Source organism: Rutidosis leptorrhynchoides, chromosome 4, assembly GCF_046630445.1.
Source record: "Rutidosis leptorrhynchoides isolate AG116_Rl617_1_P2 chromosome 4, CSIRO_AGI_Rlap_v1, whole genome shotgun sequence".
NCBI classification, from domain to species: Eukaryota; Viridiplantae; Streptophyta; class Magnoliopsida; order Asterales; family Asteraceae; genus Rutidosis; species Rutidosis leptorrhynchoides.
Window position 1 is genome coordinate 22614735 of NC_092336.1, and position 72089 is coordinate 22686823.

Consider the following 72089-nt stretch of genomic DNA (forward strand, 5'->3'; position numbering starts at 1 on the left):
TGGGTAAGCCCAGTTCAATGCGTGCCTAAGAAGGGTGGCATGACTGTCATTACAAATGAGAAAAATGAGCTTATTCCTACTAGGACTGTAACAGGATGGCGTGTGTGTATTGATTATAGAAAATTAAATGACGCCACCAGAAAAGATCACTTTCCCTTACCTTTCATAGATCAAATGTTGGAAAGATTAGCCGGAAATAGTTACTATTGTTTTCTAGATGGATTTTCCGGATATTTTCAAATTTCAATAGCACCCGAGGACCAAGAGAAAACCACATTCACGTGCCCTTATGGTACTTTTGCTTACAAACGCATGCCATTTGGACTTTGCAACGCCCCTGCAACCTTTCAAAGGTGTATGATGGCGATTTTTCATGACATGATAGAAGAATGCATAGAAGTTTTCATGGATGACTTTTCAGTCTTCGGTGATACATTTGAATCATGTCTAGTTAATCTGGAACGAATGCTTATTAGATGCGAACAATCAAATCTAGTACTTAATTGGGAGAAATGCCATTTCATGGTTAAAGAAGGCATCGTTCTTGGACATAAAATTTCAAAAGAAGGAATTGAAGTGGATAGAGCTAAAGTAGATGTAATTGCTAAACTTCCACATCCCACCAATGTTAGAGGAGTTAGGAGTTTTCTAGGGCATGCCGGTTTTTACCGACGTTTCATAAAAGATTTTTCTAAAATTGCCACTCCTATGAATAAACTCCTAGAAAAAGATGCTCCATTCATCTTTTCAGATGAATGTATCAAATCTTTTAATATTCTTAAAGAGAAACTCACTAATGCGCCGATCATGATAACACCAAATTGGAATCTACCATTTGAACTAATGTGCGATGCAAGTGATTTTGCAATGGGAGCCGTTTTAGGACAAAGGATTGAAAAACGATTTCGACCTATATATTATGCTAGTAAGACGTTACAAGGAGCACAAACGAACTATACAACTACTGAAAAAGAACTCCTTGCTCTTGTCTTTGCTTTTGACAAATTTCGATCATATCTCGTTCTAGCAAAGACGGTGGTCTATACCGACCATTCTGCTCTTAGATACCTATTTTCAAAACAAGATGCTAAACCAAGATTAATCCGTTGGATCTTACTCTTACAAGAGTTTGATATCGAAATCCGAGATAAAAGAGGAGCAGAAAATCTCGCCACTGATCATCTTTCTCGTCTTGAAAATCCCGAATTAGAAGTTCTAAATGAATCGGCCATACAAGACAACTTTCCTGATGAATATCTATTGAAGATAGATTATAATGAAATCCCATGGTTTGCAGACTATGCAAACTACTTAGTATGTGGATTCCTTGAAAAAGGATTATCGTACCAAAGACGAAAGAAATTCTTCAGTGATATAAAACACTATTTTTGGGAAGATCCACATCTGTTTAAAAGTTATCCCGATGGAATAATACGCCGATGTGTATTTGTAGATGAAGCTAGTAAAATTTTAAACCATTGTCACACAGGACCAACAGGAGGGCATTATGGGCCTCAACTAACAGCAAGAAAAGTTTATGATGCTGGATTCTATTGGCCTACAATTTACAAAGACGCACACCTTCTTTGCAAATCCTGTGATGCTTGTCAAAGGGCCGGAAAAATAAGTCAACGTGATGAAATACCACAAAATGTCATCCAAGTATGTGAAGTATTTGACATTTGGGGTATTGACTTTATGGGTCCATTTCCAAAATCTCATAATAATTTATATATACTCGTAGCCATTGATTATGTATCTAAATGGGCAGAAGCACAAGCTCTCCCAACTAACGATGCACGAGTTGTAGTCAACTTTTTAAAACGTCTTTTTGCAAGGTTTGGACCACCGAAAGCTTTAATAAGTGATCGGGGTACTCATTTTTGTAATAATCAACTTGAGAAAGTTCTTAAAAGATATGGAGTAACTCATAAAATCTCCACCGCATATCATCCACAAACAAGTGGACAAGTTGAAAATACCAACCGAGCTTTAAAACGTATTCTAGAGAAAATCGTAGGATCAAATCCGAAGGAATGGTCCATTAAATTGGAGGATACACTCTGGGCTTTTAGAACAGCCTACAAAACTCCAATTGGAACCACACCTTTTAGATTTGTTTATGGAAAAGCATGTCATCTTCCAGTAGAAATTGAACATAAAGCATTTTGGGCTTTGAAGACATGTAATCTTGATTTACATGAAGCCGGACGTCTACGATTAAGTCAACTAAACGAATTAGAAGAATTAAGACATGAAGCATATGAAAATTCGTTAATCTATAAAGAAAGAACGAAGAAATGGCATGATAAAAGAATCAGAAGTTCAAAAGAATTTAAAGAAGGAGACAGAGTTCTTCTTTTCAATTCACGATTCAAGCTATTTCCTGGAAAATTGAAATCAAGATGGTCTGGACCATTCATAGTCAAAAGAGTTTTCCCATACGGAACGATAGAATTAATAAATTCAAATGGGATTGAATTTAAAGTTAATGGTCACAGAGTTAAACATTACATACATGGTCCGATGGAAGTTGACAATGAAGTTAATCATAATTTCACCACCCAAGAAAACCTTCAAAATGAAAACATAAATATGTTATCAACAACATATGAAAAATCAAAACTGGAATATAGGGAGGATTCAAATTTGAGTGATGAAGAAGAATTCCTATACAAACCTCCCATTCCAAGAAACGAAGAAAAATGTGAACAAGAAATTCAAATAGAAATGAAAGAACCAAGGAAAGAACACACGAAAAAGGTTTACAAACCAACTCGACTTACTAAAGCAGGAGACCCGGGTGAATTTATCATTTCTTGCTTACTTAATGATGGTGCTGTATATAATGGACTCGCAAATTTAGGAGCAAGTGCAAATATTATGCCTCTTTCCTTATACAAAAGATTAGGCATGGGTAAATTAAAACCAACCAAAATATGTGTTCAATCATTTGACCAAACCATTAAACACCCGGTTGGAATAGCAAATAATTTACTTGTTAACGTGGGAAGTTTGACCTTTGTTGCAAACTTCATAGTGATTAATATGGAGGAAAACCTTGATATTCCTCTAATTCTAGGTCGCCCATTTTTAGCAACCACCGAGGCATTCATTGATGTAAGAGAAGGTAGAATGACACCTAGGGATAGTGATACATCGATCACCTTTGTGAACCGAAAATATAGATCTCCACAAACCAAAACTGTTAGACCAATAAAAACGCATAAGTGTGGGGAAGATGAAGAAACACTTAATGATGATCCAATCACAAAGAATGCCGTTGATGATACGAAATTAGATGAACCCATTTTTAACAGTTCAACGAAGAAACTTTATAAACGGATTCATGATGCTAAGATTAAAGGAAACTTTAAGTTATATAACCGATTAATATCCAATTTATCGTCAAAAGAAAAGGCAATGTTAGTTGAATTTGTGAAAGTTACGGAGGAAATCAACAAATGGATTGAAGTAAAAGTCAAAGATATACAAGTTGTTAATGATTCAATTGAAAATAATGTTAATCACAATTTCAACTAAGTATAGGGGGTTTATGTATTTCTGTTAGAGTTAGATTGTCTGTTTTCGTGTAGTTCTCGAAAATGGAACCCGAATGGTCTTTCCCTAGCAGACCCTAAAGAACTAGTCTTCTCCCCCCATTCTGAATTTTTATTTTTTTAGGTTTTTACAAAATGAAGACTGCCTGTGAACTAAACCATGGTCTAATGCTACACGCTTTGATCACTAAACGTAATAATGACACACTTCCGAGTGAAATAGTATCAGTAATCAGAGAAAGAATGGACGGAGTTAGAAAAGAATCCAGATGCAAAGATAATAAGTTACAATTTGGTAAAGGAAAATCAAAATCCGCAGCAAAAAGGAGAGCACGACACCTAGAGCGATGTCACAAATGCGGAAAATGGTCACATGGAGGTAAATGTTCAAATAATCAAACCTATTCAAACACCGAATTTGTTACTTTATGCAGAGACGGACCGTTCATATGTTTAGAAGAAAAGACACTGAATGCTCGAGGTTACGCCTATGTAGCTATGGAAAACCAATTAAACCGACTATCTTATGAATGGGATAGATCGTATAACTAAGAAATCTATTTCACAGGTATGTCTGTACAGTCTTTATTTTTATTTTTATTTTTTTAACCTTTTGATAATAAACGCTAATTTGTTCGCTATAAAGTATTAAATTGGTATTGAATAAAATTAGGTTTGTCGACCGAAATTATTGATATCATTCAAAAAATTTATTACATCACTGCGAAATTTAACGTTTATTCTTAAGGTATAAATATCTTTAATCAATCAACCTAAAATATTTCAAAAATTCGTCATGAGTTAAATTAGGTCATGGAACCGAAATTACTTTACCAAAAAGAGGAGCGCATATTTTTGATAATATTTGATTGATTAAAGTGGGATAAAAAGCCAAAAAGATTTTTAATTTTATTTTTACCATGTTTTTAAAATTAATATATAAATCTTAAATTAATATCGTAAACTTTGTAAAAACAATATTTTTAAAATTGTAAATATTAGAAAAATTAATATAAGTTTGGTGTGAATTTATAATATGATTTTTTTTAAATTAAGTTTGGTGTGAATTTTTAATTTTTAAAATATGAATTTTTAATTTTATGCACTTTAAATTGTAAGTTTGGTGTGAATTTTTAATTATTAATTTTGAATTTTATATTTAAATTGTGTGAATTTAAAAACAAAAATTTACTTTATTTCATTAAGTTAAAAATATGATTTTTAAAATTCGTCGTAAGTTGAAGACTAGGTCTTTGAACCGAAATTGCTTTACCCAAGGGAGGGACGAGAACTTTTACTATCATTATTTTTAATCTTATTGAATTAAAGTATGCCAAAAACATTAAAAAACTCAAAAATCTTAGCTTTTAAAACAATCGCTACAAAAAGACAAATTTTAAAATTTTGTCGAAGGACGGACTAGGACATCAATCCGAAACGACCTCGTCCTAAATAACAAGGGAAACAAAATTTTAAAAATTAATTACTTAATTGTTTTATAAGTTAAAGATTATATATAAAAAAAATAAAAAAAATACCAAACTCCGTGACTCGCGGAGTTTGGAGGTTTAATCTCCGCGACTCGCGGGAAGATCGAATTACAGAAAAAAATATAAGAGCTGTAACAGCTCAGTTGCACACCTCAAACAAGAAAACTGCGAAAATAACCCTCGAAAATACCCGAAAAATACACCCCAAAATCATAATTTTTAACCGTTAATCATCAAATCTTTTACTAAAATCATGTTGAGAAGGATGCTATCGAGGAATTACTCAAGAAAAACGGTAAATTTCTACACCTAAACACCATTTAATCCGAAAATTAGTGTTCTTGAGCAATTTTTTCCCCAATTTGATTTTGATGCTTTTTAGTGTAATTATGCTTAAATTGTTTATGTATTATGCTTGTATAACCTAGATTGATGCTATTTAACATGATTAGAAGCCTTAAACTTCAAATTTTGAGTAATCTAGGGTTTGTGTTCTTGAGCAAATTTGGGGCTTTTTGATATAAACAGGATATGGCCGATTTTTGTCATGAATTGTTGCTAAATTAAGTAATGTAACATGTTTAGGTAGTTAAATGATCCAAACTTTGAGCCTAAACATGATTTTGAGAATTAAAGTGGACTTTTTCAAGTCTAAAATTCATGAACTTGATTTTTGAGAGATAATACCATTTGAAACTTGTTTAATTGCTAGTAATGATTATTTTGACATGTTATTTGAGTTGAATGCTTATGAACTTGGCGAACATTTTCGTATATGCTTATTTGAAAAAGTGTAGATTTGATAAAAATGTGAAAATGAGCTTAAGTTTAATATAAATTGATCATGTCATTGTAATTAATTTGATTGATGATTTTGCTAACACTAATGCATATTTGGATGCACAAAAATTGTGTTTGATGTGTTTTGCAGACTGAAAGGGGTGAATCTTCATCACAAGCTCGCAATGCTCCTGCTGAGAATGCAGAACAACAGGAGGTGGATAACTACTACAAACAAGATATACTTCATCCAGTCATGACCTTTTCTGATATGCACTTGGAAGAGTTGCACCCGAACCTGAGATTTGACAGACTTTGGATAGATTATCCAAAATACCAAAGGGGTTTGCATACTCTTCATTCTAAAGTTGTTGAGGTACCTAGGGTCATAGAATGGGGACCCTTAGAAGCTGTAGAATTGGCCGGGCCAATTAGGGAATTACTTGTACAGAGGTATGGTAATTCTACTTTTAATGACTGGGTACGTTTATTCACCATGCGTAGACCTGTATATAAAGTATGGTGTGAAGAATTGTTGTGTAGTATAGAATTAAATGATCGGGTAGTTAGTTTAACCGATCGATCTTTTATTAGATTTTTGTTAGGAGGTTCGATGCGCCACATGTCTTTGCTAGACATGGCTCAGGCTTTACGTATATATACGCCTGAGGAGTTAGCATCTGCCGATTGTAGAGGGTTGATACTAAATGGTAGAAAGATAGATGAATTAAGAGTAATTCATAGGTTTTTAGCTAATTCGATTACACAAAGAGGTAAGAACAAGGAAAAGGTAAATGAACAGGATTTGTTTTACCATATGTGTATTCGAGACCCACAAAGCGCTGTAAGTATACCTTATTGTGTGGGTTATTATTTATCAGCTATGGTTAGGGGGATGAGACCGCATAGCATAATAGGAGGTGGTATTTTTATTACTTTGATTGCTGAATATCTCGGTGTGGATATAAGTTGGGGGGATTATTAGTCGAAGAACCAGAACCCCGCGATACTATAGGTTTAAATGTATACCATGGTGCGAAAGTTTTGAAGAGGCGAAATAACGCCGCAGTACAATACCATGGTAGACATCCACAGGTTGAGAGAAACTAACAGCAAGGTAATGTAGGAGGGGGAAATGAAATACAAGAAATGCAAAGGTTTATAGCTTCACAGGAGTACGAAAATGCTAGACAGAGAGCATTTGAAGATTGGCAAGTTCATCAAAACCAAATCATAGCTCATTGCCAAAATATAGGTAGAAACTATATTCCTACACCAAAACCCATATTCCCTCCCTGGTCTATAGAGATGCAACCACCGTATCCTACGTATGACCCTGCCGAAGCATTTTATAGCACCTATGGTTATGCTTGGAACCCCTATTGGTACCAGTATCATCCCTAGTCTACTTAGTTTTATTTATTTTGTAATTTGTAATGTTGATACGTTTAATACTTATGTTAATATTGTAATAGTTTTTATAATTTTCTAACTTTTATTCTTAGATTTTAATAATTTTTGAATGTGGGGTAATATACCAAATTTCAAAAATATGTATATATGTTTGCAGTTTATCTTATGTACACAACAGGGTAAAACAACGCATTTTCAAAGACTGGCATTAAGTTCAGCAAAAGCAACTAATTTTGATGACAAGATGCAAAATATATGTCAAATAACAACAAGACGGAATGAACAAATGATGTGCACCATTTATCATTCAGCAAACAAACGCCAATATATTTGGAAACTTTGGTAAAAATTTAATCATTTTCATACAAATCACCCTCAATAATTTAAATTGTTACTGATTTCTTGCAAATGAGGGCATTGCAAGATCTTAAGTGTGGGAAGGGGTTAAATTCTTTCGGATTTTAAAATTTTTATCTTATACACTTGGTTACCATTAGAAATACTAGTAAAGCAGTAGTTGTATTAGAATCTAGTGCTCTCTGATAATAAAGAACAGCCCTAGTCTTATATACTGACTACCCAATTCTAGTAAAATTTTACAAAATTTCCAATTAAATGAACTCAAAATCATGTTTATACATATTTATGAACGATAAAACTAGGTTATAACACCGAAATTATTGTTACCTCGAAAAGGACATAAATTGAGAAACAAACCAAAATGTTAAAATTCATTTAAAATGGAATAGAGGACGATAAAAAAGGAAAATAAAAGCCAAGAGTGGGAAAAATTACCAAGTTATCTTAAACATATGCCACATATTTTTGTACAAATAACTGAAAATACTTTTGCTTTGGACTAAACTAAAAAGTTTTACCTGATTTACTGTAAGAAAGATGGATCTACACGATGAATCAATTCCATCATTAAAAGGAAGTAAAGTCTTCCGAAAAAGACACGCGCTTCTTGATTTAGGTCATGAAGTTGTCGTCCAGACCAGCTGTAGGTTGACGAAAAATCTAGAAAAGTCATCACTAAAATCAGCAGAAAATCCACGGACCTCAGCATTAAACAGGGTCGCCAAGTGGTCAGATTTATCCTAACCATGAGAAGGATTTATCTCGTAAAATGGGGGGGCACCATGCAAATTAGCTGGATAAGACTAATAAATCAGATCCCCAGAAAGGATAATCTCCTTAAAAGATCAAAAATCAGCTTTTAAGCCTGATATTACTCAATCCTAGAGATTGACCTTAAAGATTGAGAATTCAAACTCATGGAATTCAATGATATCTAAACTCGAGCTTGAACGAGAAAATATTTTGATCAAAATTACAAACCGATTTGTTTTCTAAAAACCCTATTTTCAATGCGTTCATTACCATTGAACGTAAAATCCTAGGAATTCACCTGGAATTCATTAGGTCACCTGAACTAAATCGGGTGTCAACCGTAAGAACGGTGGTTGCATAGCATGGTCAAAGACAGGACCTTGTGCCAGACCGAAAAATCATAAGGGTGAGCTTTACTATTGCTCCTACCAAGGATAGTAATTGCGTCCGACACGTTATAGACCATAATTAAAAGCATGTCAGGGGACATTGCCTTAACAATTGCTTGTTCAACGCTTTCCTTTACAACCGGACGGTAGTTTACCGAAAGGTAATATACGGGACAAGTAAACTGGACGTGTTGCTTTCCAAATACAAGGTTAGCAAGTGGGTGACACAAAACCGCAAGTTTTGAGCTAAAATTTTCAAATCTGAAACCCACCAAACCCACAAAAAAAAATATTTTGCAAACACCGGTGAAGGGTTATTCCGGAAAACTTATCTAGGGTAAAAACTAGATTTAATTTTCAAAAGATCAAATGTTTTCATAAAGATCCAATTTCCTTAATGAATCTAAATTTTTATAGTCATGTGGGACTGTAAACCATATCGTTACTACCATTGTTTATACCGCCATATAGAAATCACTGATGTACAAAGTGTGAAGAATAAAGAAGTGATTCTAGTATTTCAAGACGATATTGCTTGAGGACAAGCAACGCTCAAGTGTGGGAATATTTGATAATGCTAAAAACGAACATATATTTCATAGCATTATTCCTCAAGAAAGACAAGCTTTTAGTTGCAATTGTTCTATTTACAAGTGATATTCGTTTAAATAATAAAAGGTGAAGACAAAAGACAGATTCGACGAATTGAAGACGCAAACGACCAAAAAGCTCAAGAGTACAAAAGACAATCAAAGAGGTTCCAATTATTGATAAGAAACGTCTCGAAATTACAAGAGTACAAGATTCAAAATGCAAAGTACAAGATATTAAATTGTACGCAAGGACGTTCGAAAATCCGGAACCGGGACCAGAGTCAACTCTTAACGCTCGACGCAACGGACTAAAAATTACAAGTTAACTATGTATATAAATATAATATAATATATAATTAATTATATTAATTATATATATATTATATTTATAAATAAATCGTCGGCAAGAAAGACTCCAAAAGCTGGTGAGCTGTATTTACAAACTCCGCGACTCGCTGAGTTTGAAGGCCAAAAGGGCCGCGAGTCGCGGAGGCCCAAACTCTGAAAATCCCTATAAAAGCAAACGAATTCTGATCGCAAAAATCATCAATATATATCTCTCTCTCTCAATATATCGTATATATTTATATTTATATTTTAATTTTAATTTTAATTTTAATTTTAATCCTAATAATAAGGGTATGTTAGCGAATATTGTAAGGGTGTAAGTCGAAATTCTGTCCGTGTAACGCTACGCTATTTTTAATCATTGTAAGTTATGTTCAACCTTTTTACATTAATGTCTCATAGCTAAGTTATTATTATGCTTATTTAATCCGAAGTAATCATGATGTTGGGCTAATTACTAAAATTGGGTAATTGGGCTTTGTACCATAATTGGGGTTTGGATAAAAGAACGACACTTGTGGAAATTAGACTATGGGCTATTAATGAGTTTTATATTAACTAAACAATACCTTGTTAATTTAATATACAAACTTATAATTCGACGTATTTATATATAACCACATACGCTTGACTGGGTACGGTGGGCGGGATATCTATAAATACCAATAATTATTCATTTTACCGGACACAGAACTGGATTAATAGTTAATAGACTTGTTGAAACAGGGTGAATTACATTCAAGGGTAATTGGTGTAATTGCTAACAAAGTAGTAAAACCTTGGTTTACACGCAGTCGATAACCTGGTGTATTCATAAAACAAAGTATTAAAACCTTGTTACAATTCGAATCCCCAATTAGTTGGAATATTTGACTTCGGGAATAAAAATAATTTGACGAAGGCTTTCGCTCTTTATATTTATGACTGATGGACTATTATGGACAAATCTGTATGGACATATTAAATAATCCAGGACAAAGGACAATTAACCCATGGGCATAAAACTAAAATCAACACGTCAAACATCATGATTACGGAAGTTTAAATAAGCATAATTCTTTAATTTCATCTTTAATTTCCATTATTTTATATTTAATTGCACTTCTAATTATCGCAATTTTTATTGTTATTGTATTTAATTGCACTTTTAATTATTGTACTTTTTAATTATCGCAAGTTTATTTTATCGCACTTTTATTATTCGCAATTTCATTATCGTTATTTACTTTACGCTTTAAATTAAGTCTTGTATTTATTATTTTACATTTGGTTTTAACTGCGACTAAAGTTTTAAAATCGACAAACCGGTCATTAAACGGTAAAAACCCCCCTTTATAATAATAATATTACTTATATATATATATTTGTATTTTTATAAAAGTAAACTAATATAGCGTTAAGCTTTGTTTAAAAAGATTCCCTGTGGAACGAACCGGACTTACTAAAAACTACACTACTATACGATTAGGTACACTGCCTATAAGTGTTGTAGCAAGGTTTAAGTATATCCATTCTCTAAATAAATAAATATCTTGTGTAAAATTGTATCGTATTTAATAGTATTTCCTGTAAAAAAATATAAGCTATTTTATATACTACTCTGCTAAAACATCAAAATCCATGGTAATGTTATCCCATTTCCATTCCGGGATTTCAGGTTGTTGAAGTAGACCTGATGGTTTCTGATGCTCAGCTTTGACCTTAGAACACGTCAAACATTCTCCTACGTATTTAGCAACATCGGCTTTCATACCCGGCCACCAAAAATGTTTCTTGAGATCCTTGTACATCTTCCCCGTTCCAGGATGTATTGAGTATCTGGTTTTATGAGCTTCTCTAAGTACCATTTCTCTCATATCTCCAAATTTTGGTACCCAAATCCTTTCAGCCCTATACCGGGTTCCGTCTTTTTGAATATTAAGATGCTTCTCCGATCCTTTGGGTATTTCATCCTTTAAATTTCCCTCTTTTAAAACTCCTTGTTGCGCCTCCTTTATTTGTGTAGTAAGGTTATTATGAATCATTATATTCATAGATTTTACTCGAATGGGTTCTCTGTCCTTCCTGCTCAAGGCATCGGCTACCACATTTGCCTTCCCCGGGTGGTAACGAATCTCAAAGTCGTAATCATTCAATAATTCAATCCACCTACGCTGCCTCATATTCAGTTATTTCTGATTAAATATGTGTTGAAGACTTTTGTGGTCGGTATATATAATACTTTTGACCCCATATAAGTAGTGCCTCCAAGTCTTTAATGCAAAAACAACCGCGCCTAATTCCAAATCATGCGTCGTATAATTTTGTTCGTGAATCTTCAATTGTCTAGACGCATAAGCAATCACCTTCGTTCGTTGCATTAATACACAACCGAGACCTTGCTTTGATGCGTCACAATAAATCACAAAATCATCATTCCCTTCAGGCAATGACAATATAGGTGCCGTAGTTAGCTTTTTCTTCAATAACTGAAACACTTTCTCTTGTTCATCATTCCATTCAAATTTCTTCCCTTTATGCGTTAATGCAGTCAAGGGTTTTGCTATTCTGTCAAAGTCTTGGATGAACCTTCTGTAGTAACCAGCTAGTCCTAAAAACTGGCGTATGTGTTTCGGAGTTTTCGGGGTTTCCCACTTTTCAACAGTTTCTATCTTTGCCGGATCTACCTTAATACCTTCTTTGTTCACTATGTGACCGAGGAATTGAACTTCTTCCAACCAAAATGCACACTTTGAAAACTTAGCGTACAATTCTTCCTTCCTCAATACTTCTAACACCTTTCTCAAATGTTCACCGTGTTCTTGGTCATTCTTTGAGTAAATAAGTATGTCATCAATGAAAACAATGAAAAACTTGTCAAGGTATGGTCCACACACTCAGTTCATAAGGTCCGTGAACACAGCTGGTGCATTAGTTAAACCAAACGGCATGACCATAAACTCGTAATGACCGTAACGTGTTCTGAAAGCAGTCTTTGGAATATCACCTTCTTTCACCCGCATTTGATGATACCCGGAACGTAAGTCAATCTTTGAATAAACAGACGAGCCTTGTAGTTGATCAAATAAGTCGTCGATTCTCGGTAGTGGGTAGCGGTTCTTGATGGTAAGTTTGTTCAACTCTAGGTAGTCGATACACAACCTGAATGTACCATCTTTCTTCTTGACAAACAAAACAGGAGCTCCCCACGGTGATGTGCTTGGTCGAATGAAACCACGCTCTAAAAGTTCTTGTAATTGGCTTTGCAGTTCTTTCATCTCGCTGGGTGCGAGTCTGTAAGGAGCACGAGCTATTGGTGCAGCTCCTGGTACAAGATCTATTTGAAATTCAACAAATCGATGTGGGGGTAATCCCGGTAATTCTTTCGGAAATACATCGGGAAATTCTTTTGCAATGGGAACATCATTGATGCTCTTTTCTTCAGTTTGTACTTTCTCGACGTGTGCTAGAACAGCATAGCAACCTTTTCTTATTAGTTTTTGTGCCTTCAAATTACTAATAAGATGTAGCTTCGTGTTGCCCTTTTCTCTGTACACCATTAAGGGTTTTCCTTTTTCTCGTATAATGCGAATTGCATTTTTGTAACAAACGATCTCTGCTTTCACTTCTTTCAACCAGTCCATACCGATTATCACATCAAAACTCCCTAACTCTACTGGTATCAAATCAATCTTAAATGTTTCGCTAACCAGTTTAATTTCTCGATTCCGACATATATTATCTGCTGAAATTAATTTACCATTTGTTAATTCGAGTAAAAATTTACTATCCAAAGGCGTCAATGGACAACTTAATTTAGCACAAAAATCTCTACTCATATAGCTTCTATCCGCACCCGAATCAAATAAAACGTAAGCAGATTTATTGTCAATAAGAAACGTACCCGTAACAAGCTCCGGGTCTTCCTGTGCCTCTGCCGCATTAATATTGAAAACTCTTCCGCGGCCTTGTCCATTCGTGTTCTCCTGGTTCGGGCAATTTCTAATAATGTGGCCCGGTTTTCCACATTTATAACAAACTACATTGGCATAACTTGCTCCGACACTACTTGCTCCGCCATTACTTGTTCCGACACCATTTGTTCCTTTCGTTCTATTAACCCCTGGTCTGTAGACCTCACACTTCGCCGCGCTATGACCATTTCTTTTACACTTGTTGCAAAATTTGGTGCAGAACTCCGAGTGATACTTTTCACACCTTTGGCATAGCTGCTTCTGATTGTTGTTGTTGTTGCAGTTATTATTGTTATTGGGATGATTGTTGTAGTTGTTGTTGTTGTTGTTGTTGTTGTTGGGCCGTTTGTTGTAGTTGCGATTGATGTTGCGATTGTTGGGATAATTGTTGCGATTATTGTTGTAATTGCTGTTGTTGTTGTATTGGTGATTCTTATCACCGTTTTCCTCCCACTTTCTTTTGACTTGCTTCACATTGGCCTCTTCAGCAGTCTGTTCTTTAATTCTTTCTTCAATCTGGTTCACTAGTTTGTGAGCCATTCTACATGGCTGTTGTATGGAGGCGGGCTCGTGTGAACTTATATCTTCTTGGATTCTTTCCGGTAATCCTTTCACAAACGCGTCGATCTTCTCTTCCTCATCTTCGAATGCTCCCGGACACAATAGGCACAATTCTGTGAATCGTCTTTCATACGTGGTAATATCAAATCCTTGGGTTCGTAACCCTCTAAGTTCTGTCTTGAGCTTATTGACCTCGGTTCTGGGACGGTACTTCTCGTTTATCAAGTGCTTGAATGCTGACCACGGTAGTGCGTATGCATCGTCTTGTCCCACTTGCTCTAGATAGGTATTCCACCATGTTAACGCAGAACCTGTGAAGGTATGCGTAGCGTACTTCACTTTGTCCTCTTCAGTACACTTACTTATGGCAAACACCGATTCGACCTTCTCGGTCCACCGTTTCAATCCGATCGGTCCTTCGGTTCCATCAAATTCCAAAGGTTTGCATGCAGTGAATTCTTTGTAGGTGCATCCTACACGATTTCCTGTACTGCTAGATCCAAAGTTATTGTTGGTATGTAGCGCAGCCTGTACTGCGGCTATGTTTGAAGCTAGAAAAGTACGGAATTCCTCTTCATTCATATTCACGGTGTGTCGAGTAGTCGGTGCCATTTCCTTCAAAATAGTCAAATGGAACAAGTTAATCATACAGAATATTAAGAGTAGTTAATAGTATTTCGTAGCATAATATGAACTCATTTATAAAAGCTTTTTCTTCATATTAGCGTTTTATAAGTTTAAATTCGGGTAGTACCTACCCGTTAAGTTCATACTTAGTAGCTAATATACAATTCAACTACTACAATTCTATATGAAAAACTGATTATAATAATATTTCGCGTTCAAACTTTTACACAATATTTTACAAACTTACAATACCGCTTATTTTACATATAGCATGAAATATAGCACACAATAAATTTGATACAAGATGGTTGTGAAGATAATTCTAGCTAGTACACAAGTCGTTCAGCAAAGGCAATAAAGACACGTAATTCATACGTCCAGAAACAAGTCATGCATTCTGGTTTTACTAGGATTACTTCCCATCCTTGGTCTTGTGGAACATAACCGTTATGGCCGTTGATAAGACAGCGTGTTTTAACGTCGTCAAAGGGACGAGGGTTACGTAATGTCCAACAGTTCCGTAATAATCTAAAAACCTCATTTCTTACCCCAATTACTGACTCCGTCACTTGTGGGAACGTTTTGTTTAATAGTTGTAGCCCGATGTTCTTGTTCTCACTTTGGTGAGAAGCGAACATTACTAATCCGTAAGCATAACATGCTTCTTTATGTTGCATGTTAGCTACTTTTTCTAAATCACGAAGTCCAATATTCGGATATATTGAGTCAAAATAATTTCTTAACCCATTGCGTAAAATAACATTTGGGTTCCCCGCAATATATGCGTCAAAGTAAACACATCGTAACTTATGGATTTCCCAATGTGATATCCCCCATCTTTTGAACGAAAGCCTTTTATAAACCAAGGCATTCTTGGAATGTTCTTCGAATGTCTTACAAACTGATCTCGCCTTAAATAGTTGTGCCGAAGAATTCTGACCGACTCTAGACAAGATTTCATCAATCATGTCTCCGGGTAGGTCTCTTAAAATATTGGGTTGTCTATCCATTTTGTGTTTTTATACTGTAAAATAGACAAGAGTTAGATTCATAAAAAAAATATACTTATTAATACAAGCAATTTTTACATATATCATAAAGCATAAGCACACGATATTACATATATTACACCACACGAATACAACTATCTTATTCCGACTCGCTTGTTTCTTCTTCTTCGGTTTTGGTTCGTTTTGCCAAGTTTCTAGGGATATATGATGTTCCCCTAATACGAGCCGTCGTTTTCCACATTGGTTTAGAAAAACCTGGTGGTTTAGAGGTTCCCGGGTCATTGTTACAACTTAAGGACTTCGGGGGTTGACGATACATATAAAGTTCATCGGGGTTGGAATTAGATTTCTCTATTTTTATGCCCTTTCCCTTATTATTTTCTTTTGCCTTTTTAAATTCAGTTGGGGTAATTTCTATAACATCATCGGAATTCTCGTCGGAATCCGATTCATCGGAGAATTGGTAATCCTCCTAATATTTTGCTTCCTTGGCGGAAACACCATTGACCATAATTAACCTTGGTCGGTTGGTTGATGATTTTCTTTTACTTAACCGTTTTATTATTTCCCCCACCAGTTCTATTTCTTCATCCGGTTCCGATTCTTCTTCCGGTTCCGATTCTTCTTCCGGTTCCGACTCTTCTTCCGGTTCCTCTTCGGGAACTTGTGAATCAGTCCACGAATCATTTCAATTTACATTTAACTCTTCATTATTATTAGGTGAGTCAATGGGACTTATTCTAGAGGTAGACATCTATCACATAATATCAAACGCATTAAGAGATTAATATATCACATAATATTCACATGTTAAAAATATATAGTTTCCAACAAAATTTGTTAAGCAATCATTTTTCAAGTAAACACGGTCGAAGTCCAGACTCACTAATGCATCCTAACAAACTCGATAAGACACACTAATGCAAAATTCATGTTCTCTAAGACCAACGCTCGGATACCAACTGAAATGTCCCGTTCTTATTGATTAAAAACGTTCCATATTAATTGATTTCGTTGCGAGGTTTTGACCTCTATATGAGACGTTTTTCAAAGACTGCATTCATTTTAAAACAAACCATAACCTTTATTTCATCAATAAAGGTTTAAAAAGCTTTACGTAGATTATCAAATAATGATAATCTAAAATATCCTGTTTACACACGACCATTACATAATAGTTTACAATACAAATATGTTACAACAAAATAAGTTTCTTGAATGCAGTTTTTACACAATATCATACAAGCATGGACTCCAAATCTCGTCCTTATTTAAGTATGTGACAGCGGAAGCTCTTAATAATCACCTGAGAATAAGCATGCTTAAAACGTCAACAAAAATGTTGGTGAGTTATAGGTTTAACCTATATATATCAAATCATAATAATAGACCACAAGATTTCATATTTCAATACACATCCCATACATAGAGATAAAAATCATTCATATGGTGAACACCTGGTAACCGACATTAACAAGATGCATATATAAGAATATCCCCATCATTCCGGGACACCCTTCGGATATGATATAAATTTCGAAGTACTAAAGCATCCGGTACTTTGGATGGGGTTTGTTAGGCCCAATAGATCTATCTTTAGGATTCGCGTCAATTAGGGTGTCTGTTCCCTAATTCTTAGATTACCAGACTTAATAAAAAGGGGCATATTCGATTTCAATAATTCAACCATAGAATGTAGTTTCACGTACTTGTGTGTATTTTGTAAATCATTTATAAAACCTGCATGTATTCTCATCCCAAAAATATTAGATTTTAAAAGTGGGACTATAACTCGCTTTCACAGATTTTTACTTCGTCGGAAAGTAAGACTTGGCCACTGGTTGATTCACGAACCTATAACAATATATACATATATATCAAAGTATGTTCAAAATATATTTACAACACTTTTAATATATTTTGATGTTTTAAGTTTATTAAGTCAGCTGTCCTCGTTAGTAACCTACAACTAGTTGTCCACAGTTAGATGTACAGAAATAAATCGATAAATATTATCTTGAATCAATCCACGACCCAGTGTATACGTATCTCAGTATTGATCACAACTCAAACTATATATATTTTGGAATCAACCTCAACCCTGTATAGCTAACTCCAACATTCACATATAGAGTGTCTATGGTTGTTCCGAAATATATATAGATGTGTCGACTTGATAGGTCGAAACATTGTATACGTGTCTATGGTATCTCAAGATTACATAATATACAATACAAGTTGATTAAGTTATGGTTGGAATAGATTTGTTACCAATTTTCGCGTAGCTAAAATGAGAAAAATTATCCAATCTTGTTTTACCCATAACTTCTTCATTTTAAATCCGTTTTGAGTGAATCAAATTGCTATGGTTTCATATTGAACTCTAATTTATGAATCTAAACAGAAAAAGTATAGGTTTATAGTCAGAAAAATAAGTTACAAGTCGTTTTTGTAAAGGTAGTCATTTCAGTCGAAAGAACGACGTCTAGATTACCATTTTAGAAAACATACTTTCACTTTGAGTTTAACCATAATTTTTGGATATAGTTTCATGTTCATAATAAAAATCATTTTCTCAGAATAACAACTTTTAAATCAAAGTTTATCATAGTTTTTAATTAACTAACCCAAAACAGCCCGCGGTGTTACTACGACGGCGTAAATCCGGTTTTACGGTGTTTTTCGTGTTTCCAGGTTTTAAATCATTAAGTTAGCATATCATATAGATATAGAACATGTATTTAGTTGATTTTAAAAGTCAAGTTAGAAGGATTAACTTTTGTTTGCGAACAAGTTTAGAATTAACTAAACTATATTCTAGTGATTACAAGTTTAAACCTTCGAATAAGATAGCTTTATATGTATGAATCGAATGATGTTATGAACATCATTACTACCTTAAGTTCCTTGGATAAACCTACTGGAGAAGATAAAAATGGATCTAGCTTCAACGGATCCTTGGATGGGTCGAAGTTCTTGAAGCAGAATCATGACACGAAAACAAGTTCAAGTAAGATCATCACTTGAAATAAGATTGTTATAGTTATAGAAATTGAACCAAAGTTTGAATATGATTATTACCTTGTATTAGAATGATAACCTACTGTAAGAACCAAAGATTTCTTGAGGTTGGATGATCACCTTACAAGATTGGAAGTGAGCTAGCAAACTTGAAAGTATTCTTGATTTTATGTAACTAGAACTTGTAGAATTTATGAAGAACACTTAGAACTTGAAGATAGAACTTGAGAGAGATCAATTATATGAAGAAAATTGAAGAATTAAAGTGTTTGTAGGTATTTTTGGTCGTTGGTGTAGTGACCCGAACTTTTCCATGTTTATATATATTAATTGAGATTGATATTTACATGATTAAATGTTTCCAACATGTTAAGCAATCAAACTTGTTAAGACTTGATTAATTGAAATATGTTTCATATAGACAATTGACCACCCAAGTTGACCGGTGATTCACGAACGTTAAAACTTGTAAAAACTATATGATGACATATATATGGATATACATATAGTTAACATGATACTATGATAAGTAAACATATCATTAAGTATATTAACAATGAACTACATATGTAAAAACAAGACTACTAACTTAATGATTTTTAAACGAGACATATATGTAACGATTATCGTTGTAAAGACATTTAATGTATATATATATCATATTAAGAGATATTCATACATGATAATATCATGATAATATAATAATTTAAAATCTTATTTGATATTATAAACATTGGGTTAACAACATTTAACAAGATCGTTAACCTAAAGGTTTCAAAACAACACTTACATGTAACGACTAACGATGACTTAACGACTCAGTTAAAATGTATATACATTTAGTATTTTAATATGTATTTATACACTTTTGAAAGACTTCAATACACTTATCAAAATACTTCTACTTAACAAAAATGCTTACAATTACATCCTCGTTCAGTTTCATCAACAATTCTACTCGTATGCACCCGTATTCGTACTCGTACAATACACAGCTTTTAGATGTATGTACTATTGATATATACACTCCAATGATCAGCTCTTAGCAGCCCATGTGAGTCACCTAACACATGTGGGAACCATCATTTGGCAACTAGCATGAAATATCTCATAAAATTACAAAAATATGAGTAATCATTCATGACTTATTTACATGAAAACAAAATTACATATCCTTTATATCTAATCCATACACCAACGACCAAAAACACCTACAAACACTTTCATTCTTCAATTTTCTTCATCTAATTGATCTCTCTCAAGTTCTATCTTCAAGTTCTAAGTGTTCTTCATAAATTCCAAAAGTTCTAGTTTCATAAAATCAAGAATACTTTCAAGTTTGCTAGCTCACTTCCAATCTTGTAAGGTGATCATCCAACCTCAAGAAATCTTTGTTTCTTACAGTAGGTTATCATTCTAATACAAGGTAATAATCATATTCAAACTTTGGCTCAATTTCTATAACTATAACAATCTTATTTCAAGTGATGATCTTACTTGAACTTGTTTTCGTGTCATGATTCTGCTTCAAGAACTTCGAGCCATCCAAGGATCCATTGAAGCTAGATCCATTTTTCTCTTTTCCAGTAGGTTTATCCAAGGAACTTAAGGTAGTAATGATGTTCATAACATCATTCGATTCATACATATAAAGCTATCTTATTCGAAGGTTTAAACTTGTAATCACTAGAACATAGTTTAGTTAATTCTAAACTTGTTCGCAAACAAAAGTTAATCCTTCTAACTTGACTTTTAAAATCAACTAAACACATGTTCTATATCTATATGATATGCTAACTTAATGATTTAAAACCTGGAAACACGAAAAATACCGTAAAACCGGATTTACGCCGTCGTAGTAACACCGCGGGCTGTTTTGGGTTAGTTAATTAAAAACTATGATAAACTTTGATTTTAAAGTTGTTATTCTGAGAAAATGATTTTTATTATGAACATGAAACTATATCCAAAAATTATGATTAAACTCAAAGTGGAAGTATGTTTTCTAAAATGGTCATCTAGACGTCGTTCTTTCGACTGAAATGACTACCTTTACAAAAACGACTTGTAACTTATTTTTCCGACTATAAACCTATACTTTTCTGTTTAGATTCATAAAATAGAGTTCAATATGAAACCATAGCAATTTGATTCACTCAAAACGGATTTAAAATGAAGAAGTTATGGGTAAAACAAGATTGGATAATTTTTCTCATTTTAGCTACGTGAAAATTGGTAACAAATCTATTCCAACCATAACTTAATCAACTTGTATTGTATATTATGTAATCTTGAGATACCATAGACACGTATACAATGTTTCGACCTATCATGTCGACACATCTATATATATTTCGGAACAACCATAGACACTCTATATGTGAATGTTGGAGTTAGCTATACAGGGTTGAGGTTGATTCCAAAATATATATAGTTTGAGTTGTGATCAATATTGAGATACGTATACACTGGGTCGTGGATTGATTCAAGATAATATTTATCGATTTATTTCTGTACATCTAACTGTGGACAACTAGTTGTAGGTTACTAACGAGGACAGCTGACTTAATAAACTTAAAACATCAAAATATATTAAAAGTGTTGTAAATATATTTTGAACATACTTTGATATATATGTATATATTGTTATAGGTTCGTGAATCAACCAGTGGCCAAGTCTTACTTCCCGACGAAGTAAAAATCTGTGAAAGTGAGTTATAGTCCCACTTTTAAAATCTAATATTTTTGGGATGAGAATACATGCAGGTTTTATAAATGATTTACAAAATAGACACAAGTACGTGAAACTACATTCTATGGTTGAATTATCGAAATTGAATATGCCCCTTTTTATTAAGTCTGGTAATCTAAGAATTAGGGAACAGACACCCTAATTGACGCGAATCCTAAAGATAGATCTATTGGGCCTAACAAACCCCATCCAAAGTACCGGATGCTTTAGTACTTCGAAATTTATATCATATCCGAAGGGTGTCCCGGAATGATGGGGATATTCTTATATATGCATCTTGTTAATGTCGGTTACCAGGTGTTCACCATATGAATGATTTTTATCTCTATGTATGGGATGTGTATTGAAATATGAAATCTTGTGGTCTATTGTTACGATTTGATATATATAGGTTAAACCTATAACTCACCAACATTTTTGTTGACGTTTAAAGCATGTTTATTCTCAGGTGAATATTAAGAGCTTCCGCTGTTGCATACTAAAATAAGGACAAGATTTGGAGTCCATGTTTGTATGATATTGTGTAAAAACTGCATTCAAGAAACTGATTTCGATGTAACATATTTGTATTGTAAACCATTATGTAATGGTCGTGTGTAAACAGGATATTTTAGATTATCATTATTTGATAATCTACGTAAAGCTTTTTAAACCTTTATTTATGAAATAAAGGTTATGGTTTGTTTTAAAAATGAATGCAGTCTTTGAAAAACGTCTCATATAGAGGTCAAAACCTCGCAACGAAATCAATTAATATGGAACGTTTTTAATCAATAAGAACGGGACATTTCAGTTGGTATCAGAGCGTTGGTCTTAGAGAACCAGAATTTTTCATTAGTGTGTCTTATCGAGTTTGTTAGGATGCATTAGTGAGTCTGGACTTCGACCGTGTTTACTTGAAAAATGATTGCTTAACAAATTTTGTTGGAAACTATATATTTTTAACATGTGAATATTATGTGATATATTAATCTCTTAACGCGTTTGATATTATGTGATAGATGTCTACCTCTAGAACAAGTCCCATTGACTCACCTAATAATAATGAAGAGTCAAATGTAAATTGGAATGATTCGTGGACTGATTCACAAGTTCCCGAAGAGGAACCGGAAGAAGAGTCGGAACCGGAAGAAGAATCGGAACCGGAAGAAGAATCGGAACCGGATGAAGAAATAGAACCGGTGGGGGAAATAATAAAACGGTTAAGTAAAAGAAAATCCTCAACCAACCGACCAAGGTTAATTATGGTCAATGGTGTTTCCGCCAAGGAAGCAAAATATTGGGAGGATTACCAATTCTCCGATGAATCGGATTCCGACGAGAATTCCGATGATGTTATAGAAATTACCCCAACTGAATTTAAAAAGGCAAAAGAAAATAATAAGGGAAAGGGCATAAAAATAGAGAAATCTAATTCCAACCCCGATGAACTTTATATGTATCGTCAACGCCCGAAGTCCTTAAGTTGTAACAATGACCCGGGAACACCAGGTTTTTCTAAACCAATGTGGACAACGACGGCTCGTATTAGGGGAACATCATATATCCCTAGAAACTTGGCAAAACGAACCAAAACTGAAGAAGAAGAAACGAGCGAGTCGGAATAAGATAGTTGTATTCGTGTGGTGTAATATATGTAATATAGTGTTCTTATGCTTTATGATATATGTAAAAATTGCTTGTATTAATAAGTATTTTTTTATGAATCTAACTCTTGTCTATTTTACAGTTTAAAAACACAAAATGGATAGACAACCCAATATTTTAAGAGACCTACCTGGAGACATGATTGATGAAATCTTGTCTAGAGTCGGCCAGAATTCCTCGGCACAACTATTTAAGGCGAGATCAGTTTGTAAGACATTAGAAGAACGTTCCAAGAATGTCTTGGTTTATAAGAGACTTTCGTTTGAAAGATGGGGGATATCACATTGGGAAACCCATAAGTTACGTTGTGTTTACTTTGACGCATATATTGCGGGGAACCCAAATGCTATTTTACGCAACGGGTTAAGAAATTATTTTGACTCAATATATCCGAATATTGGACTTCGTGATTTAGAAAAAGCGGCTAACATGCAACATAAAGAAGCATGTTATGCTTACGGATTAGTAATGTTCGCTTCTCACCAAAGTGAGAACAAGAACATCGGGCTACAACTATTAAACAAAACGTTTCCACAAGTGACGGAGTCGGTAATTAGGGTAAGAAATGAGGTTTTTAGATTATTACGGGACTGTTGGACATTACGTAACCCTCGTCCCTTTGACGACGTTACAACACGCTGTCTTATCAACGGCCATAACGGTTATGTTGCACAAGACCAAGGATGGGAAGTAGTCCTAGTAAAACCAGAATGCATGACTTGTTTCTGGACGTATGAATTACGTGTCTTTATTGCCTTTGCTGAACGACTTGTGTACTAGCTAGAATTATCTTCACAACTATCTTGTATCAAAGTTATTGTGTGCTATATTTCATGCTTTATTTAAAATAAGCGGTATTGTAAGTTTGTAAAATATTGTATAAAAGTTTGAACGCGAAATATTATTATAATCAGTTTTTCATATAGAATTGTAGTAGTTGAATTGTATATTAGCTACTAAGTATGAACTTAACGGGTAGGTACTACCCGAATTTAAACTTATAAAACGCTAATATGAAGAAAAAGCTTTTATAAATGAGTTCGTATTATGCTACGAAATACTATTAACTACTCTTAATATTCTGTATGATTAACTTGTTCCATTTAACTATTTTGAAGGAAATGGCACCGACTACTCGACACACCGTGAATATGAATGAAGAGGAATTCCGTACTTTTCTAGCTTCAAATATAGCCGCAGTACAGGCTGCGCTACATACCAACAATAACCTTGGATCTAGCAGTACAGGAAATCGTGTAGGATGCACCTACAAAGAATTCACTGCCTGCAAACCTTTGGAATTTGATGGAACCGAAGGACCGATCGGATTGAAACGGTGGACCGAGAAGGTCGAATCGGTGTTTGCCATAAGTAAGTGTACTGAAGAGGACAAAGTAAAGTACGCTACGCATACCTTCACAGGTTCTGCGTTAACATGGTGGAATACCTATCTAGAGCAAGTGGGACAAGACGATGCGTACGCACTACCGTGGTCAGCATTCAAGCACTTGATGAACGAGAAGTACCGTCCCAGAACCGAGGTCAATAAGCTCAAGACAGAACTTAGAGGGTTACGGACCCAAGGATTTGATATTACCACGTACGAAAGACGATTCACAGAATTGTGCCTATTGTGTCCGGGAGCATTCGAAGATGAGGAAGAGAAGATCGACGCATTTGTGAAAGGATTACCGAAAAGAATCCAAGAAGATATAAGTTCACACGAGCCCGCCTCTATACAACAGGCATGTAGAATGGCTCACAAACTAGTGAACCAGATTGAAGAAAGAATTAAAGAACAGACTGCTGAAGAGGCCAATGTGAAGCAAGTCAAAAGAAAGTGGGAGGAAAACGGTGATAAGAATCACCAATACAACAACAACAGCAATTACAACAATAATCGCAACAATTATCCCAACAATCGCAACATCAATCGCAACTACAACAAACGGCCCAACAACAACAACAACAACAACAACAACAGCAACTACAACAATCATCCCAACAACAATAATAACCGGAACAACAACAATAATCAGAAGCAGCTATGCCAAAGGTGTGAAAAGTATCACTTGGGGTTCTGCACCAAATTTTGCAACAAGTGTAAAAGAAATGGTCATAGCGCGGCGAAGTGTGAGGTCTACGGACCAGGGGTTAATAGAACGAAAGGAACAAATGGTGTTTGAACGAGTAATGGCGGAGCAAGTAGTGTCGGAGCAAGTTATGCCAATGTAGTTTGTTATAAATGTGGAAAACCGGGCCACATTATTAGAAATTGCCCGAACCAGGAGAACACGAATGGACAAGGCCGCGGAAGAGTTTTCAATATTAATGCGGCAGAGGCACAGGAAGACCCGGAGCTTGTTACGGGTACGTTTCTTATTGACAATAAATCTGCTTACGTTTTATTTGATTCGGGTGCGGATAGAAGCTATATGAGTAGAGATTTTTGTGCTAAATTAAGTTGTCCATTGACTCCTTTGGATAGTAAATTTTTACTCGAATTAGCAAATGGTAAATTAATTTCAGCAGATAATATATGTCGGAATCGAGAAATTAAACTGGTTAGCGAAACATTTAAGATTGATTTGATACCAGTAGAGTTAGGGAGTTTTGATGTGATAATCGGTATGGACTGGTTGAAAGAAGTGAAAGCGGAGATCGTTTGTTACAAAAATGCAATTCGCATTATACGAGAAAAAGGAAAACCCTTAATGGTGTACGGAGAAAAGGGCAACACGAAGCTACATCTTATTAGTAATTTGAAGGCACAAAAACTAATAAGAAAAGGTTGCTATGCTGTTCTAGCACACGTCGAGAAAGTACAAACTGAAGAAAAGAGCATCAATGATGTTCCCGTCGCAAAAGAATTTCCTGATGTATTTCCGAAAGAATTACCGGGATTACCCCCACATCGATCCGTTGAATTTCAAATAGATCTTGTACCAGGAGCTGCACCAATAGCTCGTGCTCCTTACAGACTCGCACCCAGCGAGATGAAAGAACTACAAAGCCAATTACAAGAACTTTTAGAGCGTGGTTTCATTCGACCAAGCACATCACCGTGGGGAGCTCCTGTTTTGTTTGTCAAGAAGAAAGATGGTACATTCAGGTTGTGTATCAACTACCGAGAGTTGAACAAACTTACCATCAAGAACCGGTACCCACTACCGAGAATCGATGACTTATTTGATCAACTACAAGGCTCGTCTGTTTATTCAAAGATTGACTTACGTTCCGGGTATCATCAAATGCGGGTGAAAGAAGATGATATTCCAAAGACTGCTTTCAGAACACGTTACGGTCATTACGAGTTTATGGTCATGCCGTTTGGTTTAACTAATGCACCAGCTGTGTTCATGGACCTTATGAACCGAGTGTGTGGACCATACCTTGACAAGTTTGTCATTGTTTTCATTGATGACATACTTATTTACTCAAAGAATGACCAAGAACACGGTGAACATTTGAGAAAGGTGTTAGAAGTATTGAGGAAGGAAGAATTGTACGCTAAGTTTTCAAAGTGTGCATTTTGGTTGGAAGAAGTTCAATTCCTCGGTCACATAGTGAACAAAGAAGGTATTAAGGTGGATCCGGCAAAGATAGAAACTGTTGAAAAGTGGGAAACCCCGAAAACTCCGAAACACATACGCCAGTTTTTAGGACTAGCTGGTTACTACAGAAGGTTCATCCAAGACTTTTCCAGAATAGCAAAACCCTTGACTGCATTAACGCATAAAGGGAAGAAATTTGAATGGAATGATGAACAAGAGAAAGCGTTTCAGTTATTGAAGAAAAAGCTAACTACGGCACCTATATTGTCATTGCCTGAAGGGAATGATGATTTTGTGATTTATTGTGATGCATCAAAGCAAGGTCTCGGTTGTGTATTAATGCAACGAACGAAGGTGATTGCTTATGCGTCTAGACAATTGAAGATTCACGAACAAAATTATACGACGCATGATTTGGAATTAGGCGCGGTTGTTTTTGCATTAAAGACTTGGAGGCACTACTTATATGGGGTCAAAAGTATTATATATACCGACCACAAAAGTCTTCAACACATATTTAATCAGAAACAACTGAATATGAGGCAGCGTAGGTGGATTGAATTATTGAATGATTACGACTTTGAGATTCGTTACCACCCGGGGAAGGCAAATGTGGTAGTCGATGCCTTGAGCAGGAAGGACAGAGAACCCATTCGAGTAAAATCTATGAATATAATGATTCATAATAACCTTACTACTCAAATAAAGGAGGCGCAACAAGGAGTTTTAAAAGAGGGAAATTTAAAGGATGAAATACCCAAAGGATCGGAGAAGCATCTTAATATTCGGGAAGACGGAACCCGGTATAGGGCTGAAAGGATTTGGGTACCAAAATTTGGAGATATGAGAGAAATGGTACTTAGAGAAGCTCATAAAACCAGATACTCAATACATCCAGGAACGGGGAAGATGTACAAGGATCTCAAGAAACATTTTTGGTGGCCGGGTATGAAAGCCGATGTTGCTAAATACGTAGGAGAATGTTTGACGTGTTCTAAGGTCAAAGCTGAGCATCAGAAACCATCAGGTCTACTTCAACAACCCGAAATCCCGGAATGGAAATGGGAAAACATTACCATGGATTTCATCACTAAATTGCCAAGGACTGCAAGTGGTTTTGATACTATTTGGGTAATAGTTGACCGTCTCACCAAATCAGCACACTTCTTGCCAATAAGAGAAGATGACAAGATGGAGAAGTTAGCACGACTGTATTTGAAGGAAGTCATCTCCAGACATGGAATACCAATCTCTATTATCTCTGATAGGGATGGCAGATTTATTTCAAGATTCTGGCAGACATTACAGCAAGCATTAGGAACTCGTCTAGACATGAGTACTTCCTATCATCCACAAACTGATGGGCAGAGCGAAAGGACGATACAAACGCTTGAAGACATGCTACGAGCATGTGTTATTGATTTCGGAAACAGTTGGGATCGACATCTACCGTTAGCAGAATTTTCCTACAACAACAGCTACCATTCAAGCATTGAGATGGCGCCGTTTGAAGCACTTTATGGTAGAAAGTGCAGGTCTCCGATTTGTTGGAGTGAAGTGGGGGATAGACAGATTACGGGTCCGGAGATTATACAAGAAACTACCGAGAAGATCATCCAAATTCAACAACGGTTGAAAACCGCCCAAAGTCGACAAAAGAGCTACGCTGACATTAAAAGAAAAGATATAGAATTTGAAATTGGAGAGATGGTCATGCTTAAAGTTGCACCTTGTAAAGGCGTTGTTCGATTTGGTAAACGAGGGAAATTAAATCCAAGGTATATTGGACCATTCAAGATTATTAATCGTATCGGACCAGTAGCTTACCGACTAGAGTTACCTCAACAACTCGCAGCTGTACATAACACTTTCCACGTCTTGAATTTAAAGAAATGTTTTGCTAAAGAAGATCTCACTATTCCGTTAGATGAAATCCAAATTAATGAAAAACTTCAATTCATCGAAGAACCCGTCGAAATAATGGATCGTGAGGTTAAAAGACTTAAGCAAAACAAGATACCAATTGTTAAGGTTCTATGGAATGCTCGTAGAGGACCCGAGTTCACCTGGGAGCGTGAAGATCAGATGAAGAAGAAATACCCGCATCTATTTCCAGAAGATTCGTCAACACCTTCAACAGCTTAAAATTTCGGGACGAAATTTATTTAACGGGTAGGTACTGTAGTGACCCGAACTTTTCCATGTTTATATATATTAATTGAGATTGATATTTACATGATTAAATGTTTCCAACATGTTAAGCAATCAAACTTGTTAAGACTTGATTAATTGAAATATGTTTCATATAGACAATTGACCACCCAAGTTGACCGGTGATTCACGAACGTTAAAACTTGTAAAAACTATATGATGACATATATATGGATATATATATAGTTAACATGATACTATGATAAGTAAACATATCATTAAGTATATTAACAATGAACTACATATGTAAAAACAAGACTACTAACTTAATGATTTTTAAACGAGACATATATGTAACGATTATCGTTGTAAAGACATTTAATGTATATATATCATATTAAGAGATATTCATACATGATAATATCATGATAATATAATAATTTAAAATCTCATTTGATATTATAAACATTGGGTTAACAACATTTAACAAGATCGTTAACCTAAAGGTTTCAAAACAACACTTACATGTAACGACTAACGATGACTTAACGACTCAGTTAAAATGTATATACATGTAGTGTTTTAATATGTATTTATACACTTTTGAAAGACTTCAATACACTTATCAAAATACTTCTACTTAACAAAAATGCTTACAATTACATCCTCGTTCAGTTTCATCAACAATTCTACTCGTATGCACCCGTATTCGTACTCGTACAATACACAGCTTTTAGATGTATGTACTATTGGTATATACACTCCAATGATCAGCTCTTAGCAGCCCATGTGAGTCACCTAACACATGTGGGAACCATCATTTGGCAACTAGCATGAAATATCTCATAAAATTACAAAAATATGAGTAATCATTCATGACTTATTTACATGAAAACAAAATTACATATCCTTTATATCTAATCCATACACCAACGACCAAAAACACCTACAAACACTTTCATTCTTCAATTTTCTTCATCTAATTGATCTCTCTCAAGTTCTATCTTCAAGTTCTAAGTGTTCTTCATAAATTCCAAAAGTTCTAGTTTCATAAAATCAAGAATACTTTCAAGTTTGCTAGCTCACTTCCAATCTTGTAAGGTGATCATCCAACCTCAAGAAATCTTTGTTTCTTACAGTAGGTTATCATTCTAATACAAGGTAATAATCATATTCAAACTTTGGCTCAATTTCTATAACTATAACAATCTTATTTCAAGTGATGATCTTACTTGAACTTGTTTTCGTGTCATGATTCTGCTTCAAGAACTTCGAGCCATCCAAGGATCCATTGAAGCTAGATCCATTTTTCTCTTTTCCAGTAGGTTTATCCAAGGAACTTAAGGTAGTAATGATGTTCATAACATCATTCGATTCATACATATAAAGCTATCTTATTCGAAGGTTTAAACTTGTAATCACTAGAACATAGTTTAGTTAATTCTAAACTTGTTCGCAAACAAAAGTTAATCCTTCTAACTTGACTTTTAAAATCAACTAAACACATGTTCTATATCTATATGATATGCTAACTTAATGATTTAAAACCTGGAAACACGAAAAATACCGTAAAACCGGATTTACGCCGTCGTAGTAACACCGCGGGCTGTTTTGGGTTAGTTAATTAAAAACTATGATAAACTTTGATTTTAAAGTTGTTATTCTGAGAAAATGATTTTTATTATGAACATGAAACTATATCCAAAAATTATGATTAAACTCAAAGTGGAAGTATGTTTTCTAAAATGGTCATCTAGACGTCGTTCTTTCGACTGAAATGACTACCTTTACAAAAACAACTTGTAACTTATTTTTCCGACTATAAACCTATACTTTTCTGTTTAGATTCATAAAATAGAGTTCAATATGAAACCATAGCAATTTGATTCACTCAAAACGGATTTAAAATGAAGAAGTTATGGGTAAAACAAGATTGAATAATTTTTCTCATTTTAGCTACGTGAAAATTGGTAACAAATCTATTCCAACCATAACTTAATCAACTTGTATTGTATATTATGTAATCTTGAGATACCATAGACACGTATACAATGTTTCGACCTATCATGTCGACACATCTATATATATTTCGGAACAACCATAGACACTCTATATGTGAATGTTGGAGTTAGCTATACAGGGTTGAGGTTGATTCCAAAATATATATAGTTTGAGTTGTGATCAATACTGAGATACGTATACACTGGGTCGTGGATTGATTCAAGATAATATTTATCGATTTATTTCTGTACATCTAACTGTGGACAACTAGTTGTAGGTTACTAACGAGGACAGCTGACTTAATAAACTTAAAACATCAAAATATATTAAAAGTGTTGTAAATATATTTTGAACATACTTTGATATATATGTATATATTGTTATAGGTTCGTGAATCAATCAGTGGCCAAGTCTTACTTCCCGACGAAGTAAAAATCTGTGAAAGTGAGTTATAGTCCCACTTTTAAAATCTAATATTTTTGGGATGAGAATACATGCAGGTTTTATAAATGATTTACAAAATAGACACAAGTACATGAAACTACATTCTATGGTTGAATTATCGAAATCGAATATGCCCCTTTTTATTAAGTCTGGTAATCTAAGAATTAGGGAACAGACACCCTAATTGACGCGAATCCTAAAGATAGATCTATTGGGCCTAACAAACCCCATCCAAAGTACCGGATGCTTTAGTACTTCGAAATTTATATCATATCCGAAGGGTGTCCCGGAATGATGGGATATTCTTATATATGCATCTTGTTAATGTCGGTTACCAGGTGTTCACCATATGAATGATTTTTATCTCTATGTATGGGATGTGTATTGAAATATGAAATCTTGTGGTCTATTGTTACGATTTGATATATATAGGTTAAACCTATAACTCACCAACATTTTTGTTGACGTTTAAAGCATGTTTATTCTCAGGTGAATATTAAGAGCTTCTGCTGTTGCATACTAAAATAAGGACAAGATTTGGAGTCCATGTTTGTATGATATTGTGTAAAAACTGCATTCAAGAAACTGATTTCGATGTAACATATTTGTATTGTAAACCATTATGTAATGGTCGTGTGTAAACAGGATATTTTAGATTATCATTATTTGATAATCTACGTAAAGCTTTTTAAACCTTTATTTATGAAATAAAGGTTATGGTTTGTTTTAAAAATGAATGCAGTCTTTGAAAAACGTCTCATATAGACGTCAAAACCTCGCAACGAAATCAATTAATATGGAACGTTTTTAATCAATAAGAACGGGACATTTCAGTTGGTGTATGGACTAGATATAAAGGATATGTAATTTTGTTTTTATGTAAATAAGTCATGAATGATTACTCATATTTTTGTAATTTTATGAGATTTTTCATGCTAGTTGCCAAATGATGGTTCCCACATGTGTTAGGTGACTCACATGGGCTGCTAAGAGCTGATCATTGGAGTGTATATACCAATAGTGCATACATCTAAAAGCTGTGTATTGTACGAGTACGAATACGGGTGCATACGAGTAGAATTGTTGATGAAACTGAACGAGGATGTAATTGTAAGCATTTTTGTTAAGTAGAAGTATTTTGATAAGTGTATTGAAGTCTTTCAAAAGTGTATAAATACATATTAAAACACTACATGTATATACATTTTAACTGAGTCGTTAAGTCATCGTTAGTCGTTACATGTAAGTGTTGTTTTGAAACCTTTAGGTTAACGATCTTGTTAAATGTTGGTAACCCAATGTTTATAATATCAAATGAGATTTTAAATTATTATATTATCATGATATTATCATGTATCATGATATTATCATGTATGAATATCTCTTAATATGATATATATACATTAAATGTCTTTACAACGATAATCGTTACATATATGTCTCGTTTAAAAATCATTAAGTTAGTAGTCTTGTTTTTACATATGTAGTTCATTGTTAATATACTTAATGATATGTTTACTTATCATAGTATCATGTTAACTATATATATATATCCATATATATGTCATCATATAGTTCTTACAAGTTTTAACGTTCGTGAATCACCGGTCAACTTGGGTGGTCAATTGTCTATATGAAACATATTTCAATTAATCAAGTCTTAACAAGTTTGATTGCTTAACATGTTGGAAACATTTAATCATGTAAATATCAATCTCAATTAATATATATATACATGGAAAAGTTCGGGTCACTACAGGCACCTCTTCGTGTTAGGGCTCTGAACATCACCATTCATTCGAATCTCAACAGTCAGATCAGAGTAGCCCAAGATGAGGCTCTCAAAGAGGAGAATATATCTCATGAACATTTGAACATACTTGTCTCTCGATTCGAGGTTAGGGAGTTTGGACTCCGATGTTATGCCGGAAGAATTTGGGTACCTCTTTATGGAGATCTACGGAACCTTATACTTGATGAAGCACACAAATTAAGATATTCGATTCATCCTGGAGCGGGAAAAATGTACCACGACCTTAAAGAACAGTATTGGTGGCCGAATCTTAAGAAGGACGTTGCAACTTATGTTGGTAAGTGTTTGACTTGCTCGAAGGTTAAAGCCGAGCATCAGAGACCTTTTGGGTTACTTCAGCAACCGGAAATTCCGCAATGGAAGTGGGAAAGGATCACAATGGATTTCATTACTAAGCTGCCAAAGACGGTGGGCGGATACGATACCATCTGGGTTATCGTTGACCGTCTTACCAAATCTGCGCACTTCCTGGCTATGAAGGAAACGGATACGATGGAGAGACTTGCTCAATTATACATCAAAGAGGTTGTATCTCGATAAAGAGGTGTACCTTTATCGATCATCTCAGATCGTAATCCCCGTTTTGATTCCAAATTTTGGCGTTCTTTACAAGAAGCCATGGGAACCCGTCTCGACATGAGTACTGCTTATCATCCACAGACCGACGGGCAAATTGAACGAACGATTCAGACCTTGGAAGACATGTTGCGTGCATGTGTTATTGATTTCGGAAAGGCCTGGGAAAGGCATTTGCCACTCGCCAAATTTTCTTACAACAACAGTTATCACTCGAGCATTAATGTCGCACCTTTTGAAGCGTTGTATGGCCGCAAGTGCCGATCTCCTATTTGTTGGGCCGAAGTAGGCGAAAAGCAAATCACCGGACCCGAGGTAGTCCATGAAACAACAAAGAAGATTGCTCAGATTCAGGTGAGACTTAAGACTGCCCGCGATCGTCAAAAGAGTTATGCCGATCTTAAACGTAAAGACTTTGAATTCAGCGTGGGCGACCGTCTAATGTTGAAGGTTGCACCTTGGAAATGTGTGATCTGTTTTGGAAAACGTGGAAAGTTAAACCCACGATACATTGGTCCTTTTGAAATCTTGGAACGTGTTCGACCCGTTGCTTACCGTTTGGATCTACCAGCACAATTGAGCTCAGTTCATCCTACCTTCCACGTGTCAAACTTGAAGAAGTGTCTTGTTGAACCCGAACTTATCATACCACTTGAGGAACTTACAATTGATGATAAACTCCACTTTGTGGAAGAACCTGTTGAGATTATGGACCGTGAGGTCAAAACTTTGAAACGCAACAAGATTCTGATCGTCCGAGTACAATGGAATGCCAAACGAGGACCTGAGTTTACTTGGGAACGAGAGGATCAAATGATGCAGAAGTATCCTCACCTTTTCCCGACTCCTCCATCTACCTCAGCTTAAAATTTCGGGATGAAATTTTCTTTAACAGGTGGGTAATGTAACGACCCTGGATTTTCCAACGTTTACTTATTAATATTTAATATTAATACTTGTGATTAAATGAATGTATTGTTTATGTACATTTACTTGTTACCGCGATTAACCTTGAATGCCCGAAACGTCTTTGTGACACACGAACTTTCCACGAATGATATTTTTAAATTTCATTTACATTCATGATTAAGTTTTATTAATCATTTTAATTAACTAAATTTACTAGTTAATTACTTGGGCTTTTATTGGATTATTATTTATTTGGACTTGGGCTTATTTATTTAACTTGTTACTTACATACATACTTGGGCTTTATATTTGTACATGGACTTAGAAGCCCACTCTTCACACTACATGGATTAATAAGCCCATTTTATAAATGCTAGTATTACTTTCAACTTAACTAGATAGTTTAATACACATGGAATCTAGTTACATGATACTTCCCATGAAAGCACACCTATTAACCAACTTTTGAGCCATAACCATGCATGAACTAGTGGACTAATCCCTCCCCCCTCTTTCCTTGCAAAACCGTCAACTAGCATGGGTAAAAGGAGAGTTTTGTTTCAAATTTTGTTTACTTACTCACTTACTTCCTCATTTCTCACACACACACACAAAAAAATACTTGCAACTTTTCTCTCTTTTTCTCTCATCTTGTATGTAACTTGAACAAACATTTCTCTTCTTCTTTTCTTGTAAAAACCGAAACCCAACACCCATAATCATCATCATTTACTTACTTTGTTACTTGTTCTTTGTTGTTGTTAAATTACTTACTTTGTTAGTTGTTGTTTGTTGTTGTTGTTGTTTACTTGCTAATTATTAAGAATCAAACTTGTTAGTTTGATTCTTCATATCAACTTGTTCTTACAAGACATACAAGAACTAAACTCTCTAGTTTATGTTCTACACTTAATGTTGTAAAGATTGTAAGTTCATGTGTTGAAAACCATACTTGTAATTCATGTTGTAAACTTAAAAGTTTACATTCTTAAAGATCAAGACTTTGGCTTGAATCTTTAAAGTATGAACAACAATGAACTAGTTACTTGTTTATTTAGTTTATTACTTCATTCTTGCACTTTTAAATTCATGTTTCATGTTGTTGTTGGTCAAGTGTTACTAGTTAACTTTGATCTCATTTTTCTTGAACTAAAGTTAACCTTATAAGTTCAAGAACATGGAAGTATAACTTTTTAGTTATAACTTCATACACTTGTGTTAGATTTAACTTAATAACTTTAGTTCTAGACTTTTGGGTCTTGGATCTTCAAGATCTAACTAAGAACTATGTTCTACATCTTAAGATCTTGATTAGTTAGTTTACTTTCTAGTTTGTAGTTCAATATTACTTTTATAGTTCATGTATGTGTTAAATCTAAGACTTTGATGTAACTTTGGTTCATCAAACTACATACAACACTTAATTGAGTTGTGCTACATCTCTTAGACTTAAACAAGTGTTATGATGGTGAAAACTTGGTTAAGATGATGCAAACACATCAACGAGTTGTACACTGCACCAAAAACACACCGGAACCTACTGTTTTACTGTTTCTGGGTCTGATCAGTATGACCTGGGCTACTGTAAAGATGATTTTCAGATATCTCTGTTCTAGTAGATAACTTTTCATTTAGGACTCGTCTTAATCCGAGTTACGGTTTAGGATTTATGGCCCTCCGATCGTCACTATGTCCTTTTAACGTTGTGCTGAAAATTCTGACCTACTCGCACTTAGACCGTTGCCACGGTGAAAGAAGACGAGTTTGCTTCTGGTATTTTTACCACAACTAAAGGACTCATATATGGAGCCGTGGGCATTGGTCTCACCTTATTTCAGTAGGTATTGAGGCCGTGGTGACTGATCCAAATCAGCCTTTGTTTTAAACTCTTTTCATGAACGAAACTTACTTTACATCTTTTTGTTTGATGATGAATGATGATGACCCTTAAGACCTAATTTACATACTTTTAAACCTATTGGAACGATTTACTGACTTAGTACTATTTTACTTAGGTTGAGGACTTTCCGGACCTACGTACTTGCTTACTTTCCGACTCGACTTTACCACTACTTTACCACTATGAGTTATATCATCCCTTTTTACTTTAACTATTTTGGGAACTGAGAATAGATGCGCATTTTACATTTAACATACTAGGCACGAGTACTTAAACTTTATATATGTGTGGGTTATACAATGGCATAAACATTCCCTTTAGCTCGGTAACGTTTAGTCATCGGTTTTTGAACCGGTGAACGCGAATCTTAGACATGAATCCATAGGGTTTGACATCCCCACTCGGGCTAGTCGCGCTAGCATTTAATGAGTGTTTAATACTTCATATACATACGCACTTGCCAAGTGTACTTTCAGGGGGTATAAACGTTAAGTTAGTTACCAACTACCAAGTGCCCACGGTTAAACATATACTTTATCATACTATTTTGAAACGCTCTTTGTAGCACTGAAATCTCGTAGCCTACCTTAGATTACTGTTATACTTAAACTATAGCTCACCAACCTTTGTGTTGACGTTTTTAAGCATGTTTTTCTCAGGTGCTTAAGGTTAGCTGCTTCCGCTGTGTACTAGTCTTGCTGTAGACACCCGCTGCTTTAGAGATGTCACTGCATGAACGTTTATCTTGCATTCATAAACATTATTACTTTTGAAACTATGATTTGTAACGACCTATGGGTCACATACTATTATCCTTGCTTCTATTCATTGAAGCATACTTTTGATGTAAAACATTCGACGTTAGTTATGACGTCACCTTTTATCATGAATGCAAACTTGTTTTGAAATAGCATATAGTGTTTGACCTTGTAATGATTCTGTTGTTGATGATTCGTACACGATGGTTTTTTACGGGGCATCACATATGTGGTTTCTGAAGAAGGCATTTCAATGGATCCATCTAAGGTGGAAGCAATTAGATCATGGCCTAGTCCTTCTTCCATCACTGAAGTCAGAAGTTTTCATGGTTTAGCTTCATTTTATAGAAGATTTATCAAGGACTTCTCCACACTTGTTGCTCCAATTACTGATTGTATGAAGAAAAGGGTGTTTGAATGGTCTAGTTCTGCTCAATCGGCATTGGAATCATTGAAAGAAAAGTTAAGTTCAGCGCCTATACTTGCTTTGCCTAATTTTGATATGCTATTTGAACTTGAATGTGATGCAAGTGGTGTTGGCATTGGAGTTGTGCTAGTGCAAGGAAAACGGCCAGTAGCTTATTTCAGTGAAAAGCTAAGTGGGTCTAAGCTAAATTATAGCACCTATGATAAAGAATTTTATGCCATCATTCGAGCTGTTGATCACTGGTCCCATTATTTGAAGCCAAGGCAGTTTGTTCTCTTTTATGATCATGAAGCTTTGAAGTACATTAATGGTCAGCACAAACTAAATCCAAGGCATGCAAAATGGGTTGAATTCTTGCAGATGTACTCCTTTGTGTCTAAACACAAGGCTGGTACTTCTAATGTTGTTGTTGATGCTCTTTCAAGAAGATATTCTTTGTTGTCAATTCTGGAAGCTAGAGTTCTTGGATTTTCATTTGTTAAGGAGTTATATTAAGCTGATCCAGACTTTGCTCCAATTTTGAACTGTTCTCCTGCTGAGTCCAAAAGAGATTATGTTGAGCAAGATGGTTTTCTATTTAAGGGCAGCAGATTGTGCATCCCAAAAGATTCAATCAGGGAGTTGCTTGTCATAACCCGGCCTTAACCACAAGGACGAATACAATAACATATGATTTCATCGCGAGGTATTGACCTCTATATGCGACGTTTTTCAAAAACTGCATTCCTTTTTACAATACAAACCATAACTTTTATTACAAATACAAGGTTTAAACAACATAATAATGATTATCGTTTAGCGATAATCTTAGCCTTACAAACTTTACATGTGATGATAACAACACGATTTCCAACGTATTTTACATTACAACTTCTCCGATATGCAGTTTTATTTTTGACACAAATATGCATACTCAAGATCTTGCTTAAATTCAACATGTTGCAGCGGAAGCTTTTAGTTATCACCTGAGAATAAACATGCTTAAAACGTCAACATAAAGTTGGTGAGATATAGGTTTAATGTCGGCAGTGTTATAAATATAGACCACAAGATTTCATATATAAACATTTTAATAAAAATATTCTAAGTTGTTGAGCACTTGATAACCATACTTAACATTTAATCAACATCGCATATTCCCTTTATTATGAAATCTTACTACACCGTACCAAGTGTAGTCACCGAAACGAAGTACTGTACAACCGTTGATTACTGGTCGTCCAGTCCGGTTGGGGTTGTCAGGCCCGATAGATCTATCAACATGATTCGCGTTTACAATACCGTATGTAAATAGTAGTTACCAAGTTACAGGGAAGTATGCCAGTGGTACAACTCAACGTAGAATATATATTTTTAATCAATTGTGTCCATAACGTAAATCATAAAATGCATGTATTCTCATCCCGAAATATTTAGAGTTTAAAAGTGGGACTATATACTCACTTTTGCCTTAAAGGTAATTAACTCGACTTGGTCTCCGATAGATATCACGAACCTAACCATATATATATTATATCAACATATTTTCTTTTCAAGAAATCGTTACATATATATATACTTATAATACTTTTAATATTTATTAGTCCGTAGTTAGCAGTCCGATGTTAGTGGTCCACAATTAGTTGCTCAATAAAATAAATAAAGACCCCATCGTATTCGTATTGATTAGAATTAATCTCGACCCATGGTACCATGTTGTCAAATGACGTGTTGCGTACATAAAGTACCGTGTTGTCAAATGACGTGTTGCGTACAATCATGAGGTCTTATGATTAATCTTCTCGTGTTGTTTACGGGTGGTCCTGAAATATATAAAATCAAATCATAAGTAAATATATATAAAATATCATATTAATTAGCAAAGATATGATTAGTTTAGTTTTACTCCAATTAATTTCGTAGCTAAACTAGCTTCGGATACCCAATTTTGTTTTAGCCGTAGTTTCTTCAATATAACTCCGTTTTTGTTGGTTCAACTTGCCACTTCCTTGGATCGAGTCATTATTTATGAATATGCACTGTAAATATCTTAGTTTGCATTCAAAATCACAGGTTATAGGTCAAACTTTGGTGAATCTTATGAAAGTGATCATTTTCCCTCATAAAAACAACATCTAATGATCATTTTTATAAAAATACTTATACTTTGAATTAACCCATGAAATTTTTATGTGTTAACATATTCATAATAAATATCATTTTTCCAGAACATGAACTTCCAATTCAAAGTTCAAGATGGTTTTTAATTATCCAACCCAAAACAGCCCCCGGTTGCACTCCGACGACGTAGATTCAGTTTTAAGGTGTTCTTTGTAAAATCAAGTTGTATCTTGTTAAGTTAGCATATCCTTATGATATATTACAGGTCTTGAAGTGTTTTAAAAGTTAAGTTAAAAGGATCTATTTAGTTTGCGAACAAGTTTGAAATCATTCAAATTATGTTCTTGTTGTTAAAATTTTATATCACAAAATAAGATAGCTATATGAATATGAATTGAAATAAGATTATGAATAAGGTTACTACCTCAAGTTACTTGGGAAAAGTTACTGCAAAATATAAGAAAAATGCTAGAACCAAAAGAGTGGTGGAGTGGGATTGAAAGATTGGAAGCAACTTAGGACATAAACTTGAAATGAAAGTAGTATCTTGTAGTGTTTTTGTTTGATCTTGATATGGTGGTTATTAAGGTGATTCTTGAGAGGATTTTTGCTGGATTTCTTAGGGATGCATGAGGCTTATAAGTGTGTGTTCCTAGCTAGAGAAATGATGTAGTAAAAATTGAAAATGGAAGAGGTATATAAAGCCATAAAAAACGTGATTATGGGGGAGACATGGACAAATTTCCTAACTTGTAATCTTGTGAAATTGTCATACTATCTTACAAAAGTAGTTACCTCTCCTTTAGGGCAGTAACATGGTTGATTAAAATGTTGATTTGATGTGTATATACTAATAGTAAATACGTATAGAAGTTGGGTATGATACGGGTACATATACCCTAGATGTACGTATAAAAATCTTGAGAAAATAGAACGAGAATTCAAATATAGCTATCTTTTGTGAATATACTTTTATTTTTTATGTATATAAACCTTTAAAAGTGATTAAATACATATCTATACGATACTTGTATAAGTATTATAAGTTTTAAGTATTTATGTCAAAGAACGTTACGTATAGTTATCGTTTTGAAAACTTAAGTTAGTAGTTTCAAAATATACTTATAACTCATTGTTATTAGTACACAATGAGATGTTAAAAGATCCTTAGATCATGTTAAATATATATAAATATGTATATATACCTAAACGTATAATTATCGTATGTTATATAGTTCATGATATCATCGGTCAAATTGGATGGTCAAACGTTGTGTAAAATTCTTTTCAAAAACATAAGTCTCAACAATTTAGATTGCTTATCATGTTGGTAAGGTTTAATTTATGTAAATATTAATCTCATAAGTATAAAACGATCGGAAAAATTGGGGTCGTTACAGTACCTACCCGTTAAATAAATTTCGTCCCAAAATTTTAAAATTGTACCTATTTTGCGTCATCGGGAAACAAATGTGGGTACTTTTGTTTCATCTGATCCTCTCATTCCCAAGTAAACTCGGGACCCCTTCGAGCATTCCAACGAACCTTAACGATTGGTATGTTGCTCTGCTTGAGCCATTTAACTTCACGGTCCATGATTTCGACTGGTTCTTCTATGAATTGTAGGTTCTCGTCGACTTGGATTTCTTCAAGAGGAATGGTGAGATCTTCCTTTGCAAGACATTTCTTAAAGTTTGAGACGTGAAATGTATTATGTACTCCAGCGAGTTGTTGTGGTAACTCGAGTCGATAAGCTACCGGTCCAATGCGTTCGATAATCTTGAACGGGCCTACATACCTTGGGTTCAGTTTACCCCTTTTACCAAAATGTATTACATCTTTCCAAGGTGACACCTTTAGCATAACCATGTCACCGATCTGAAACTCTAATGGTTTCCTTCGGACATCGGCGTAGCTCTTTTGGCAACTACGGGCTGTTTTCAATCTCTCCTTGATTTGTACTATCTTCTCAGTAGTTTCGTGTATGATCTCGGGACCAGTTAATCGTCGATCTCCCACTTCATTCCAACAGATAGGGGATCTACACTTCCTTCCATACAGTGCTTCGAATGGTGCAGCTTTAATGCTCGCATGATAACTATTACTATACGAGAATTCTGCTAATGGTAGATATTTATCCCATCCATTTCCAAAATTGATCACACATGCCCTGAGCATGTCTTCAAGAGTCTGAATTGTTCTTTCACTCTGCCCGTCAGTTTGCAGATGATATGTGGTGCTCATATCCAAACGAGTTCCCAGTGCCTCCTGTAGTGATTGCCAGAACTTTGATGTAAATCTACTATCACGATCGGATATAATGGAAATAGGTATTCCATGCCTTGAAACAATTTCCTTTATGTATAATCGTAATAGTTTCTCCATTCTATCCATTTCCTTTATAGGCAAGAAATGTGCAGATTTGGTGAGACGGTCAACTATTACCCAAATGGTGTCATAACCCCAGGCAGTCTTAGGTAACTTCGTGATGAAATCCATGGTAATACCATCCCATTTCCATTCTGGGATTTCTGGTTGTTGAAGTAACCCTGACGGCTTCTGGTGTTCTGCTTTAACTTTGGAACAAGTTAAACATTCTCCAACATATGTTGCAACGTCTGTCTTTAAATTAGGCCACCAATAATGCGTCTTAAGATCTTGGTACATCTTTCCAATTCCAGGATGTATCGAGTATCTTGTCTTATGCGCCTCATTCAATATCAACTTCCTTAATCCACCCAACTTCGGTACCCAAATACGGTTTGCAAAATATCGAATTCCGTCTTCCGGTATAACGAGTTGCTTCTCATACTTCTTCATTATTTCATTTCCTATGTTTTCTTTAGTAAGAGCTTCTCGTTGAGCCTCTTTGATTTCTGAGTTGACATTCATGCGAATTTTTATGTTCATCGCTCGTACTCGAATTGGTTCCCGTTCCTTTCTGCTTAGAGCGTCGGCCACTACATTCGCTTTCCCGGGATGATAGTAAATTTCACAATCATAGTCATTTATCAGCTCGACCCACCTACGTTGCCTCATGTTCAGCTGTTTCTGATCAAAAATATGTTGAAGGCTTTTATGATCGGTAAACACAGTGCATTTAACCCCATATAAATAGTGTCTCCATATCTTCAATGCAAACACTACTGCTCCCAATTCTAAATCATGCGTCGTATAATTTCGCTCGTGAATCTTCAATTGTCGGGATGCGTACGCAATAACTTTCTTTCGTTGCATAAGGACGCAACCAAAACCTTGTCGCGAAGCGTCACAATATATCTCAAAATCATCGTTCCCTTCAGGTAACGATAAAATAGGTGCTGTAGTCAACTTCTTCTTCAGTAATTGAAATGCACTCTCTGGCTCAGAAGTCCATTCGTACTTCTTCCCTTTTTGCGTTAACGCTGTCAACGGCTTAGCTATTCGGGAAAAATCTTGAATAAACCTTCTATAATAACCGGCTAAACCCAAAAATTGGCGTATCTGCATTGGTGTCTTAGGAGTCTCCCATTTTTCAATGGCCTCAATTTTAGCTGGGTCAACCTGAATTCCTTTGCTGCTAACAATGTGGCCAAGAAATTGCACTTCTTTCAACCAAAACGCACACTTAGAAAATTTGGGGCATAACTGTTCTTTTCTTAACAATTCTAATACCAACCTTAAATGCTGCTCATGCTCTTGCTCACTCTTGGAATAGATAAGAATATCGTGAATGAAAACGATAACAAACTTATCTAGATACGGACTACAAACTCGATTCAGGAGGTCCATGAATACAGCTGGCGCATTCGTCAATCCAAACGGCATGACTAAAAATTCGTAATGACCGTAGCGTGTCCGGAAATCAGTTTTCGGAATATCTTCTTCTTTGACACGTAGTTGATGATAGCCCGATCTTAAGTCGATTTTCGAGTACACACATGATCCTTGCAGTTGATCAAATAAGTCATCAATTCTCGGTAGTGGATACCTATTCTTGATAGTTAACTTATTTAATTCACAATAATCTATACACATCCTAAAAGATCTATCTTTCTTTTTAACAAATAAAATTGGAGCTCCCCACGGTGAAGTACTTAGTCGTATGAATCCTTGGTCCAGTAATTCTTTTAACTGACTCTTAAGTTCTTTTAACTCGGACGGTGCAAGTCTATATGGAGCACGAGCAACCGGTGCAGCTCCTAGTACAAGATATATTTGAAATTCTACAGACCTGAAAGGAGGTAGTCCCGGTAAGTCTTCTGGAAATACATCGGGAAAGTCTCTTACTACATTTACATCGTTAATATTCTTCTCCTTTTCTTCAACTTTCTTTACATGTGCTAGGATGGCATAACATCCCTTTTCTAAACACTTTCGAGCTTTCAAACAGCTAATGAGATTTAGGTTTAGGTTACCTTTATCTCCGTAAATCATTATCATTGATTTATCCTTTCGAGGAATACGAATTGCCTTTTCAGCACACACCACTTCGAATCCTACTTTGGACATCTAGTCCATGCCGATAATTACGTCAAAACTTTCTAATTATATGGGTATCAAATCAATCTTAAATGTTTCTCCGGCTAAATTTATTTTACAATCACGGCAAATTTTATCGGCTTTAATTAGTTTACCATTAGCTAACTCAATCATGTACTTAGCATCTAGAGGTAATGATGAACAATTCAATTTAGCATAAAAGTCTCTACACACGTAACTTCTATCGGCACCAGTATCAAATATAATAGATGCTGATAAGTTATTAATGACAAACGTACCCGTAACAAGCTCCGGGTCTTCACACGCCTCTCTAGCATTAATAATAAATGCTTTTCCACGTGCAGATCAGTTATTCTTCTCTGGATTCGGGCACTGGCTCTTATAATAACCCTGTTTCCCACACCCATAACAAGTAACAGTGGCCAAGGCAGTTCTATTTGCATTGGTGGCAGGAGTCTTGGTGCCATTGGTATTTGTAACATGAATCCTACAATCTTCAGCAAGATGACCCCTTCGATTACAATTATCGCACACCACATTACAATAACTAGAGTGATGTTTGTGGCATCTGTTACATAAAGGATTTCTTCCTTTGTAACCAGAGCTTGAACCACTACCCGCACCTTGCGTGGTTTCTTGTTTCTTGTTGGATTGTTGATTACCTTCCCACTTTCTTTTGTTTTCTGATGTCTTGACATCAGTGTTCTTATCCAGAATAATCTGGTCCATCAACTCGTTTGCCATGGTGATGGCTTCGTGAATAGTCTTGGGATTCGATGCTGTAACATTTGCTTTGACATTTTTAGGCAAACCATCTTTGTACAGTTCTATCTTCCGTTCTTCGGTTGGTACCAATTCGGGACATAGCAAAGCTAATTCCATGAATCGCTGATTGTAGTTGGTGAGTTCAGTACCAACAACTTTCAGGCTTCGTAATTCAGCTTCCAACTTCCTAACTTCGTTCCTTGGACAATACTCGTTGATTAGCATTGTTTTGAATTCTTTCCAGGGAGTATCATAAGCTACATCTCCTCCTACGGCCTTCACATAGTTTTTCCACCACGTGAGTGCACTATCTTGTAAGGTGCACGATGCATACTTGGTCATGTCCTTCTCAATACAACCACTGATTTTAAACACAGACTCAATCTTTTCGATCCACCGGGTTAAACCGACCGGTCCTTCTGTTCCACTGAATGATGAGGGCTTGCAACCTTGAAAAGTTTGTAAGTACATCCCACACGAGGATTTGGGTTAACTGCAGCACCTCTCACAGCCTCGACCCATAACATTCTGTCGTCCACTCGCTGATTGATGAGTTCCTCGATTTCTTGTTCCGTCATTCGGTTTAATCGCGCCATAATCTTCAATAAGAATGAGAAAAATAATTATTTACATGGAATATTATAGATGTAGTATGTATTTACAGTACATCGTAGCTTATTAATAATATGAACCAGTTATTATTATAAAAGTCTTTTCTTCTTATTAGCGTTTTATAATTATATCTAGGGTAGTACCTACCCGTTAAAGTTCATACTTAATAGCTTAGTACATAAATTAATTACTATATTCCAAATAATACTCAACCATGGAAAATTATTGCATTTCACACTTCACTATTTTACATATGCTTATCTTACATCAAACATTAAGCAAACCACACTAGTAATATTATACAAAACGTTATATGATCCCATGGTTTAAAACAACAGCGCATCATTTAACCCAAAACGTTTGTGTTCAAAGAAATCACTTAAAGGTTATCTTGACTGTCTCCTTGCGTTTTGGCTGAGGGGCTGGAGAACTGGATGCCGGGATAGAACTAATAGGAATAGCGGGAATAGGGGTGGAAGTGTCTGGTGGAGTTGGTGCCACAACATCTTCACTAAACTTGGGATTTGAATTTTCCAATTCGTAGCCTTTCGTTTCTTTCCTCTTTCAAACTTGTCTTTCGTAATTTCCTGTATTTCATCCTCCTCAGGATCACTTTCCGGTTCCTCTTCAATTGATTCATCCGAAAATTGTGAGTCTTCCCCAAAGGTGTCGTTTTCATCATCGGATAGGTTAATGACTGGAACACCATCTGAAGATTCTGGTTCGGAGTCGCTGAATGTGATAACAAGTTCTAAGCCAGACATCTATCACATAACAACTAGCATGTTAGTACCACATAATATTTACATATTAATTTTTAACCAACAAGGATAAGCAATAGTTTTCGAAATTAAACACGGTCAAAGTCCAGACTCACTAATGCATCCTAACAAACTCGATAAGACACACTAATGCAAATTTTATGGTTCTATAAGACCAACGCTCTGATACCACATGTCATAACCCGGCCTTAACCACAAGGACGAATACAATAACATATGATTTCATCGCGAGGTATTGACCTCTATATGCGACATTTTTCAAAAACTGCATTCGTTTTTACAATACAAACCATAACTTTTATTACAAATACAAGGTTTAAACAACATAATAATGATTATCGTTTAGCGATAACCTTAGCCTTACAAACTTTACATGTGATGATAACAACATGATTTCCAACGTATTTTACATTACAACTTCTCCGATATGCAGTTTTATTTTTGACACAAATATGCATACTCAAGATCTTGCTTAAATTCAACATGTTGCAGCGGAAGCTTTTAGTTATCACCTGAGAATAAACATGCTTAAAACGTCAACATAAAGTTGGTGAGATATAGGTTTAATGCCGGCAACGTTATAAATATAGACCACAAGATTTCATATATAAACGTTTTAATAAAAATATTCTAAGTTGTTGAGCACTTGATAACCATACTTAACATTTAATCAACGTCGCATATTCCCTTTATTATGAAATCTTACTACACCGTACCAAGTGTAGTCACCGAAACGAAGTACTGTGCAACCGTTGATTACTGGTCGTCCAGTCCGGTTGGGGTTGTCAGGCCCGATAGATCTATCAACAGGATTCGCGTTTACAATTCCGTATGTAAATAGTAGTTACCAAGTTACAGGGAAGTATGCTAGTGGTACAACTCAACGTAGAATATATATTTTTAATCACTTGTGTCCATAACGTAAATCATAAAATGCATGTATTCTCATCCCGAAATATTTAGAGTTTAAAAGTGGGACTATATACTCACTTTTGCCTTGAAGGTATTTAACTCGACTTGGTCTCCGATAGATATCACGAACCTAACCATATATATATTATATCAACATATTTTCTTTTCAAGTAATCGTTACATATATATATACTTATAATACTTTTAATATTTATTAGTCCGATGTTAGTGGTCCACAATTAGTTGCTCAATAAAATAAATAAAGACCCCATCGTATTCGTATTGATTAGAATTAATCTCGACCCATGGTACCATGTTGTCAAATGACGTGTTGCGTACATAAAGTACCGTGTTGTCAAATGACGTGTTGCGTACAATCATGAGGTCTTATGATTAATCTTCTCGTGTTGTTTACGGGTGGTCCTGAAATATATAAAATCAAATCTTAAGTAAATATATATAAAATATCATATTAATTAGCAAAGATATGATTAGTTTAGTTTTACTCCAATTAATTTCGTAGCTAAACTAGCTTCGGATACCCAATTTTGTTTTAGCCGTAGTTTCTTCAATATAACTCCGTTTTTGTTGGTTCAACTTGCCACTTCCTTGGATCGAGTCATTATTTATGAATATGAACTGTAAATATCTTAGTTTGCATTCAAAATCACAGGTTATAGGTCAAACTTTGGTGAATCTTATGAACGTGATCATTTTCCCTCATAAAAACAACATCTAATGATCATTTTTATAAAAATACTTATACTTTGAATTAAACCATGAAATTTTTATGTGTTAACATATTCATAAGAAATATCATTTTTCCAGAACATGAACTTCCAATTCAAAGTTCAAGATGGTTTTTAATTATCCAACCCAAAACAGCCCCCGATTGCACCCCGACGACGTAGATTTAGTTTTAAGGTGTTCTTTGTAAAATCAAGTTGTATCTTGTTAAGTTAGCATATCCTTATGATATATTACAGGTCTTGAAGTGTTTTAAAATATAAGTTAGAAGGATCTATTTAGTTTGCGAACAAGTTTGAAATCATTCAAACTATGTTCTTGTTGTTAAAATTTTATATCACAAAATAAGATAGCTATATGAATATGAATTGAAATAAGATTATGAATAAGGTTACTACCTCAAGTTACTTGGACAAAGTTACTGCAAAAGATAAGAAAAATCCTAGAACCAAAAGAGTGGTGGAGTGGGATTGAAAGATTGGAAGCAACTTAGGACATAAACTTGAAATGAAAGTAGTATCTTGTAGTGTTTTTGTTTGATCTTGATATGGTGGTTATTAAGGTGATTCTTGAGAGGATTTTTGATGGATTTCTTAGGGATGCATGAGGCTTATAAGTGTGTGTTCCTAGCTAGAGAAATGATGTAGTAAAAATTGAAAATGGAAGAGGTATATAAAGCCATAAAAACGTGATTATGGGGGAGACATGGACAAATTTCCTAACTTGTAATCTTGTGAAATTGTCATACTATCTTACAAAAGTAGTTACCTCTCCTTTAGGGCAGTAACATGGTTGATTAAAATGTTGATTGATTGTGTATATACTAATAGTAAATACGTATAGAAGTTGGGTATGATACGTGTACATATACCCTAGATGTACGTATAAAAATCTTGAGAAAACGGAACGAGAATTCAAATATAGCTATCTTTTGTGAATATACTTTTACTGTTTTATGTATATAAACCTTTAAAAGTGATTAAATACATATCTATACGATACTTGTATAAGTATTATAAGTTTTAAGTATTTATGTCAAAGAACGTTACGTATAGTTATCGTTTTGAAAACTTAAGTTAGTAGTTTCAAAATATACTTATAACTCATTGTTATTAGTACACAATGAGATGTTAAACCATCCTTAGATCATGTTAAATATATATAAATACGTATATATACCTAAACATATAATTATCGTATGTTATATAGTTCGTGATATCATCGGTCAAATTGGACGGTCAAACGTTGTGTAAAATTCTTTTCAAAAATATAAGTCTCAACAATTTAGATTGCTTATCATGTTGGTAAGGTTTAATTTATATAAATATTAATCTCATAAGTATAAAACGATTTGAAAAATCCGGGTCGTTACAATACCTACCCGTTAAATAAATTTCGTCCCGAAATTTTAAAATTGTACCTATTTTGCGTCATCGGGAAACAAATGTGGGTAATTTTGTTTCATCTGATCCTCTCATTCCCAAGTAAACTCGGGGCCCCTTCGAGCATTCCAACGAACCTTAACGATTGGTATGTTGCTCTGCTTGAGCCGTTTAACTTCACGGTCCATGATTTCGACTGGTTCTTCTATGAATTGTAGGTTCTCGTCGACTTGGATTTCTTCAAGAGAAATGGTGAGATCTTCCTTTGCAAGACATTTCTTAAGGTTTGAGACGTGAAATGTATTATGTACTCCAGTGAGCTGTTGTGGTAACTCGAGTCGATAAGCTACCGGTCCAATGCGTTCGATAATCTTGAACGGGCCTACATACCTTGGGTTCAGTTTACCCCTTTTACCGAAACGTATTACACCTTTCCAAGGTGACACCTTTAGCATAACCATGTCACCGATCTGAAACTCTAATGGTTTCCTTCGGACATCGGCGTAGCTCTTTTGGCGACTACGGGCTGTTTTCAATCTCTCCTTGATTTGTACTATATTCTCAGTAGTTTCGTGTATGATCTCGGGACCAGTTAATCGTCGATCTCCCACTTCATTCCAATAGATAGGGGATCTACACTTCCTTCCATACAGTGCTTCGAATGGTGCAGCTTTAATGCTCGCATGATAACTATTATTATACGAGAATTCTGCTAATGGTAGATATTTATCCCATCCGTTTCCAAAATCGATCACACATGCCCTGAGCATGTCTTCAAGAGTCTGAATTGTTCTTTCACTCTGCCCTTCAGTTTGCGGATGATATGCGGTGCTCATATCCAAACGAGTTCCCAGTGCCTCCTGTAGTGATTGCCAGAACTTTGATGTAAATCTACTATCACGATCAAATATAATGGAAATAGGTATTCCATGCCTTGAAACAATTTCCTTTATGTATAATCGTAATAGTTTCTCCATTCTATCCATTTCCTTTATAGGCAAGAAATGTGCAGATTTGGTGAGACGATCAACTATTACCCAAATGGTGTCATAACCCCAGGATGTATCGAGTATCTTGTCTTATGCGCCTCATTCAATATCAACTTCCTTAATCCACCCAACTTCGGTACCCAAATACGGTTTGCAAAATATCGAATTCCGTCTTCCGGTACAACGAGTTGCTTCTCATACTTCTTCATTATTTCATTTCCTATGTTTTCTTTAGTAAGAGCTTCTCGTTGAGCCTCTTTGATTTGTGAGTTGAGATTCATGCGAATTTTTATGTTCATCGCTCGTACTCGAATTGGTTCCCGTTCCTTTCTGCTTAGAGCGTCGGCCACTACATTCGCTTTCCCGGGATGATAGTAAATTTCACAATCATAGTCATTTATCAGCTCGACCCACCTACGTTGCCTCATGTTCAGCTGTTTCTGATCAAAAATATGTTGAAGGCTTTTATGATCGGTAAACACAGTGCATTTAACCCCATATAAATAGTGTCTCCATATCTTCAATGCAAACACTACTGCTCCCAATTCTAAATCATGCGTCGTATAATTTCGCTCGTGAATCTTCAATTGTCGGGATGCGTACGCAATAACTTTCTTTCGTTGCATAAGGACGCAACCAAAACCTTGTCGCGAAGCGTCACAATATATCTCAAAATCATCGTTCCCTTCAGGTAACGATAAAATAGGTGCTGTAGTCAACTTCTTCTTCAGTAATTGAAATGCACTCTCTGGCTCAGAAGTCCATTCGTACTTCTTCCCTTTTTGCGTTAACGCTGTCAACGGCTTAGCTATTCGGGAAAAATCTTGAATAAACCTTCTATAATAACCGGCTAAACCCAAAAATTGGCGTATCTGCATTGGTGTCTTAGGAGTCTCCCATTTTTCAATGGCCTCAATTTTAGCTGGGTCAACCTGAATTCCTTTGCTGCTAACAATGTGGCCAAGAAATTGCACTTCTTTCAACCAAAACGCACACTTAGAAAATTTGGGGCATAACTGTTCTTTTCTTAACAATTCTAATACCAACCTTAAATGCTGCTCATGCTCTTGCTCACTCTTGGAATAGATAAGAATATCGTGAATGAAAACGATAACAAACTTATCTAGATACGGACTACAAACTCGATTCAGGAGGTCCATGAATACAGCTGGCGCATTCGTCAATCCAAACGGCATGACTAAAAATTCGTAATGACCGTAGCATGTCCGGAAATCAGTTTTCGGAATATCTTCTTCTTTGACACGTAGTTGATGATAGCCCGATCTTAAGTCGATTTTCGAGTACACACATGATCCTTGCAGTTGATCAAATAAGTCATCAATTCTCGGTAGTGGATACCTATTCTTGATAGTTAACTTATTTAATTCACAATAATCTATACACATCCTAAAAGATCTATCTTTCTTTTTAACAAATAAAATTGGAGCTCCCCACGGTGAAGTACTTAGTCGTATGAATCCTTGGTCCAGTAATTCTTTTAACTGACTCTTAAGTTCTTTTAACTCGGACGGTGCAAGTCTATATGGAGCACGAGCAACCGGTGCAGCTCCTAGTACAAGATATATTTGAAATTCTACAGACCTGAAAGGAGGTAGTCCCGGTAAGTCTTCTGGAAATACATCGGGAAAGTCTCTTACTACATTTACATCGTTAATATTCTTCTCCTTTTCTTCAACTTTCTTTACATGTGCTAGGATGGCATAACATCCCTTTTCTAAACACTTTCGAGCTTTCAAACAGCTAATGAGATTTAGGTTTAGGTTACCTTTATCTCCGTAAATCATTATCATTGATTTATCCTTTCGAGGAATACGAATTGCCTTTTCAGCACACACCACTTCGAATCCTACTTTGGACATCTAGTCCATGCCGATAATTACGTCAAAACTTTCTAATTATATGGGTATCAAATCAATCTTAAATGTTTCTCCGGCTAAATTTATTTTACAATCACGGCAAATTTTATCGGCTTTAATTAGTTTACCATTAGCTAACTCAATCATGTACTTAGCATCTAGAGGTAATGATGAACAATTCAATTTAGCATAAAAGTCTCTACACACGTAACTTCTATCGGCACCAGTATCAAATATAATAGATGCTGATAAGTTATTAATGACAAACGTACCCGTAACAAGCTCCGGGTCTTCACACGCCTCTCTAGCATTAATAATAAATGCTTTTCCACGTGCAGATCAGTTATTCTTCTCTGGATTCGGGCACTGGCTCTTATAATAACCCTGTTTCCCACACCCATAACAAGTAACAGTGGCCAAGGCAGTTCTATTTGCATTGGTGGCAGGAGTCTTGGTGCCATTGGTATTTGTAACATGAATCCTACAATCTTCAGCAAGATGACCCCTTCGATTACAATTATCGCACACCACATTACAATAACTAGAGTGATGTTTGTGGCATCTGTTACATAAAGGATTTCTTCCTTTGTAACCAGAGCTTGAACCACTACCCGCACCTTGCGTGGTTTCTTGTTTCTTGTTGGATTGTTGATTACCTTCCCACTTTCTTTTGTTTTCTGATGTCTTGACATCAGTGTTCTTATCCAGAATAATCTGGTCCATCAACTCGTTTGCCATGGTGATGGCTTCGTGAATAGTCTTGGGATTCGATGCTGTAACATTTGCTTTGACATTTTTAGGCAAACCATCTTTGTACAGTTCTATCTTCCGTTCTTCGGTTGGTACCAATTCGGGACATAGCAAAGCTAATTCCATGAATCGCTGATTGTAGTTGGTGAGTTCAGTACCAACAACTTTCAGGCTTCGTAATTCAGCTTCCAACTTCCTAACTTCGTTCCTTGGACAATACTCGTTGATTAGCATTGTTTTGAATTCTTTCCAGGGAGTATCATAAGCTACATCTCCTCCTACGGCCTTCACATAGTTTTTCCACCACGTGAGTGCACTATCTTGTAAGGTGCACGATGCATACTTGGTCATGTCCTTCTCAATACAACCACTGATTTTAAACACAGACTCAATCTTTTCGATCCACCGGGTTAAACCGACCGGTCCTTCTGTTCCACTGAATGATGAGGGCTTGCAACCTTGAAAAGTTTGTAAGTACATCCCACACGAGGATTTGGGTTAACTGCAGCACCTCTCACAGCCTCGACCCATAACATTCTGTCGTCCACTCGCTGATTGATGAGTTCCTCGATTTCTTGTTCCGTCATTCGGTTCAATCGCGCCATAATCTTCAATAAGAATGAGAAAAATAATTATTTACATGGAATATTATAGATGTAGTATGTATTTACAGTACATCGTAGCTTATTAATAATATGAACCAGTTATTATTATAAAAGTCTTTTCTTCTTATTAGCGTTTTATAATTATATCTAGGGTAGTACCTACCCGTTAAAGTTCATACTTAATAGCTTAGTACATAAATTAATTACTATATTCCAAATAATACTCAACCATGGAAAATTATTGCATTTCACACTTCACTATTTTACATATGCTTATCTTACATCAAACATTAAGCAAACCACACTAGTAATATTATACAAAACGTTATATGATCCCATGGTTTAAAACAACAGCGCATCATTTAACCCAAAACGTTTGTGTTCAAAGAAATCACTTAAAGGTTATCTTGACTGTCTCCTTGCGTTTTGGCTGAGGGGCTGGAGAACTGGATGCCGGGATAGAACTAATAGGAATAGCGGGAATAGGGGTGGAAGTGTCTGGTGGAGTTGGTGCCACAACATCTTCACTAAACTTGGGATTTGAATTTTCCAATTCGTAGCCTTTCGTTTCTTTCCTCTTTCAAACTTGTCTTTCGTAATTTCCTGTATTTCATCCTCCTCAGGATCACTTTCCGGTTCCTCTTCAATTGATTCATCCGAAAATTGTGAGTCTTCCCCAAAGGTGTCGTTTTCATCATCGGATAGGTTAATGACTGGAACACCATCTGAAGATTCTGGTTCGGAGTCGCTGAATGTGATAACAAGTTCTAAGCCAGACATCTATCACATAACAACTAGCATGTTAGTACCACATAATATTTACATATTAATTTTTAACCAACAAGGATAAGCAATAGTTTTCGAAATTAAACACGGTCAAAGTCCAGACTCACTAATGCATCCTAACAAACTCGATAAGACACACTAATGCAAATTTTATGGTTCTATAAGACCAACGCTCTGATACCACATGTCATAACCCGGCCTTAACCACAAGGACGAATACAATAACATATGATTTCATCGCGAGGTATTGACCTCTATATGCGACATTTTTCAAAAACTGCATTCGTTTTTACAATACAAACCATAACTTTTATTACAAATACAAGGTTTAAACAACATAATAATGATTATCGTTTAGCGATAACCTTAGCCTTACAAACTTTACATGTGATGATAACAACATGATTTCCAACGTATTTTACATTACAACTTCTCCGATATGCAGTTTTATTTTTGACACAAATATGCATACTCAAGATCTTGCTTAAATTCAACATGTTGCAGCGGAAGCTTTTAGTTATCACCTGAGAATAAACATGCTTAAAACGTCAACATAAAGTTGGTGAGATATAGGTTTAATGCCGGCAGCGTTATAAATATAGACCACAAGATTTCATATATAAACGTTTTAATAAAAATATTCTAAGTTGTTGAGCACTTGATAACCATACTTAACATTTAATCAACGTCGCATATTCCCTTTATTATGAAATCTTACTACACCGTACCAAGTGTAGTCACCGAAACGAAGTACTGTGCAACCGTTGATTACTGGTCGTCCAGTCCGGTTGGGGTTGTCAGGCCCGATAGATCTATCAACAGGATTCGCGTTTACAATTCCGTATGTAAATAGTAGTTACCAAGTTACAGGGAAGTATGCTAGTGGTACAACTCAACGTAGAATATATATTTTTAATCACTTGTGTCCATAACGTAAATCATAAAATGCATGTATTCTCATCCCGAAATATTTAGAGTTTAAAAGTGGGACTATATACTCACTTTTGCCTTGAAGGTATTTAACTCGACTTGGTCTCCGATAGATATCACGAACCTAACCATATATATATTATATCAACATATTTTCTTTTCAAGTAATCGTTACATATATATATACTTATAATACTTTTAATATTTATTAGTCCGATGTTAGTGGTCCACAATTAGTTGCTCAATAAAATAAATAAAGACCCCATCGTATTCGTATTGATTAGAATTAATCTCGACCCATGGTACCATGTTGTCAAATGACGTGTTGCGTACATAAAGTACCGTGTTGTCAAATGACGTGTTGCGTACAATCATGAGGTCTTATGATTAATCTTCTCGTGTTGTTTACGGGTGGTCCTGAAATATATAAAATCAAATCTTAAGTAAATATATATAAAATATCATATTAATTAGCAAAGATATGATTAGTTTAGTTTTACTCCAATTAATTTCGTAGCTAAACTAGCTTCGGATACCCAATTTTGTTTTAGCCGTAGTTTCTTCAATATAACTCCGTTTTTGTTGGTTCAACTTGCCACTTCCTTGGATCGAGTCATTATTTATGAATATGAACTGTAAATATCTTAGTTTGCATTCAAAATCACAGGTTATAGGTCAAACTTTGGTGAATCTTATGAACGTGATCATTTTCCCTCATAAAAACAACATCTAATGATCATTTTTATAAAAATACTTATACTTTGAATTAAACCATGAAATTTTTATGTGTTAACATATTCATAAGAAATATCATTTTTCCAGAACATGAACTTCCAATTCAAAGTTCAAGATGGTTTTTAATTATCCAACCCAAAACAGCCCCCGATTGCACCCCGACGACGTAGATTTAGTTTTAAGGTGTTCTTTGTAAAATCAAGTTGTATCTTGTTAAGTTAGCATATCCTTATGATATATTACAGGTCTTGAAGTGTTTTAAAATATAAGTTAGAAGGATCTATTTAGTTTGCGAACAAGTTTGAAATCATTCAAACTATGTTCTTGTTGTTAAAATTTTATATCACAAAATAAGATAGCTATATGAATATGAATTGAAATAAGATTATGAATAAGGTTACTACCTCAAGTTACTTGGACAAAGTTACTGCAAAAGATAAGAAAAATCCTAGAACCAAAAGAGTGGTGGAGTGGGATTGAAAGATTGGAAGCAACTTAGGACATAAACTTGAAATGAAAGTAGTATCTTGTAGTGTTTTTGTTTGATCTTGATATGGTGGTTATTAAGGTGATTCTTGAGAGGATTTTTGCTGGATTTCTTAGGGATGCATGAGGCTTATAAGTGTGTGTTCCTAGCTAGAGAAATGATGTAGTAAAAATTGAAAATGGAAGAGGTATATAAAGCCATAAAAACGTGATTATGGGGGAGACATGGACAAATTTCCTAACTTGTAATCTTGTGAAATTGTCATACTATCTTACAAAAGTAGTTACCTCTCCTTTAGGGCAGTAACATGGTTGATTAAAATGTTGATTGATTGTGTATATACTAATAGTAAATACGTATAGAAGTTGGGTATGATACGTGTACATATACCCTAGATGTACGTATAAAAATCTTGAGAAAACGGAACGAGAATTCAAATATAGCTATCTTATGTGAATATACTTTTACTGTTTTATGTATATAAACCTTTAAAAGTGATTAAATACATATCTATACGATACTTGTATAAGTATTATAAGTTTTAAGTATTTATGTCAAAGAACGTTACGTATAGTTATCGTTTTGAAAACTTAAGTTAGTAGTTTCAAAATATACTTATAACTCATTGTTATTAGTACACAATGAGATGTTAAACCATCCTTAGATCATGTTAAATATATATAAATACGTATATATACCTAAACATATAATTATCGTATGTTATATAGTTCGTGATATCATCGGTCAAATTGGACGGTCAAACGTTGTGTAAAATTCTTTTCAAAAATATAAGTCTCAACAATTTAGATTGCTTATCATGTTGGTAAGGTTTAATTTATATAAATATTAATCTCATAAGTATAAAACGATTTGAAAAATCCGGGTCGTTACAATACCTACCCGTTAAATAAATTTCGTCCCGAAATTTTAAAATTGTACCTATTTTGCGTCATCGGGAAACAAATGTGGGTAATTTTGTTTCATCTTATCCTCTCATTCCCAAGTAAACTCGGGGCCCCTTCGAGCATTCCAACGAACCTTAACGATTGGTATGTTGCTCTGCTTGAGCCGTTTAACTTCACGGTCCATGATTTCGACTGGTTCTTCTATGAATTGTAGGTTCTCGTCGACTTGGATTTCTTCAAGAGAAATGGTGAGATCTTCCTTTGCAAGACATTTCTTAAGGTTTGAGACGTGAAATGTATTATGTACTCCAGTGAGCTGTTGTGGTAACTCGAGTCGATAAGCTACCGGTCCAATGCGTTCGATAATCTTGAACGGGCCTACATACCTTGGGTTCAGTTTACCCCTTTTACCGAAACGTATTACACCTTTCCAAGGTGACACCTTTAGCATAACCATGTCACCGATCTGAAACTCTAATGGTTTCCTTCGGACATCGGCGTAGCTCTTTTGGCGACTACGGGCTGTTTTCAATCTCTCCTTGATTTGTACTATATTCTCAGTAGTTTCGTGTATGATCTCGGGACCAGTTAATCGTCGATCTCCCACTTCATTCCAATAGATAGGGGATCTACACTTCCTTCCATACAGTGCTTCGAATGGTGCAGCTTTAATGCTCGCATGATAACTATTATTATACGAGAATTCTGCTAATGGTAGATATTTATCCCATCCGTTTCCAAAATCGATCACACATGCCCTGAGCATGTCTTCAAGAGTCTGAATTGTTCTTTCACTCTGCCCTTCAGTTTGCGGATGATATGCGGTGCTCATATCCAAACGAGTTCCCAGTGCCTCCTGTAGTGATTGCCAGAACTTTGATGTAAATCTACTATCACGATCAAATATAATGGAAATAGGTATTCCATGCCTTGAAACAATTTCCTTTATGTATAATCGTAATAGTTTCTCCATTCTATCCATTTCCTTTATAGGCAAGAAATGTGCAGATTTGGTGAGACGATCAACTATTACCCAAATGGTGTCATAACCCCAGGATGTATCGAGTATCTTGTCTTATGCGCCTCATTCAATATCAACTTCCTTAATCCACCCAACTTCGGTACCCAAATACGGTTTGCAAAATATCGAATTCCGTCTTCCGGTACAACGAGTTGCTTCTCATACTTCTTCATTATTTCATTTCCTATGTTTTCTTTAGTAAGAGCTTCTCGTTGAGCCTCTTTGATTTATGAGTTGAGATTCATGCGAATTTTTATGTTCATCGCTCGTACTCGAATTGGTTCCCGTTCCTTTCTGCTTAGAGCATCGGCCACTACATTCGCTTTCCCGGGATGATAGCGAATTTCACAATCATAGTCATTTATCAGCTCGACCCACCTACGTTGCCTCATGTTCAGCTGTTTCTGATCGAAAATATGTTGAAGGCTTTTATGATCGGTAAACACAGTGCATTTAACCCCATATAAATAGTGTCTCCATATCTTCAATGCAAACACTACCGCTCCCAATTCTAAATCATGCGTCGTATAATTTCGCTAGTGAATCTTCAATTGTCGGGATGCGTACGCAATAACTTTCTTTCGTTGCATAAGGACGCAACCAAAACCTTGTCGCGAATCGTCACAATATATCTCAAAATCATCGTTCCCTTCAGGTAACGATAAAATAGGTGCTGTAGTCAACTTCTTCTTCAGTAATTGAAATGCACTCTCCTGCTCAGAAGTCCATTCGTACTTCTTCCCTTTTTGCATTAACGCTGTCAACGGCTTAGCTATTCGGGAAAAATCTTGAATAAACCTTCTATAATAACCGGCTAAACCCAAAAATTGGCGTATCTGCATTGGTATCTTAGGAGTCTCCCATTTTTCAATGGCCTCAATTTTAGCTGGGTCAACCTGAATTCCTTTGCTGCTAACAACGTGGCCAAGAAATTGCACTTCTTTCAACCAAAACGCACACTTAGAAAATTTAGGGCATAACTGTTCTTTTCTTAACAATTCTAATACCAACCTTAAATGCTGCTCATGCTCTTGCTCACTCTTGGAATAGATAAGAATATCGTCAATGAAAATGATAACAAACTTATCTAGATACGGACTACAAACTCGATTCATGAGGTCCATGAATACAGCTGGCGCATTCGTCAATCCAAACGGCATGACTAAAAATTCGTAATGACCGTAGCGTGTCCGGAAAGTATTTTTCGGAATATCTTCTTCTTTGACACGTAGTTGATGATAGCCCGATCTTAAGTCGATTTTCGAGTACACACATGATCCTTGTAGTTGATCAAATAAGTCGTCAATTCTCGGTAGTGGATACCGATTCTTGATAGTTAACTTATTTAATTCACGATAATCTATACACATCCTAAAAGATCCATCTTTCTTTTTAACAAATAAAATTGGAGTTCCCCACGGTGAAGTACTTGGTTGTATGAATCCTCGGTCCATTAATTCTTTTAACTGACTCTGAAGTTCTTTTAACTCGGACGGTGCAAGTCTATATGGAGCACGAGCAACCGGTGCAGCTCCTGGTACAAGATCTATTTGAAATTCTACAGACCTGAAAGGAGGTAGTCCCGGTAATTCTTCCGGAAATACATCGGGAAAGTCTCTTACTACATTTACATCGTTAATATTCTTCTCCTTTTCTTCAACTTTCTTTACATGTGCTAGGATGGCATAACATCCCTTTTCTAAACACTTTCGAGCTTTCAAACAGCTAATGAGATTTAGGTTTAGGTTACCTTTATCTCCGTAAATCATTATCATTGATTTATCCTTTCGAGGAATACGAATTGCCTTTTCAGCACACACCACTTCGACTCCTACTTTGGACATCCAGTCCATGTCGATAATTACGTCAAATCTTTCTAATTCTATGGGTATCAAATCAATCTTAAATGTTTCTCCGGCTAAATTTATTTTACAATCACGGCAAATTTTTTCGGCTTTAATTAGTTTACCATTAGCTAACTCAATCATATACTTAGCATCTAGAGGTAATGATGAACAATTCAATTTAGCGTAAAAGTCTCTACACACGTAACTTCTATTGGCACCAGTATCAAATATAATAGATGCTGATAAGTTATTAATGACAAACGTACCCGTAACAAGCTCCGGGTCTTCACACGCCTCTCTAGCATTAATAATAAATGCTTTTCCACGTGCAGATCCGTTATTCTTCTCTGGATTCGGGCACTGGCTCTTATAATGACCCTGTTTCCCACACCCATAACAAGTAACAGTGGCCAAGGCAATTCTATTTGCATTGGTGGCAGGAGTCTTGGTGCCATTGGTATTTGTAACAGGAATCCTACAATCTTCAGCAAGATGACCCCTTCGATTACAATTATCGCACACCACATTACAATAACCAGAGTGATGTTTGTGGCATCTGTTACATAAAGGATTTCGTCCTTTGTAACCAGAGCTTGAACCACTACCCGCACCTTGCGTGGTTTCTTGTTTCTTGTTGGATTGTTGATTACCTTCCCACTTTCTTTTGTTTTCTGATGTCTTGACATCAGTGTTCTTATCCAGAATAATCTGGTCCATCAACTCGTTTGCCATGGTGATGGCTTCTTGAATAGTCTTGGGTTTCGATGCTGTAACATTTGCTTTGACATTTTTAGGCAAACCATCTTTGTACAGTTCTATCTTCCGTTTTTCAGTTGGTACCAATTCGGGACATAGCAAAGCTAATTCCATGAATCGCTGATTGCAGTTGGTGAGTTCAGTACCAACAACTTTCAGGCTTCGTAATTCAGCTTCCAAATTCCTAACCTCGTTCCTTGGACAATACTCGTTGATTAGCATTGTTTTGAATTCTTCCCAGGGAGTATCATAAGCTACATCTCCTCCTACGGCCTTCACATAGTTTTTTCACCACGTGAGTGCACTATCTTGTAAGGTGCACGATGCATACTTGGTCATGTCCTTCTCAATACAACCACTGATTTTAAACACAGACTCAATCTTTTCGATCCACCGGGTTAAACCGACCGGTCCTTCTGTTCCACTGAATGATGAGGGCTTGCAACCTTGAAAAGTTTTGTAAGTACATCCCACACGAGGATTTGAGTTAACTGCAGCACCTCTCACAGCCTCGACCCATAACATTCTGTCGTCCACTCGCTGATTGATGAGTTCCTCGATTTCTTGTTTCGTCATTCGGTTCAATCGCGCCATAATCTTCAATAAGAATGAGAAAAATAATTATTTACATGGAATATTATAGATGTAGTATGTATTTACCGTACATCGTAGCTTATTAATAATATGAACCAGTAATTATTATAAAAGCCTTTTCTTCTTATTAGCGTTTTATAATTATATCTAGGGTAGTACCTAAGCGTTAAAGTTCATACTTAATAGCTTAGTACATAAATTAATTACTACCATCCAAATAATACTCAACCATGGAAAATTATTGCATTTCACACTTCACTATTTTACATATGCTTATCTTACATCAAACATTAAGCAAACCACACTAGTAATATTATACAAAACGTTATATGATCCCATGGTTTAAAACAACAGCGCATCATTTAACCCAAAATGTTTGTGTTCAAAGAAATCGCTTAAAGGTTATCTTGACTGTCTCCCTGCGTTTTGGCTGAGGGGCTGGAGAACTGGATGCCGGGATAGAACTAATAGGAATAGCGGGAATAGGGGTGGAAGTGTCTGGTGGAGTTGGCGCCACAACATCCTCACTAAACTTGGGATTTGGATTTTCCAATTCAGTATCCTTTCGTTTCTTTCCTCTTTCAAACTTGTCTTTCGTAATTTCCTGTATTTCTTCCTCCTCAGGATCACTTTTCGGTTCCTCTTCAATTGATTCATCCAAAAATTGTGAGTCTTCCCCAAAGGTGTCGTTTTCATCATCGGATAGGTTAATGACTGGAACACCATCTGAAGATTCTGGTTCGGAGTCGCTGAATGTGATAACAAGTTCTAAGCCAGACATCTATCACATAACAACTAGCACGTTAATACCACATAATATTTACATATTAATTTTTAACCAACAAGGATAAGCAATAGTTTTCGAAATTAAACACGGTCAAAGTCCAGACTCACTAATGCATCATAACAAACTCGATAAGACACACTAATGCAAATTTTCTGGTTCTCTAAGACCAACGCTCTGATACCACATGTCATAACCCGGCCTTAACCACAAGGACGAATACAATAACATATGATTTCATCGTGAGGTATTGACCTCTATATGCGACGTTTTTCAAAAACTGCATTCGTTTTTACAATACAAACCATAACTTTTATTACAAATACAAGGTTTAAACAACATAATAATGATTATCATTTAGCGATAATCTTAGCCTTACAAACTTTACATGTGATGATAACAACACGATTTCCAACGTATTTTACATTACAACTTCTCCGATACACAGTTTTATTTTTGACACAAATATGCATACTCAAGATCTTGCTTAAATTCAACATGTTGCAGCGGAAGCTTTTAGTTATCACCTGAGAATAAGCATGCTTAAAACGTCAACATAAAGTTGGTGAGATATAGGTTTAATGCCGGCAGCGTTATAAATATAGACCACAAGATTTCATATATAAACGTTTTAATAAAAATATTCTAAGTTGTTGAGCACTTGATAACCATACTTAACATTTAATCAACGTCGCATATTCCCTTTATTATGAAATCTTACTATACCGTACCAAGTGTAGTCACCAAAACGAAGTACTGTGCAACCGTTGATTACTGGTCGTCCAGTCCGGTTGGGGTTGTCAGGCCCGATAGATCTATCAACAGGATTCGCGTTTACAATACCGTATGTAAATAGTAGTTACCAAGTTACAGGGAAGTATGCCAGTGGTACAACTCAACGTAGAATATATATTTTTAATCACTTGTGTCCATAACGTAAATCATAAAATGCATGTATTCTCATCCCGAAATATTTAGAGTTTAAAAGTGGGACTATATACTCACTTTTGCCTTGAAGGTATTTAACTCGACTTGGTCTCCGATAGATATCATGAACCTAACCATATATATATTATATCAACATATTTTCTTTTCAAGTAATCGTTACATATATATATACTTATAATACTTTTAATATTTATTAGTCCGTAGTTAGCAGTCCGATGTTAGTGGTCCACAATTAGTTGCTCAATAAAATAAATAAAGACCCCATCGTATTCGTATTGATCATAATTAATCTCGACCCATGGTACCATGTTTTCAAATGACGTGTTGCGTACATAAAGTACCGTGTTGTCAAATGACGTGTTGCGTACAATTATGAGGTCTTATGATTAATCTTCTCGTGTTGTTTACGGGTGGTCCTGAAATATATAAAATCAAATCATAAGTAAATATATATAAAATATCATATTAATTAGCAAAGATATGATTAGTTTAGTTTTACTCCAATTAATTTCGTAGCTAAACTAGCTTCGGATACCCAATTTTGTTTTAGCCGTTGTTTCTTCAATATAACTCCGTTTTTGTTGGTTCAACTTGCCACTTCCTTGGATCGAGTCATTATTTATGAATATGAACTGTAAATACCTTAGTTTGCATTCGAAATCACAGGTTATAGGTCAAACTTTGGTGAATCTTATGAAAGTGATCATTTTTCCTCATAAAAACAACATCTAATGATCATTTTTATAAAAATACTTATACTTTGAATTAAACCATGAAATTTTTATGTATTAACATATTCATAAGAAATATCATTTTTCCAGAACATGAACTTCCAATTCAAAGTTCAAGATGGTTTTTAATTATCCAACCCAAAACAGCCCCCGATTGCACTCCGACGACGTAGATTCGGTTTTAAGGTGTTCTTTGTAATATCAAGTTGTATCTTGTTAAGTTAGCATATTCTTATGATATATTACAGGTCTTGAAGTATTTTAAAAGTTAAGTTAGAAAGATCTATTTAGTTTGCGAACAAATTTGAAATCATTCAAACTATGTTCTTGTTGTTAAAATTTTATATCACAAAATAAGATAGCTATATGAATATGAATTGAAATAAGATTATGAATAAGGTTACTACCTCAAGTTACTTGGACAAAGTTACTGCAAAAGATAAGAAAAATCCTAGAACCAAAAGAGTGGTGGAGTGGGATTGAAAGATTGGAAGCAACTTAGGACATAAACTTGAAATGAAAGTAGTATCTTGTAGTGTTTTTGTTTGATCTTGATATGGTGGTTATTAAGGTGATTCTTGAGAGGATTTTTGCTGGATTTCTTAGAGATGCATGAGGCTTATAAGTGTGTGTTCCTAGCTAGAGAAATGATGTAGTAAAAATTGAAAATGGAAGAGGTATATAAAGCCATAAAAAACGTGATTATGGGGGAGACATGGACAAATTTCCTAACTTGTAATCTTGTGAAATTGTCATACTATCTTACAAAAGTAGTTACCTCTCCTTTAGGGCAGTAACATGGTTGATTAAAATGTTGATTTGATGTGTATATACTAATAGTAAATACGTATAGAAGTTGGGTATGATACGGGTACATATACCCTAGATGTACGTATAAAAATCTTGAGAAAATGGAACGAGAATTCAAATATAGCTATCTTTTATGAATATACTTTTATTGTTTTATGTATATAAACCTTTAAAAGTGATTAAATACATATCTATACGATACTTGTATAAGTATTATAAGTTTTAAGTATTTATGTCAAAGAACGTTACGTATAGTTATCGTTTTGAAAACTTAAGTTAGTAGTTTCAAAATATACTTATAACTCATTGTTATTAGTACACAATGAGATGTTAAATCATCCTTAGATTATGTTAAATATATATAAATACGTATATATACCTAAACATATAATTATCGTATGTTATATAGTTCGTGATATCATCGGTCAAATTGGACGGTCAAACGTTGTGTAAAATTCTTTTCAAAAACATAAGTCTCAACAATTTAGATTGCTTATCATGTTGGTAAGTTTTAATTTATGTAAATATTAATCTCATAAGTATAAAACGATCGGAAAAATCCAGGTCGTTACATTGCTGATTAGAGAAGCACATGGAGGTGGTTTAGCTTGTCATTTTGGAATTAACAAGACATTGGAGATCCTAAATGAACATTTCTACTGGCCATGTATGGATAAAGATGTCAAAGCTGTGATTAATCGCTGTGCTACATGCTTTCAAGCTAAGTCAGCATTTCACAAGGGTTTGTATACTCCTCTTCCTGTCCCCAACCAGCCATGGGAAGATTTGAGCATGGATTTCATTGTTTCATTGCCAAGGACTCAGCGAGGCAAAGATTCTATTATGGTTGTTGTTGACAGTTTTCAAAGATGGCTCATTTCATAGCCTGCAACAAAACCAATGATGCTACTATTGTTGCTACTTTATTCTTCAAAGAAATTGTTCGTCTTCATGGAGTTCCCAAAACCATTGTGTCTGATCGAGATACAAAGTTCTTAAACTATTTTTGGAAGACATTATGGAAGCTGCTTGGAACAAAGCTTTTATTCAGCACTTCTCACCATCCCCAAACTGTTGGTCAAACTGAAGTTACCAATAGAACTGTGGGAATGCTGCTGAGAGCACTTGTGAAGAAAATTTTAAAGGAGTGGGATTTGAAGCTTGCTCAAGCTGAATTTGCTTTTAACAGAGCACCTAATTACTCCACAGGAAAATCACCATTTGAAATCTGCTATGGTGCAAATCCACTCACACCCATTGATCTGATTCCTTTTGCAATTGAGCCTAAGGCAAGTGTTGATGCGGTAGCAAAGGCTAAAGAAATGAAGAAACTGTATGAGCAAGTGAGGGCCAAAATTGAGAAGACCAACCAGCAATACAAGGCTAAAGCTAACCAACATAGAAAGCAGTCCACTTTTATTCCTAGTGATCTTGTTTGGATTCATCTAAGGAAGGAAAGGTTCCCAGCAAAAACGAAGAACAAGCTGATGCCAAGAGCTGAGGGTCCATTCAAAGTGTTGAAAAAGGTTGGTGATAATGCTTACAAGGTCAAGCTACCTGGTGATACTGTTGTGTCTAGCACTTTTAATGTTGGCAATTTAATGCCCTACTTGGAAGATGACAACCTCGAGAACTTGAGGTCAAGTTCCTTTTTAGAGGGGGAGGATGATGCGGGTGAGCTGGGCAATGTAACCAGCAACACAGCCAGCACGAGTTCAAAAGATGTTACACCCGAATCAGGCCAAGCAATGGTCGTGTTGCCATCTATTTCGTATCATCTAAGTGTTTTTGGAGCTGGTTCAAGAAGCTCAGGGGTGACCCTACTTCAGTCCTTAAACTGAAGTAGTTATGTTTTGATGAATAAAGTTTTTGATAGTTGAAGGCAAGCCAGCAATTAAGAAGAACCAGCTAGTCGGACCAGCAAATGAGCTTTAGTTTAGTCAGTAAAGCTTTAATTCACTCAGCCAGGTAACCAGCAAATCGAGCCAGCAAAGTTATACTTAGACAAACCAGCTAGTTCAATCAGCTGAAGAATTTTAAGCTCAACCAGCACACGAAACTTAGTTCAACCAGCAGGCGACGTTGTTTTTCTTTTAAGGGGCCAACTTGCTGATACAATTCAAAGTTTACTTATGCTTTTCAATAAACCGGTCAGGTCATGTGCTTAACACGTGTGTGGATGTTCTAGAAGAATGTTAGTTGTCCAAGGAAGATTCCCATTTATCATTGGATGCTTTTATCATGGGAAGGAGCACTAACAAATGGCAGGCTTTTTGCAGATTGTGTCCTTTATTCTTATTGGCTAATTTGTAATTGTTTGTCCTTTTTTGTCTCCATTTCCTTTTTATGTTTTTGTCTTATATAGAATATAGCTGTTAAGCTTCTTCTATAAATAGAGAGCTCTTGTAATTGTAAAACTTGGTTGATGATTGAATGAAAAGTTTGATAGAGCTTATCTATTTACAAAATCTCTGTGTCTTTATGAATCTTTGATTCCGGTGGCTAAGAGTGGTTTCTTTATCAGTGTTTGTGGTGTTACTTTATCAAACATTGTGGTGAAATCCAAATCTTCATATCTGATATTATAGTTATGGTGGAATCTTTATCAGCTGTAGTTGAAGATTTGAAGTGTTTCTAGATATCTAATTGTGGTGGTATCTTTATCAATTAAGGGTTTAGATTCTCTATCCTTTGTGTTCTTATTTCAGAGTTTTATACTCTGTTTTAGGGTTGTTGCTGTTACAATTTGGGGGTTTGTGTTCAGATCTGTTTAAGTGAAGAAAGCTTGTTCTAAATTGCGTTTTTAAAGTCATAATTACGCATCAACCTTGAAGCCTACTTGAATATGCTTCATCTTCACTGATTCCACCTATTACAAAAATAGTCTAAAATTTTAGGAGAACCTTAGGTTGTGTTCCAGAGTATTTAATTGAAGGAAAGTGAATGAAATGAAATGTAGGGAAAGTGGATCAGCCCAAATTGGAAGGAAGAGGTGGAAGGGAAATTAGACTAAAAAACACTTCCAAATCATTTCTCTTCTCTCTCAAAAAAAACTTAGGAACACCATTTCTTCAAATTTCCCTTTCCCTTCATTTCATTTCCCTTCAAATTTCAACTTGGGAACAAAGCCTTAATGTCACAAAAAAATGGCTGAATCTCTAAAACAGAATTGAACAGACGTATATATATATATATATATATATATATATATATATATATATATATATATATATATATATATATATATATATATATATATATAATCCATACCAAAAAGTAATAAAAACCTTATATTTTATAATCCATATTGACAATCAAATTCACATAATTTATAACCCTAACTTTTTATCCAAATTGCCATTTGACTATATAAAAAACAAAAATTATACCTGATGGCGTTAATGATTAGGGTTTCAAACGCATCTAAAACCGTAATCCTTATACAAATCTGTGACGACCCGTCCAAATCCCTTTGGACGAATACATCATTCTTTGATTTCATAGTGAGGTTTTGACCTCTATATGATACGTTTTGTAAACATTGCATTCTTTTCAAAAGGTACACAATAAATGAATATCAATTTCTAAGGTTTTCAACGTTTGATGATTTCTACATATAGACAATCACCATAAATAATAGTTTACCATAATACATCCGTTGACAATGCAGTCAAAATAAGATACACGGTGTTGATTTTGTGAATGCAAAGTTTTCTTGAATAAAGCATGTATGACTCCATGCACATAGCTTGTATCACATATAAGCAAACAGCGGAAGACTTCTAGAAACTTGAGAATAAACATGCTTAAAAATGTCAACACAAAGGTTGGTGAGTTCATAGATTTAATGTTGCGCATAATCTGTATATAAAGGTGAATCACAAGTTTTCAGTTGTTTCATCCAGAAACGTTTATCAAAATATTCTACGAAATTGAGCACCGTGGTAACTAAACTTAACGTATATATAATTTACACCCTTTGTATAATCATCTTAATAATACACGAAAACCAACGTGTACGCTTCTCAAATAGCATACGTCCGTTAAAAGGCTAGTGCTCTAGCTCGGATGGGGATATCAAGCCCTATGGATCCATATACTACTACTCGCGCCCACCAGTTCTTATAGCTGGCAGTTACTAGTTACCAAAGCTAAGGGATTTTCGGTTTAAACTCAGTGTAGAATTTAGTATATACTTGTATCCATTGCGTTTAAAATAAAGTGCATGTATTCTCAGCCCAAAAATATAGATTGCAAAAGCAATTAAAAGGGGAGCAAATGAAACTCACCTTAGCAGCACATAAGGTCATTCATCAAAAAGTGACCATAATTCGGAATGTAAGATTAACCGTAGATCTCAACCTAGAGAACATATGTTGGTCAATACATGTCTAATAAGCTAGGTTGGGTCATAGTGTATCACAATCCTAATGCTCGAGACTGACATGAAAAAGTTAACAAAAGTCATCTCAAAAGTCAACCTGACCCAATATGATCTTTAAAACTATACATGTTTATTATCATAGTATAAGTCTTGATAATTGAACGAATGTATAGTTTATCAAACTCAAAATATTATTTATTTCAGGAGCTATATTATATTTGAATTATCATGGCAATCGAAAATATTTTATTATTTCACATAGCTTTCCAATACTTGTAAAATCAGATTATAGTGTTTATAAAGCTTTAAAACATGATAAGACAGTCAACTTTGACAATTGTTCAATAAGACGAGACGTGCTTTATATAGAAATTCATTTACTCGATTAGTAATATTTGAAAATCCAATTTATTAATCTCATAAACAAGTTGTTTAAATATTAATTTACAATTTCAAACACAATTTCAATTAACATCAAACATAATTCAGTTGTCCATATCTTTTAATCCGTTCATCGAATTCACGCGATTTCTAAATGAAAAGTTAATAATTTTTTGCCAGCTTTCCAAAAACATGCATATCATATACTTTATATCAGTAGCATATGTATCAAATTCGTGATTCATCATAAACTATCTAACGACAAAATTAAAGCATACAAGCATGCATAAACATATATACTCGAGCACTAGACATGGATACACTATTAATATATAAAAGATAAGATATAAATGCTTACGTATCAATATTGTGATTCAATATTGCAGAAAAGTACGTAGACGCAACGGAGATGATAAACACTAGTTTGAGCTTACGAGCTATACCTCCAAACAATACCCATAACCTCCATAGCTATAACCCATAATTTCCTTAGCTCTATCCCGCTCGTAAAACCCATTTTTAAATAACTCGCGTGTACCCTCGTCGTAGTATTTTATGTATACTACTAATAATAACACTAATACTACTCATAATAATATTAAGATTAATATTAATCTTTTAATAATAATAATAATTTATAATTATAATATAAATAGAGAAAGATGTGCGAGAGATGGATGAATGAAATGTGACCAGATTACGTTTGATATTTAAAGAGATGTTGCACCCACCTACCACCCATACGATCGCATGAAATGTGAGGGTGGCCTCATGCGATCGCATGAGCCAAATATCAAAATCATGTTCGTTTGTTCTTGCTTACCGACATCCTATTATGATTATTATATATATTATTTAATATATAATATATTTAATCTTTAGAATTAATTATATATTATATTATATTTACATGCATAGTAAAAATGTAATTTTTACTCAAATGACTCGTACGTTGTCACTCGACTCATGTACCACTTTCGGTTTTTCGATCGCACTTTCGTACGTTTAGAAAACTGGCCTTTTATATTTAGTGACTCGTACCCTTATAAAAATAATAGATTTAAACAATGAAAATAATCCCACTCAAAGTGTAACTTTATTCATTTGAGTGTTTTGGTCATTTGCTTCTATAAATCAGTGACTCGTTGTTTATCAAAATATATTATTTTAAATCAGGGCGTTTTATGACTAAGTTAATATATATATATATATATATATATATATATATATATATATATATATATATATATATATATATATATATATATATATATATATATATATATATATATATATATATATTTATTTATTTATTTATTTAGAATTGTAAATTTGTACAATATATATATGTTTGAAATATTTATCTAATGATATAAAGATAAAGTTTAAATTTGTTCGAAAATTTCCGGGTTATCAAAAAATCGTTCGTGGATGGATGGATTTGATGAAAAGCTTCTAAAGTCGCCAAAAAATTGCAAGAGAGAAAACCTATTTTTTAAAATCAGCTGATGAAGATAACCCGTTTAAAATCAAGATTTAGGAATGAATTTATGAATGAAACTGAAAAGGTGGCGTGGTTGAAGAGAGAGCAATTTGAGAGATATGGATCAAGTTAATTGAAACCCTAATTTTTTTAAACTGAATGAAATCGTCTGTGGAATTTTTTTTTTTTTTTTTGAAACTGATCGCAAAACCTCCATGGACACGTGGCAATCAAAGACAACGTTATAGAAACTTTGGGTTATAAAAAAATCGATTTTTGTGAGGCTGCCAAATGTGTCGAAATTGTAGGAAGCAAAGAGATGGCGCCACGTAGGCGATCCATCCCTTGATTTATATATGTTAGGGATTTTTTATAATAACAAGTTAATAAAAAATAATAACTGAAGAAAATTAAATTTAATTAGAATGATTAAAAAATATATCGATGATAAAAAATATATCAATCAATGAAACATATTAATATGAACTAATTAAAAAATATACACCATAATTTTTTTGAAAAACTTATCACTTCCGTTTTAACACTTCTATTATCAAAATCTAGCCCTAAAATAACGGTCCCATCAATTATTAATGGATTATCAAAGGTTTTGATTAAAGGTGCTGAAAAAATTGAAGGTTGTAATCAAATTAACATCCAAATGCACCATCATATAACTTGGCATTGATAATCTTAATTCTAACACGTATCTCT